Below are 72,089 nucleotides of genomic sequence, written 5' to 3'. Positions count from 1 at the left end.
TAAATATACGATCATCGTAGGTGGAAACCACATCCACATAAACGCAAGAGTAAGCTAGCAAAATTATAATATACCATAAGAAAACAAATAAAAGTTATTCACATAATATTAACACAAATTATACTCAAATAATCTCACATACATATTTTATAACGTAAACCATTCATAATTAACCTTATGTAATTATTTCACAAAATTCATGTATGCTAAACTACATCCACCCAATTGTATAGGTAACCTCAATATAACTGTTCATTTATGGTAATCGTACCATCCTTATTTATATATTCATAATTTATTACAATAGATACTTTATATAATATTTAAATATTCACACTTTGTTAACATATTTATATTATTCTATTTAAATATTTGTTATCATTATTATTAGTACTTATTATTTGTTCCAGTACTATCATTTTTATTATTTATAATTTATTCTTGTATGTCTTAGGGCCATTTTTACTTATAATAATAATAATAATAATTTTATATATTACACAATTAAAATATTTATAAATCACGTGACTATAATATATTGTATATTATAAGTATTGAATTGTAAAATTATGGATGTTACATGATGAGTCACCAGTCACACTAGAAGAATCAATATTGGTGTCAACAAGAGGGATAGAATTAATGGGAGGATTTTCTTCTTCTTCATTATCATACTATGGCATCTCATATATGTGAATGTATGAGTCACCAAGGCAAATGAACTTCATCTGTTTCAAGGAGGTTTATGAAATTTTGTTTGCATCCGTGGTGTGATGAAATTGTTCATCAGATGTGTTTACGCCTTTGTACTCACAAGTTTGATAGATAAGCAAGGAGTATGGTAATGGATACTGAGGGATACATTTTGATTTGAGCATTGTATCTAAGATGATGCTTGGCCAGTTAATAGGAATGTGGTTCAGCAAATCATATATGATCATTAGGTCAGCTTCACTACACTAAGCATGCTTTATCCCTCGAGGACATAAGATCCAAACAATTAGATAATGGAGAAGACGTTCATCCACTTCCAGAGGTCTATAAGCAACTGTTTGCCTATCTCTTGGTCAAGTTTTCGGAGTAAGGACCTATATAGAAAGATTATGTTAAACCCATCAATTCTAGCAGCTAGAATTGGAAAAATGTCGTCATGAATGGGAAACTTGTCAAAATTTTCCTAGATATCATCATCTAGGATGATATCCACTCCTTTTACTTTTGTGAAACCAACTCCATCTCTGAATCTATAGTTGTAATAGAAAACCTAAACCAAATTAGGATAGAATTCCCCCTACATTTCTGCAAAGAATTTTACTCCCTGTTTAGCGAGACAAGTAGGAATCATAAATCCACGATTGGTAAACCATTAGGATTTGATGAACTTTGGGGTGATAAGAGGCTTGTCTTTCCAAAGAGTTATAAACTCTGATCTGCGTTCTTCATCAAAAACCCACCCCTCAATTGATGCATTTCGTGTGGTAGGTTAAGTTAGACGTGAGGCAATTCTTTTGCGGGTAGGAATTTTGCTACAAGATTCTTTTGCCATTAATTTCAGCATAGTTTTGGAGCAAAGAAGCTTGGAAGTTTTTGAGGGAAAAAGAGTGGTTGGGGTTCTGAAAAGAAAAAGTATTTAGCAAATCTGTTGTTGTAAGGAAGTTATAGTGGAAATTTTTGCCAAGATTTATAGAGAAAGATTGCCCAACGGTCAAATTACAAGTTGCAATGCAAATCTAGTCGTTACAACGACTAGTTTCCAAAAAAAAAAATGCCCAACAACGCGAGATAAAAGATTATCTAAAGGAGATAATCGATTATTGTTTAAAGACTATTGAGAATCAGAATTAACGAGAACCTGATAATCGATTATTGTTTAAAGACTGTTGAGAATCAGAATTAATGAGAACCTAATAATCGATTATCTTAAGTGATAATCGATTATTCTAGAGAGATTTTGTAGTTTTTCGATAGAGGTCGAGATAATCGATTATCTTCCACGATAATCAATTATTCTAGTAGGATTTAGAAATTGTTTATGAAAGTTGATAATCGATTATCCTCATGATAATCAATTATTGACGTGTTGTTTTTCGAAAATTTGGAAAATTCAAGTGTTAGCTCTCTTAAGACACTTCTAGTATCCCCAAATCTCTCCTAAGTTCATAAAACCTATCTCTGGCAAGAGGTTTAGTGAATATATCAGCTAATTAGTTCTTAGTGTCTACATATTATATCACACAATTGCCTTTACGTATATGATCCCTCAAGAAATGATGTCTAATTTCTATGTGCTTATCTCTAGAGTGCATTATAGGACTTTTAGTTAGATTTATGGAACTTGTATTATCACATTTTAGAGGTATATGATTTAGATAGATATTATAATCCTCTAATTGTTGTTTCATCCATAGAATTTGAGCACATCAATTGCATGTAATAATGTATTCAGCTTCAGTGGTTGATAAAGCCACACAAACTTGTATCTTGGAATGCCAAGAAACTAGTGAACATCCTAAGAGATGACAAGTAGGGATGGCAACGGGGCGGGGCGGGGACGGGTTTCGCTATCCCATACCCATCCCCGCATAAAAAATTCATCCCCATCCCCATACCCAAACCCAACGGGTATCAAACTTTTTTCCCATCCCCATCCCCACCGGGTAACGGGTATAATCTCGTACCCATACCCGTACCTGTGTTCTAACTACTTCAATATTAATTTTTATAAAAGAAAAAAAATTACGGTAAAGAAAACATAATATTATGAAATATTCAATATTATGAGGATTTTCTTCGATGTCAAATACCTTAAAATAAATTATAATTGTTTACATTTTATATTAGAATACCAAATAAAATTTCATGTGAACCAAAACATTTATTAAATTTGCAAACTACAACATTGATGAACTTAGTTGATAAAATTAAAAAATATTTCAAAAAATATAAAAGGAAAACAAATATTCAAATTAAAATATATTTTAAATGTTTGTTTACTTCAATTTTTTAAATTCTAATGAATCTCTTTTTTATACACTAATAAAAGTTATAATATATCACTTGATCGAAATGACACAAAGAACAAATAATAAACATAATAATAAAATTTTGACATAGATTTTGTATCTTTTGAACTTTAATATATGTTGGATAGTGACAAAAAAATATTCATAGCAATTACATTAAATTTTTATATTGTAGTAAATAAAAGTTATTTATACAATTAAAGTGAAAAAAATTACAGTATGATTAATAGTGAGTTATAAAATAACAAATAATTCACTAGTGTAAAATAGGCTTTTTATACCGGTTAAAAAAGGCTTTTTATACAGGTTATAGCATCGGTATAGATGCAGGTGGTATAGAATGTTTGATCTTTCTACAGCGGTTCCATGATAGGTATAAAAAAATTATTTTTTATACCATTTCTAAAAACCGATATAGAAAGTCCTCTTGGAAATGGAAAGTTATGTTAAAAAAAATGACTTACTACACCGATTATAGTTCCAACCGGTATAAAAAATTACACATTTTACACCAAGTATGACCTTAACCGGTATAAAAAGTGATTTATTATTTTTTTATGAAACATTCGTTTATGCTTCTTACCACATACCAAACCTGTATATAATTACCCAAAACATCCAGAAAACAAATCTCATTCAATCTAATATTTACTTGAAATAGAATCTATTGTTTATATGAAATATAATACTACTCCAAAACGAATATAAGTCATAAAACACCTAACATCATCTTATATACTGTATGTAATAACCCAAAACATCCAGAAAACAAATCTCATTCAATCTAATATATACATGAAATAGAATCTAATGTTTATATAAAATATAATACTACTCCAAAACAAATTACTATATAAGTCATAAAACACCTAACATCATCTTATATAAACACTTAAAAGAAACGAAGCCCACTGCTCACGAACTTCCTTCAAGACTCCTTGATCCATTGGAGATGTGTCATTGAAAATCTACACAATGAATAGTTGAGTCAACAATCTTTTAGTGATAAATACTTAAGATGTGATTTATAAATTGTACATATTACCATATCCCATGAGTCAACAATGTTTGCGGATATGATTCTATGCATGTGCCTCATGGTATAATATCCACACTCATAGCTTCCCGGTTGACGTGAGCACTACAAGTTAAATTCATATAATGTCATAAATTTGATAATTGTATTTCAACAGTTTGAAGATTAACTACTTACAGTTGGCGCAATGAACTGCAACTTCTTTCTAGAAGTGATTTGTTGTCCCTGCAACCTAGAATGAGCCTCAACCGCTCTGTAAAATTTAATGTATATTGAAATTTTGCCTAATATGGAACTTAGTAAAATTAAATTATATAACACAAAAAATAAGTTAATAAAAAAAACTTACGCTTGTAAAGTACTTTTAATTTTCAGAGTGTTAGGCTTCTTCTGTAATGAACACAAAAGAACCACAACAAACTTCTGAGGAAGAATTACCAACAACTGCCAATGACCCCTACAAATTCAAATACCATTATATACAATTAAGTTCTACATAAATATAATTTAATGTATAAAAGACATTCTTACTGCTGCAAATAAGGCGCTAAGTACACTTCTTTTTTCCCAACATCAAATGCCTCTAATAGGTACTTTTGAACCTCTTCACTTTTATTCCCAACACCTTGAATGGCAATAGGATCAATAAATCCATATATGTGATCATTCTTCTTCTCAGTGCATCTACGATGTAAATACCTTAAACATTGAAAATAAATAATATAAGAATAACATATTGAATATATTCAAACTTCATAAAAGTAATAAAAGTTTACTTACAACAACCAAAGTTGTATTACTGATATACATAACATATCAGTGCTAGAGAGAACTTCAAAAATATCCTTTTGACATATAAAAAAAGGGGTGTTGAAGGTCCTATTTGTGGCTTGGGGAGGCATTTCTAATTGTATAGGTTGCAAGGCGATAGTCGCTACCATTGCACCAAGTCGTTCTAGAATTGTCTGTTGTGGTAATGATTCATTCACATCTTCCTTTTCTTGTACTCTAATCTGCTATACATATTTAAAGTATTAAATAACATTAGTATACACCGATGTAAATAAATGCATAATTAAAACAAGTAAGGACAATTACCTCCTTTGCAATTACTTTTGCTAATCTAACTGGCCAAAGGATAAAATTTCCAGGGGCCTGCCCCACTGTCTTAACCTCTTGAGTGGGCACTGGGACTGGAGCAGTAGCATCTCGAACATCTACAACCACTACTCTCATCATATCATCTGCAATGGTTGCATGGTGTATTGTTGACCCCAATGCATACATTTTACCTAAGGTAACCAAATAATATTTGTAAAATAAATAAGACAATATAGTTAGGCTAAAACAAATACATGCAAAACAATATAATTAGACAAATTACCTAAAGCCACCAAGGACTGCAGGAGATCATCAATGAACAACTCGTAATCTGCATCACCAATGAGAGAAGCCTCTTCAAGAGGAACATCACAACTCCCCTTTGTGCTTACACAAATAATAGAAGGTTGTTGATGAGGATTACAAGGCTGGGCTGAGGGAGAGGCTAACTCTGCTCTCATGTCTGATAACAATTGTGCCTTCATATCAAAGTACTCTTTCTTCATCTCCTTCTTAATCTCCTCCCTAATTTCCTCCCTCATTTGTTCTCTCATTTCTTCTTTGATGGACATGATAACTTCCTCATTGATATTTACTTTATTATGATTAGCTGATGGAGGACCAAAGAATTGACGGATGCCTACAAATTTTCCAACACCACGAACACGTCCAGGATGCTCTAGACGACCAATGGCAACTGCCAATATGTCCTCACGCCCCTGTGGAATGAATGATCCTTGTGTGCTTTGCTCGACCAGTTCATCCTACAACACAAAAACTTTAAGTTAAGATTAAAAAAAATATATTAATACACATCTAAAAATAAATTAGTTTGAGTTTCTTACAGTACGCCTAGCTACGCTTTCTGTTTCTACAGATATGTAATCCCCTGTTGGTTTTTGACGAGCTCTTTTCCATTTATCATGACGAGGAGGATGAGTAACAGTAGTCCCACTGGAATTAGAGGCAGATGCCTCTTTCATCATCTTCTGCTCCAATTTATCATAACCCCCACGAGACAATCTATGGGGGTGGACATTCTTTCTTGCTATCTCTTGTGCAGCTTTCCTCTTAGCCTATGAGCACCAAAGTATAAAGAATGATTTATTTTAGCAATATGTTCAATTAAATAGTTAAACCTACATATAATATGAATTTACCTAAAAGACAGGATTTAATCACCTTTCCTTAAAAGCCTGCCATGTGTCTTCATCAAGGAACGAATACTTCTCACAAGGGTTTTTATCACTTAAGGGACCATAGATATAACGACTTGTAAGGTCCGTCTTAAAACCCTTCCATCGTTCCCCAGCAAATGAAATCCATTTCGTCCTCAACAGATTACTATTTGGGACATCATATGTGACCTGTATAATAAGAATGGATTACATATGTTAAATATCAGTTATATGTACGTAATAAATTATATAAGTTAAGATTTCATACTTGGACACTTAGCCAAATCTGATTCTTTACTGTCTCTGGAACATGGTCCCAATCATCTATAAGAATGGATGACTTGCTCCTACCAAGCAAGGCCACATAGCTGGTGAATTTTGTGCTATTATCTCTCAAAGCTTTACCAGTTTGCATATCAAATTGGATAGGCAATCTTTGATCCGCACTACGACTGACTGTTAACTCCCTCAACCTAGTTCCACGCCTACCATTTTTTTTGGTACATGTATGAATCTTGTCCCCACCTTGTGAAGGTGGAAGGTCACCAAATGGTGTGTCACCGGGCATTTCCCTATTCAAATAAATAATTGTTAGTGAAAATTAATAAATAATTTCTATTTAACATTTACATGCATCAATTAGTCTCTAGCTAAGTCAGCCACAAACTCAATACAGTGAATCATCAACAAAAGTAATGAAACTCGGGTATTCCCTCAAACTGATAATAAATCAAGTCAATAACTTTTCTTTTCAATTTCACAAACTAAACTTAATCTCTGTGCCAGATTGTAGCTGCATTAGCAAAAAACTGTTCAGTAACCGGGGAGAGTTGTGACTATATAGGTCAAAAAGTAAGTGCCAAATAAGCATGACAGATGATTCTTCAAAATGAATTATAAAGAAGTACTGCTAACATTTTTACGTATCAATTTAGACATTTATAAAAATGTTACTAGAACATTTTGTTAGGGGAAGATGTAGAAAGGCAAGTAAAAAAGTTTAAAACTAGAACATATAAGCATAAGTAAATGAACAGGTTTTGAACTGTTAGCAAAGGATAAAAATTTTGCTATTGAAGTGATTTGTACACAAGTCCAAGGCTAAAAACACATTGGTAATTGACATCATGCACAGGTGTAGATCATGATGTCGTTGAAAATTTTATTTTGAGAAATAAATAGATGAAATTGAATGACAAAAGGATACATAATGAACAATAGACTTATAATATCAATTTCAAAATTTACATTGGATGTAACAGAGGAATCAAGACAAGAAAAATGATTAGAGTTGTGTACTTACTATCAACTGGGATCTAATGTGCTTAAGAGATGAAAAGTCTTTATTTGGATGGATTCTGGAAACTTCAATGAAAACAATTTAATAAACGAAGATAAAAGTACATTTCAATTATCAGCAAAAGAAAAACCATCTGCAAGAGAATCGAAAAGAGAATAAGAGAAACAAATAAGGATATGTTAGAGGGTGTGGGAGTGTTTATTTTTGTTTTAACTCGTACTCTCAATTTTGATAAGCATGCATACAATGATACAAATGCATGGCAAAACTTAATCATGAGAAGCTTAGTAAAAACAGTAATGGTGAGTTAGGGCATGATTATGCTCTTCGGTCTTCTTCCGTACTCAACCTGGTGAAAATTTTAGTCTAGACATTGAAACATCTTAAGCCCTGTTTTGGGTGATTGTGAGTTTTCAGTTCAACTGCAATTTTCAAAACAAAATGCATTTAGCCAAAATGGAGCTGGAATAATTTTTCACTTAATTTTGAAACACATACACTATCATCATTATTGCTACTACTACTATCGCTATTTCTGCCAAAACAATCATCGTCTCTACTACTAATATTGTCTTTGTTTCGAGACTTACAACTGAAAACAGTGCTGAAAAACTAAAATCCATTCTGAATGAGGCCATAGGACATTCGTTCAAATTTTAAAAGAACTTTGCCGGTGACTTTTCCAAACTTTGTGGGTCCACACCACAATACCACCTTCACTTTTGACATTGTGCCTCTAACTTTTGCTTTTTTCAACAACCACAGTTGTCGCTACACCCACATCATATACAAACACATATATTACATCTGTTCTTTAAGATAACTCGCACAATATGTGACACATATTATATAAAATATGACATACTTATTACATTACTAGCATCTACATCAAAATTTATAATCAATATAAATATCAATACATAGTGTTAAATGTGAATTTTATAATTTATATTTATATTTATATTTATATTTATATTTATATTGTATACATATTTTATAGAAATCAGTTGGATTTCTTTTGCATTTGGGAGATGGATTTCAAGTTTTCTTATGTTTAATAAATTTAGGTTAAGTATCCTAGAAGTTGGAAATGGGACAATGGTACTTCAATTTTTGTGAATGAAAAACTCTATTGATAGCTTTAAAAAAGGAAACTTTGTGCTTTAAAAAAAGAAAGATTTTGTAATGAATGCTATTATGAAATAAAGTTAGGTGTCTCGTCTTTCCTCGGTCATGACTTTTGGAGGAAAACTGGGCGATTCCAAGGCTGTTATGTGCGTTTAATTGAATGGTAAAGTAGGATAAAAGTTGAAATTGGGGCCATCATACGTTGATTTTTATGCAAATATTAGAACTTTACATACGCAAATGAAAATACTTTTTGCTTTCTTAACATTATCATCAGCTTTATGTAATAAAAAATAAGAGCTGCATGTAAGGTTGTGTGAAAAGAAGAACTATTATTTATATACAGGATATTGAATCCACATAAAATGGAATTAATGGTGGAAAAACAACCTTGTATAAATTTTTGTACACAATATAACTAATATTAAAACGAAACATGTTTGTAATATATGTACTTTAAAACATACTCTATTATGTTTTATGTATAAAAGACAAAACTGTCGGGAAACAAGAAAAGAGTTAACTGGTGAATAAAAAAAGATGATTGCATCATCATCAGCCATGAAAGAAAATATGAGAAACATGACATCCCATGTTTTGCCAAACTATCTGTGCTGGAAAATTTGTCTCCCAGAATATGTGTTCCTCAGAAATTATAAACCTCTGATTTCATCAACTAGCTAGAGCATATATATATATATATATATATATATATATATATATATATATATATATATATATATATCTATATCTTTATCTTAGGGCTAAACCACATAATCTTAGTTGAACTCATATTATCTACCTACCTACCTTCCTATTTATCTATCTGCTATCTATATATTCACATAAAAAATTGATATGCAACTTTAAGGTTTTAAAGAATATTCACGTAATCATATAGAAAAAGTAGAATATAAAAGTTACCTGAAAGCAATGGATATTAGGTTATCTTGTTTGTAATGGCTTCAGATCAAAACTTTGAACCTACCCACCTATGAAGAATATGAAAGAAATAAAGATGAAGTGAACCACATGAATTGTAGTTTTTAAAACAATGAACAAGAAGGGATAAAATGTACCAATTAACTTGAACTGAGAAAGATGAAGAGCGTGAAGAAAAGCCGCACACAAGTTTATGAGCACATAAATAAATGGGTCAAGTTAGAATGTTCTCCCATAACCCTTCATTGTGGTCATCACGTACGACATGAACATCATCTACTTCATTGTCGACATTCAAGGTCGGCATATTTGATGAGAAGGATGGAGTTTCGCTAATATCAAGTATCAATTCATCAATGTAATCAGTATAATGTATGGTTCTGCCTTGGAGAACCACTGACCATCTTTTGTTAGCGGGATCAGTGACATAAAACACTTGTTTTGCTTGAGATGCCATGATGAATGGCTCTTTAGTATAACCTTCCTTTTCTAGGTCAACCAAGGTAAAACCTAGATCATCAGTCTTCACGCCAGTATTACCATCAACCCACTTACATTTAAAAATAGGTACTCTGAAACTTATGTAATCTATTACCCAAATATCTTCAATTACACCAAAGTAGCACATTGAGGCCATAATCGGATATTTATCCTTTGAACTTGAGAAATGCATTGATTTAGCTACAACCATTACTCCACTATTATGTGTGGTGCTTTTTTCATCTTCGTCTTTTGTATGAAATGTATAATTGTTTATATCATACCCACTCCAGCATAAGACATCATAGTTTGGCTCACTTGCTAGCCAATTTAATGTATCAGAAGTTGTATTGTCATTTTGAACCTGTTGTTTGAACCACTTCAAAAAAGTTTTGTTGTGCTCATTAATGACCCACTTTTGAGACATTCGTAGATTATTTCTCTTCACAATATCTTTATGAGAACTTAAATAGGGGATGACTTCTTTAGTGTTATTCAATATATATAAATGTGCTTGGAGAACTTCATCCCTACTCAGAGTTATAACTTTTGCACTTCGAGTACCCTTACCAGCACCTCTTTCATGGTAACGAGACTTCGGTACCCCTATAGCTTCAACTTGTGATAAGTAGTCTGTACAGAACTCAATAGCTTCCTCTGCAATATATCTTTCAACAATTGATGCTTCTGGACGATATTGGTTCTTTACATACCCTTTTAATATCTTCATGTATCATTCAATAGGGTACATCCATCGTAAGAATACTGGACCACAAATTCTAACTTCTCGGACTAAATGAATAATTAGATGGACCATAATATCAAAGAATGATGGAGGAAAATACATCTCCAACTGACACAATATGAGTACAACCTCATCTTCTAACTGATCCAACTTCTCAATATCGATAACCTTACTACATATTGCATTAAAAAAGAAGCATAATCTTGTTAAGGTATATCTAACATTCTTAGGCAATATGCCTCGAATAGCCACTGGTAGAAGTTGTTGCATTAATACATGACAATCATGAGATTTTAACCCAAGTAATTTTAGATCTTTCATGGATACAAGTCTTTTAAAATTGGAAGAGTAACCTAGTGGAACTTTCACACCTTGTAAAATCTCACAAAAACTTCTCTTCTCTTGTTTAGACAATGTGTGACATGCTGGAGGCAAGTATGTTCGCTTACCATGTGATTGTGGAGCTAATTGTTCTCTTATACCCATTTCAACTAAGTCCAAACGAGCATTTAGACCATCTTTCGTCTTGCCTTGAATATTGAGGAGTGTTCCGATAATACTATCACACACATTTTTCTCTACATGCATAACATCTATACAATGTCTCACATCAAGCACCCTCCAATATGGGAGATCAAAGAAAATTGATCTTTTCTTCCACATGTTGCTTGAAGTGCCTTTATTTTTCATCTTTCCAAACACATCCCCAATGTCTTTCACACGCTCATATACTTGTGATCCACTTAAAACCATTGGAGCTAATTCATTTTCTTGACACCCATTAAATGCTTTCTTCAATTTACGATATGGATGGTTTGTACTAAGAAATCTTCTATGTCCAAGGTATACTATTTTCCTTCCATGTTGTAGTTGATGGTGACATGTGCCTTCTTCACATATAGGGCATGCTTTGTGACACTTAGTGCTATATCCACTTAAATTACCATATGCTAGAAAGTCATTGATTGTACAAAATAACATGGCATGCAACTTGAATGAATCACTAGTGTACCCATCAAACATATCAACACCCTCCTCCTATAACATCTTCAAACCTTCAACTAATGGGGTTAAATAAATATCAATGTCGTTTCCTGGTTGTCTTGGACCTGAGATCATCAAGGATAACATAACATATTTGCGTTTCATGCACAACCAAGGAGGTAAATTGTAAATCACTAATAGAACAGGCCATGAACTATGTTTACTGCTCAAGTTACCATATGGATTCATTCCATCTGTAGCAAGTCCAAATCTAATGTTCCTTGAATCATTGGAGAAATTTGGGAACATGGAATCAATTTTCTTCCATTGCAAACCATCTGCCGGATGTCTCAAATGGCCATCTGTTGTACGTCCATCTACATGCCATCTCATGAGTTTTGCATCATTTGCATTGCTGAATAAACGTTTCAACCGTGGAACTATAGGAAGATACTACAAAACTTTCGCCGGAGGACCCTTACTATCAGATTCAAACTCACTATGTTTCTGTTTGTATCGTGACACCGCACATCGTGGACATTGATGTAACATGGCTAACTCCTTCCTGTACAAGACACAATCGTTTGGGCATGCATGAATTTTTTGATACTCCATACCCATCGGACACAATATCTTCTTCGCATCATAATTGCGTGTTGGCAACGTGTTACCTTTAGGAAGCATGTCACTCAACAACTCAAGTAATTCCGTGAAGCTTTTATCAGTCCACCCATTTCTTGCCTTCACATTGAACAATTTTAATACCGCTGACAATCGAGTATACTTAGTGCATTCTGCGTACAGAGGTTTTTCTGCGTCATTGCACAAATTGTCATACACATTTGCACGTTGAAAGGAATCATGTCCAATATCACGAATCATTTCCTCCATTCGATCATCCATCTCTAGATCAACTTCTTCTACTTCAGACACATCTACACTTGGCATGTATATTAATTCACCATGCCATATCCACTTTGTGTAGCTCTTTAAGAAACCATCACAAAGAACATGCTCCCGAATAACGTTAGTTGGCAGTTTTCTCTCATTCAAACAATTAACACACGGGCAGTAGAATTTTCCATTATTATCCGGAACATTCATATTTGCAAATTCAAGAAATTCTTCTACTCCGTTCTCATATTCATTTGTTGTGCGTAAAAAATTTATCCAACTCCGGTCCATTGTTGTGTGTATAAATTAACACCACTACTTTTGGTTAGAGCTCAGAAACAGCCAAACACGTAGTCCAATCTGTGAACTCAACATTACCATCATTTAATATAACATAACAACTCATTTGACTACATCACTACATCATTATACAAAATAGGGCAGAAAATCATGTAGTAAACAATTCTATAGAAGAAACAAGCAGTCTCTGCCAGAAACAAAGAACTACGACATCAAACACAAGGTAGCACACTAACAATTATATCAACAGCCGAATATTGCTTCATGAAACATAAACTACGAATATGTGCAACCAGTTGCGAATTGCAAAATATAGCAAAAAGCATCATCATGGGCATATAGTTAGAATCTGGACTCTTTCTTTTTTGCATGCATGCTTATTTATTCAGACATGTGATTTTTTCCCTCTAATAACCAGCACTGATATAGCTGAATTGTGATTAAATTTTTCTGGTTGTGCAGTACAACTCCTGAGTAATTCCTTAATCAACTATGTCTCATGTTTTTAGAAAATGTTCTCTTTTTTTTCATCTAAGTCCAATATTTAAGATCTGCATTAATGCAATCACCGAAGTCATCTGTTGCCTAAATTAGATTACTACTAACATTAGATTATTGATTCAGCCTGACTTGGTGATTACAAATTCACTTGTAGATGACATGTAAAGCATTGAACAATCTTCTAGTTTGTAACAATTAATTGAATACAAATGTTATGTTAATTATATATACAATAACCATATTAAAAGATATAAACAATAACCATATTAAAAGATATAAACAAGTAGGAGATGCAGTAGCAAACATTTTGTATACATAGAAGATCGATATTACCTATCCAGAAGTCTTCCCAAGAAAGAAAACCTTTGCAAAACAAAAACAAAAGTGTTTCTACAAGAGCTCCCAAATCTTTGTCAGATATGCTTTTAAAGCTGACAACAACCCCTGCCATATTTAAAAGTTAATGAAATAAAGCTTCAGAATTTCTCATAACAAGCTTCCTAATAATGCAATCATAAAATATATGGAATCTGCCTGCATGTTAAATTTAACAAGATTGGAAATATCAATTAAGAAATGCACCAACCAACAGTTATGATACATAAAATATATGAAGCCATTTCAAATTTTGGTAAGATGAAGCCATTCATAAAAATACATGTCAGTTATGATACTTGAACGTTCTTCTGTAAGAAGACTTATGTCAACTAAAAGACTAATAATAGTTCAATATTAGTATATGACCTTTCTTTACACGTTATAAGATAAAGAGGGTTTGATTTTGAAATTGGTGTATGGTAAACACGTGTTGGAAGAAAGAAAATACCACATGGAAATGAAACTGTGTTAAAATTTTGTAGGATGAGATAGTAGTAGCAGAATTTTCTTCTCTAAGAAATTATTATCAAGGCATCCACACAAGCAATGGTGTTGATAATTAAGATAAAAGGAAATCTAAGAAGTATGAATAAAAAACTTAACAATTAACGAACACTTGAATAAGAGTGTCATACTATATAATTCTACATTCGTCACAAGACCTCTTCCCTTCCTAACAAAATGACATGGTACATAAACATGCATCAATCCAAATTAAATACAGAGACTAATTTTCTCAACTTGGCCATCTGAAAGATTGAACTAAGCTCAATGCTAGATAACTGACACTCTTAAAAAGACATTAATAAGAATTTCTATGATACATCCCCATGTTAAGAAAGGACATTGATGCAATTACAAGAAAGCAAGTGTTGAACCCTTTATCGCGTTCAGATTCAAACAAAATCTGAGGTTACCCCCTAATGTGGTATAGGGTCAACCAAGGTATCAATCCAAGAAAACATGAGTCAAGTAGTTGATTGTATAAGTCTTTCAGAGAATGAAATGCAAAGATTGTGGGGTTTTTAAAATAAGAAAGTGTAAATGACAATTAAAACTAAAATGGCTATCCTAAAGCATGACATATAGGCACAAAGAACTACGCTATAAACAATATCAGAAAAAACACATGAATGCAAAGTTAAAATGCATGACAACAAAGTGAGTAATGTGCAAAATTCAATGAGAATGAATTAGATTGGCAAGAATTGACTAATGAAATCAAACACCTTTTTCATGATGAAAGTAAACAAATATTATTTTTAATCACAAAGAACGGAACAAAAGCAATGTTGTGATTCTTATCTTAGTGGTACATTTGTCTGCAATGAAAAGGGTGGGTCCAAAATCCCCGACCCTTGGGGAACCCAAATTTGATCATTTCTTATTATCAACTTCTCCATTTCTCTTCTTCTTACTTTTGACTTACGTTCTTTATCTTTTATAATATTTTTAGTATTGATTAGAGATACAAACAATACGAAGATAAGGGGATTCTCCAAAAGACCCAAAATAATTCCAACATATCAACATCATTCACACCCTAAACTAATCATAACATAATTACTCATAAAAATCATTACAATTACGAGTTGGATTCTGCATAGATAAAGACATTCAAATTTCAATCAATCAAACTAATTTGCAGCTCCACTTATGATCTTTCACTATATACATAATCAAATTTAAAATATTTCGTAACAAACAATTAGTACACTTCAATTAATTATGTGATGGAACTGTTTTCTTTTTAAATATTTAATCAAGGGTTTAATCTCAAAATCTGTATCTATACAAAAGAATATTTAGCAGTAGAAGTCCGCTTCTTAGTTAGATTTTAATGTCTTGAAAAATTATGGTTGACTAAGAAATTGGAAGAAATTGGTTTAAAGAAAAAAAAGTAATTAAATATTTTTCTCATTATCATATTATAAAGCTTTTCTCTTTAAAAATTTATTTTAGTTCATTATAAGCATTAAAACATCCATTCTTCTATGATTTGTTATTATTTATAAGGCTAACGTAATATTTAAATCAATACAAAAGTAAAATACATTTAAATCAATACAAAAGTAAAATACGTATAACATAAATTAAGATATATGTACATCATTTAATAAAAAATAAATTTATTACCTATACAAACGCATATTTTTATATACTATACCTATAAAAAAATTAGTTTATATAACAGCAAAGAAGAATGACACGAGCCCAGGTATCAGATAGGAAAAGCTGCCACTACTTTAACATCAAAAAAGAAACCTAGTGCAATGGCCACACTTTTTGTTTAGGACAATGCATTTCAATTATCAGTTCTAAAGAATTGCTTTTAGGTCCTCCAAGTTTTGGAAAAAACACACTCCTTTTGGCTCTGGCAGGAAAGCTTGATCCAGATCTTAAGGTGAAAAAAGAATTCCACTTTTCTTCATTGGCTTTCTATTTCAATTGGTTATGTCCAACTCAAGTGTTGATTTATTCTACAGGTTTCTCGGAGAGTGACTTATAATGGGCATGAGATGAATGAATTTGTACCCCAGAGAACTTCTGCCTATATTAGTCAGCATGATGTTCATATAGGAGTAAAAACTGCTTAGGGGAAAATCATTTCAGTTATTGAATTTTGTTAAACTCTCACAGTCCAGGGATATTATAAAGGCTATGATTAAATAAAAATTCACTGAATTTATATTGTGATGAACAAGTTGCCTTTTCATGTTCCTGACTTCTGGTGATACCAGGCAAAAGCATCTAAAAGCCAGGAAGCAAATCAAATGATGACAGAATATGTACTTAAGTTGATATAACTCCTACTTCAAAAATACATTCTTAACAGCTCCCAAGAATTTGTTTATTTGTTATTTACAGATCTTGGGGCTGGAAATATGTGTTGATATTGTGGTGGGGATGAAATGTTGCGAGGTATATTTGGTGGACAAAGGAAGCGTGTTACTATAGGTGGTGATCCAAATTATCTATGCAAGTTATTCCAATTCAGTTTCTGCATTCTATATTCATATTTTTGCATGCATTATAGACTCTCCATGCTTTCAGACAAATTAAAATTGACCCTAAGAATGTCTAATTTATAAAACTAGTTGGTCATCACATCAAAGGAATGTGAGGCATGTACTGATTTAGTGTAAGTTTGTTGCCAACTGAAAGTGGATTAGGCTAAAATACAATGATAATTACAATCTGAAGCACAGACTCAATTTTAAGGTGTTCATTGCAGATAGATACGCTAAAAGAAAATTGATTAGTTTTAATGGAAGCATTGTGTGAAAAGATTACTACCAAGTAATGTAAATTGACTAAGTTTAATGACTTGAATCAATTGTAAGCACAAATAACAAATGAACACTCAAGTTTAAATAAGAGCAAGAAAGTACAGAGACAAAATTCATGAAGGGATTAACGAGAACTAAAAGCTAACCTTGACCGTTTTCACTCCAACATCGATCACACTTAACTCCTGTAAAGGAACAAACCTACCAATTTCACTCATTCAACAAAACAACAGTAATGCGTGGTTAGGGTTCAAATGTTGACCTTCAAAAGGAGAAAAGAGATGGACAGTGAGGGCGACACAGACTAGGAGTGACTTCGTAGGCGACTTCGCACCAGTGATGCTAGCAGACGAAGAGCACAGAAACAACACGCGACGGTGACGGAGACTTCGTAGGCGACTTCGCACGGTGGCGGCGACTTCGCGCACGGTGACGGCACTTCGCACGGTGGTAGCGGCTTCGCACGGTGGCGGCGAGTTCGCACAGTGACGGTGGGTGTCGGGAACGGTGACGACACTTCGCATGGTGGTAGCGGCTTCGCACGGTGGCGGCAAGTTCACACAGTGACGGTGGGTGTCGGGAAGTGGGAGCGACAAAACAATCAACTACGTTGGAAACGAAGAGCCATGTTAAGGAAAAGAAATTATCGAAAGAAATGGGAAATGGGAAACATATTGTGCCGGTTACAAGGTCAACGAGTATAGTATCTCTTTCAAAAATTAAAAAAAATAATATATATTTTTATATATACGAAATTTATACCAATTTTAGTTATACCGGTATAAAAGTCTTTTTCAATATTACAAAAATGCCATCGCATTAATTTTTATACCGGTTGAAAGTATAATTGGCATAAAAAATCTCATATTATTTACAAAATTCTTATCCGCCTCTTATTTTATACCTGATGGATTTGAACAGGTATAATAATGTAGGTATAAAAAGCTTATTTTGCACTAGTGATTAGATAGAATATATCGAAATATTATTCTACAAGATGAAAATAAACAATAAATAAAAATATTAAAAAACTAACAAATGTGTGTTTTAGAAATAATTTGAGAGACTATCGAAAGAAATCGTACAAAGGAAATCAAATGTATAATTAAGGTATGATAAAATGAAAAATACCTTAGAGAACTAATTATTAAATTATGTTTGAAGTGGTTAAAATTAAATAGAAATATCATTAGTGACCAAAAAATTTGTCATTAAATTACAAATAAATTAGTAATTAAATTGGTCACTAAATCAAGTACCGATTCCATCATTGAATCGGTCACTAATTTAGTCATTGATTTAGACAATAAATCAACTACTACCACCAATGACGAAAAATAGTGACTGATATGGGTTACTGACTAAATCAGTCACCATTTCATTTTTTTCTTGTAGTGAATTATCATATACTATTCCTAAATATCATTATATATATATATATATATATAATTTTAACCACTTCAAACAAAATTTAAAGTGAAAAAATTACATTATGATTAATAATGAGTTATAAAATAAAAAATAATTAGATAGAATATATCGAAATATTATTCTACATGATGAAAATAAAAACAATAAATCAAAATATTAAAAAACTAACAAATGTGTGTTTTAGAAATAATTTGAGAGACTATCGAAAAAAATCACACAAAGAAAATCAAATGTATAACTAAGGTATGATAAGACGAAAAATATCTTAGAGAACTAAGAAAACTTTTCAAATATCAACATATATACTTAATGGTTGAAAAATAACAAAAATTATTTTAATGAAACAAAAGAGTTCTTCAAATTAAACAAAAATTAATAATAATAATAAGTAAAGAATTTTTTCATATTAGCTTATATTGAGAGTATAAACATTCTCATGTGAAAGGAAAATTTATAATAAATAAAAATATTAAAAATAATATAAATATTCAAATGTGAGGCATAATTTTTTTTATTAACATACATCATTTTAACATAATTACATAAAGGTTATGATAAGATAAAAAATATATTGGAGATGAGAATGAGTTTCATGACAAATGAAATAATTAAAAAAAAAGAAAAAAAAAATATATATATATATATAGGGGTTACTTGATTAATTGTGAATGTTTTAATAATTTAAACGAGAATGGAGATATGGCGGGGACGGGTATTATGGCGGGTATATGTACATCCCCATACCCATCCCCATACCCAACTGAAAAAGTTGGGGATTCCCCATACCCATACCCATACCCAGTCAATGCGGGGATTCCCCATCAAAATGGGGACGGGTTTATTTGCCATCTCTAATGACAAGTACCACTAGTACTTTTTCTATCAATTTTACAACCACCATAATCAGCATCAGAATATCCTATTAAGCTAGGGGAAGCTCCTGATGAATACCAAAGACCAAAATAAACAATTCCTTTTAAATATTTTAAAATTCTTTTTATTACAATAAGATGTGATTCTTTGGGATTAGCCTAAAATCTAGCACATACACACACATCTTGCATAATATTATGCCTATTTATAGTAAGATATAACAGAGAACCTATCATACCTCTAAATATGGTTTGATTAACTTTCATACCTGATTCATCTTTATCCAAATAACAGGATGTTCCCATAGAAGTACTTGTTTCCTTAGTAGTATCCATTCCAAATTTATTAAGTACCTCTTTATAGTACTTAGACTGTGAAATGAAGATTCCATTTTCCATTTGCTTAATTTGCAATCCAAGGAAGAATGTCAATTCTCCCATCATTGACATTTTAAACTCTCCCTGCATTATACTTGTAAATCCTTCACACAGAGAATTATCAATAGAACCAAAAATTATGTCATCTACATAAATTTGATCCAGCAAAATATGTCATCCTACTCTTTTGATAAACAAAGTTAAATCAATTTTTCCTCTTTCAAAATTATTTTCTAACAAAAACGTGTTTAATCGTTCATACCGAGATCTAGGTACTTGTTTTAATCCATTAAGTGTTTTCTTTAATTTATGAATGTGATTAGGAAATTTATAATCCTCAAAGTGAATCCTGAGTTCTGTGTTGAAATTGATACTTGGAATTGACTATTTGTATATAACTCTATATGATTGGCAAGGTGATTATATGTTTTGGATTGTATTAATTGATGAATGGTATGAATCTTGGTATAATTGGGGGTTAGGGTTCATGATGGGATTGGGGATGAAGATGCATGATTTTGTGTATGAATGACGTTCTATTATAATATTCTCAAACTGAATAAGCATGAACTTTATAAGCTTGAGTGAACACCGAAGGAAGGCCAAATTGCATGTTAGAACTGACAAAATTTGCGCAAGTGCAGGAAAATCTGGGATTTTTCCAGAATTTGCACGCACCAACTAGCGGTATGTAATCTGCTACCAGGCGACACATCAGTGCGTTCTGCATTGTGATTTTGTTATGCGTTGGGTGTTTTGGGTGAATTATCTGGCATATATTATGCTTAAAATTGATTAATTAGGCAGAGGGTGTGGAAATGACACAATTGCATGTAAGATAATTAGTTATATGTATGAATACATAGTAGTTGGGATTAAATGAATGTAAAAGAAATGATTTTCCTTGATTGGGATGTTGTCCAGTACCTGTTTGGAGACTGTCTGTATGTGTAAACTGTGATGTTGGTATAAGTTAAACGTGGTAGGTATTATTTGGTAAAATGATGAGTGCATAGTAGATTGTATCATAATTGATTTAGGGCATGACCTTAGTTGTAAAACCATGAATGTGTGCATTGTGATTCAGTCATAAGATTATGACTAGATAATTGTAATTGTGTTATTAATTTTGTGTTGAGTGATTGGGGTTCATTAGAACCTGCCAAAAGTGCCAAAACCAGTAGCACTTACGCTACTGGTGTGTCACTTGGCAATGTGGGACAAGCTGCCAAGCGATAGGGACCCAAAACATTGGCAATGGTCATTGGACTCGCGTGGCGCCTGGTGGAAGGGGAGGTTCCGCCAAGCAAAAGTGGTCTGGCAGAGGCATTGGAAGGCGTGTGGCGCATGACGGCATGTGGGTTCCGCTAGACGGTTTGGAACCAATTTTTGCCAGGCAATGCAAGTGATGTGCTAGGCGGTTCTAGGTGCAAAATTGGACTGCGAAGAGGATTCTACACAACTTTGGATGGAGGCCTTGAGGTGATGATTTGTTGGGGGCCCAGTTACGAGTGTAGCTTGTATTGTGGTAACACATGGTCACTTAAGGTTGTAGCTTGGTGGTTTTGAAAGTCTAGTGGAGTGTGCAAGATTGTGGCTCGAAGGGATGGGTTTCGAAAGATTGCCCTCCTCGGTCTTACCCGACGAGTTTGGTAGTCTTGGAACAAATACGAGTTGTGGTTCGTATTGGGGAACTCCACTTGGTGTTGCAGATTGTGGTCGTGACAAGATCATTCCCACGTGTGGACTATAGGTGGTGGCCTATAGTCGGAGGGACGAGTAGACACTCGTGGCAGCAATTATCGACCAATGTAATCATCAAAGGATGGAGAATCAAGAGGCGTCCAGAGGAAGATGTGAAAGTTTGGGTCTGAGGTTTGAGTGTAGCAGAAATGTTAGGGGTTTTAAATTTTTATTATAATGTACCTTGTAATGTATTTTTATTTTGAACTCACCCTATTTGTGTGTGTTTAGCATGATCATGTAACTCGTTACATGGGAGCAAATTTTGATGCAGGTGAGCACGTGGATACTTAGAGCCGGAGTGGGACCAGCATGGGAATTTTTACATGGAATTATTTTTGTGGATTTTATGGATTATTTTTGTAATCAGTTACTATGAATCATTTTATATTTGTAAGCATTGAACGCATTTATGGATTTTATCTTTTGGCACTTATAAACTAAAGCTTGAATTTTCTCGCGTTTTTGGGAAAGTACTTCATTAATAAATGCAATTTATTAATATTTCTATTATTTTAATTCTAAATAAGTAATATCCGACTAGGACGTTACACTACTGTGAAACAAAAGCCACTGTCATACAGAAATTAGACAAATTCCTAGTAGTTACCCCTTTGATATATCTCCAATAATGTTGTCTAAAGACAATCCTCTTAGTGACTTCTAGCTTTTAGCAAGATCTTCAGGTTGAGGCAATGGGTTCTCATTTAAATACATTTCATTAAGAGCCTCTTTAATATATTCTTCGTCACATGCCTTTATCTTACTTGACTCAAGAGGGTTCTCCCAAAGTCCAAAATTTCATAAAAAACACAACATGCATAGATTCTTCTACATTTAAAGCTCTTCTATTAAAAACTCTATATGTTTTACTAGTTAGTGAATATCCTAAGAAAATAGCTTCATCTGCTTTAGAGTCAAATTTTCCTAAGTTTTCTTTTCCATTGTTTAACACAACATTTGCATCCAAAAAAATTTAAATGAGCAACATTAAGCTTTCCACCTTTAAACAACTCATAATGGGTAATTTTTAAGATGGGTCTAACGAGCATTCTATTCAATACATAACACACAATGCTCACAACATCAACCCAAAAATATTTAGGAACTTCATATTCGTTCAACATTGTTTGAGCTAGTTCCTCTACAGATCTATTTTTCCTTTCTACAATTCAATTTTGTTGAGGAGTTCTAAATGCAGAAAAATTATGCATAATTCCATTTTCTTCACAAAAATTATCAAATAATTTGTTTTGAAATTCCCTTCCATGATCACTTCTCAAAACTTTAATTTTTAAATCCTTCTCATTTTGAATCATCTTTACAAATTTTTTAAAGGCTTTAAAAGCTATACTTCTTAATGTGAGAAAGAAAGTCCAAGTAAATCTTGAGTAATCATCAACAATAACAAAAGCATAATAATTCCCCTTAAAGATTTTTATCCTAGAAGGACCAAACAAATCCATATACAAAAGTTCTAATGGCTTTGAAGTAGAAATAACATTTTTTGAATGAGAAGATGATTTTACGTTTTTCCTTTTTGACAGGCAACACATAATTTATCTTTTTCAAACTTTATTTTTGGCAAACCAATTACTATCTCCTTAGAAATTAACTTGTTTAGATTTTGCATGTGAATATGAGCAACTTGTTTATGCCACAACCATGGATTTTCTTCTTTAGCAACTAAACAAGTTATATTGTTGGATGATGCATTATCAAGATCTATCAAGTAAATATTATTATGTCTCATACCTTTTAAGGCGATTTCCTTAGAGTTCTTTTGATGAATGGTGCAGTAGTCACTTTCAAAGATGACTTTGAGTCCTTTATCACATAGTTGACTTATATTGAGGAGATTGTGTTTTAATCTTTCAACAAATAGCACATCTTTGACTCCAAGGTATCTCCTCCACCAGCATCGCCAGTTCCAAGTATCTTACCCTTGTTGTTATCCCCATATATAATAAATCCTTGTTCCTTTCTTTTAAAGTTCTTAAACTTCCTCTTATCTCAAGTCATGTGCCTTGAACAACCACTGTCAAGATACCACATTGATTTTCTGGAGTTAGAAGTCATCTTCAAAATAAGGAAGCAATTTCTTTAGGTCCCCAACAACTTCTTTGGGTCCTTGGAGTTAGAGAATTAAAACAATTATTTAGCAATAGGCACCCAAGCATACTTCCCATTTGGAACACCAAAATGTTTGATATTGCATTTATTTGATGTAGGACCCTTTTTCATGCAATAAAAACAAGTAGCAGTACATGCATTCATAGAGTAAGTGGTTCATTTTTCTACCCATACTCTGCGAGTTCTTTTATAATTATTTTTATTATTAGGAGCATACCTGTTTCTATTTGGATTCTTTTTCTTAAAAACATGTTTTTCACAAGTTTTATTTTCTAATGCATCTTCAAGTTGTTTTTCTAAAATATTTAAATTAAACATATAACTTTTGTAAGATGCATATTTAACAATTTCAGTTTCTTTATTTTCTAAAATTGAAATTTTATTTTTTAAAATTTCTTCTTCAAGAGAGATTTTTCAAATTTACTTTGTAACTCTTTAAAATCGGATTTTAATTTCCTGTGAGTAGTATCTAATTTACTAGATTTAACAAAAAATTGTTGAAATGGATCATATAAATCAATCATTTTCATTGCAAGTAGAGCTTACCTCACTGTCAGAAAGATCATGATCAGCCATCAAGCAGAATTTTGCTTCTTCCGCATCAGATTCACTAGAGCTTGATGTACTTGAGGCATTATCCTCCCATGCTATGTATGCCTTTTTCTTGAAAAATTTTCTACCCTTCTTTTCTTCACATTTCTTTGAATTTGGGTAATCTGCCTTGACATGTCCAGCTTCTCCACATGTCAGATAAAAAGATCTTAAGTTTACTTGTTAATCTCTTTAAGTAAAGAGATTAACTTAATCACTATAAAAATCAGAGTACAATCATATTAAAAAGAGTAAGGAAAAGAAAATAGCTCTCTTGAAGACACAAGAGATGAAGAAATACTTCCTCTTAATCACACAGAAAACAGACCAACTTTCCTAACAACAATAACAACACCCAATCTCCCGAAAACCCCTTTAGGAAAAGTTATCGCTCCACTCACACTATGTTTTTCAAAGCTATTTTAAGAACACTCAGAGAAACTCTTTCAATCACAACACTAGAACTCTAGTTCTTAAAAAGGTAAGTTTACAAGTGAAAACAAGTTCTATTTAAAGCCATTGGAAATCTGGGTCCAGTAGCTAAAAAGACAAATCCAAAACTGTCAAGGATAATTGATTATCACTTATGATAATTGATTATTCTAGTGCGCTTTCTAAAAACAAAAGTTTGAGCAGATAATCTAGTATCCAGGGAGATAATTAATTATTCTAGTGGGTTTTTGAAAATTGAACACAACTTAAGATAATCGATTCCTAAGTGATAATCGATTATCACAATGAATTTTACAAAAATAAAAGGATCCATAAATATTAAGAGCATGCTATTGATTCTATTTTACTCTAAACTACTTTAAAACATATTTAACTTATTTACAAGATGAATTTAAACATAAAAACACTTGTCTTCAGATTATTTTCCAATTGGCTTGAGATTCCTTGTCATCATCAAAGTCTTGTTTAACTTTAAGTCTTTCTTTTGCCAACGAGTTTAATAAAGTTTTGTTCGACAAACTTTGACAAACAACCATTTTTGGTAACAAAAAAACATTAAAAACTTTTGACAAGCAACCATTTTTTGTAATTTTTATAAAAAAATAAAAAAGTATTCTATCTAGTAACTTTATCAACTTTGTCAAACAAAATGTTTGTCAAAAATAAATTTTGTTTCTAGTTTACCCCTTAGTTAAAATTAAATACTTTTTTTTCTCTCTAACTGACTCCACCCCAAGTTTCTTTTCCTACATATGTCGACATCTAGTGCATTGTTTTCTTCTACGGATGTCGACATCAATACTTTTTTATGGCTTATATCTACTATGTGATGATGCATTCACTATTAGTTATTTCTCCCTTAATTGTAACGTGAGTAAACTAAATAAAAACCAAATTACCTTATTAATAAGAATTCAGATGTTATTTGCATTTGAGTTAAAGAGTGTTTAACAGTTTTTTGTATAACAAGCAAAATTAGACTATGCAGATGCAACATAGAGGAAAGGAGCAAGTTTAGGGGAAAATAAAATAAAATAATGTAAATATGATTTTGGTCCTTTAGTATTCCATGAAAATTGAAATTAATTCATATTTGAAACTTTGGATCACTTTAGTCCTCCATCTTTATAAATGTGTGAATTTAGTCTTTCTTACCAAATTTTGTTAAATTTATTTAATATTTCAAACACGTTTCTTCGCTAACATTAAAGTGGAAATATGTTCAAACGATGTAAACAACCCAAATGCAATTTTGAAATGATGTTTGAAATATTAAATAAACTTAATTAGATTTGATTAAAAGAACTAACTTCACATATTTCTAAAGTTGAGAGAGTAAATTAGGTCAAAGTTTTGACGAAGAACTAATTTCAATTTTCACTAAAAATTAATTAACCAAAAACTTATTAACCCATAAAATAAGTACAGATATGTTGAGAAGAGAAGAAAATCCTTAAGTTATGGCTGACTATTCATCTTTTATTTATAGAAACTCCTAATGAAGAAGGAAAAAATGGAGGCAGAGAATTTTCACCATTGAAATCACAGGTTTCTCTTGGTCCTGATAAGTTCTTGATTGTGGTCGACCACAAATACAAGAAACTGAAAAATAATAAAAACCATGGTGCCGGGAACTCTTATATACTGTGGTGAGCATCCAATTAACAACAATATAATAACTTTCTGTTTCTATGAAACTTCTCCACATTAAGCTCAATGACGTGTGGTCATAACAAGTTAATGCTCCATGTATTCTCATAAAGGGCAATCCTATAACATTGCCAATGACTATAATATACATTGTTTATCCTTATTAATTTTCTCCTTTATTTATTATATGCACAAACTATTCAAGTCTATTTATATTTTTAACATTTATCAGGAATGCTAAAATGATTAAAAAGTGTTAAGGACCAAAGAGCTCCTGTCCAAAAATTTAGTTCATGTAAATCTCAACGCTGAACTACTTAAACATTTAACCCAAAAAAGTTCATTACTAGACTCCCAATAGCCATTATTTTACGCAATGATTCCCATTACTTATATACAATACAAGTTGTGTAAGGCACAGCTTGATAGTTCTAATTAGCACAAAATTTGAATAATCCACTGTTTGTTCCAACCAATCACCATGTTGAACGAGGTGGATTCAGACTTTGTTTTTCCACAATTGCCACAATATCTCTTTAAACCAGACAAATACATCAGAATGACACCACGGACTGTGGATGAGTTGAAGATTGCAGCTGAGATAGTGCAGTATCACTTTCTTCGTTCTCGTCAAAAGGCATTGATTTTCCACATGCATCCTTCCTGAGAATCAAAACAAGAAATTGGTACGATGTTATAAATTATAATTAATTACTTAAAAGAAAATAACAAGCCGATTATTAATTGCTCATACAAGTGAATATATATAGTTCAAGCAAAAAGCAAACCTTAAATAGGAATGCATACCTTTGAGTGATGACACTCTCCTCAGATAATGCCTTTTCCAACCTCTCTTCAAATGGCGTTGCATGCCAATTCACTTTCTGATCCTGAAAAACAATCAGTAAACATTAGATGTAGATGCAACATAGAGAGAGAAAAAATTCGCCTAGGAAATAATGATTAGAAAAGTCATACTTCTTTATACTTATTGGTTGAATTTGGTATGCCGTTACCATCCCACCACTTAGGAGGAGGAGCTTGAGAATCCTCATTCTCGTTCCAGTGAGCTGCAACCATCCCAATGATAGGCCTGTCGACAGGTGTTTTCCGGACATGATTATAAGCAATCTGCATTCTCCTGTTTCTCTCTTCCAGAATGACAGCCGCAGGCTTCAACCAAGAAGATAAGCTTTCCACTTTACATTCATCTTCACAAGAAATTTTCTTCAACCCTTTATCAGGTGTTGAAGTTGTAATATCAGAACGTTCAACTGAATCTTGGGTATGACCATCTTCCTCAAGTATCTTCTGAGAGACTTCATCCTCAGGGTTGTTAATTGGATACACAAACTGGGACTTAAGCCTAGGCCTAACATTTGGCAAGTCTTCTTTTGTTGTAGGGTAGACAGTTCCAGGAGTTTGCATTTCGTCAGATAGCTTCATTGGGGTGGGATAAAGTGATGGTTTATAGGCACTCTCATTGTTGGTGGAATCTGACAAGTCACAGGACGATAAATCAGCACCACATTCAAAACGTACAGACTTGTTTCTCTTGGTGTATGTGGTTGATGGCCAAGGTGAAACAGAAGCTGTATTTTCATTCTTATCCAAACTGTGAAGACTCCCTGTTCTAATTCCTCCCGTAGAATCAAGGGAGGTACATTGACTGCTTTGAGCATTGGAGATACAGCTGTAAATTAAACGAAATTCACATACAGTGAGGTTCTATGTAATTTTCAGGTATGACCCACAACAGGTGTACATTCAATGAAAATCTCAAAAAAGTTCGTTGAATGAAATCTAAGATAAAATGAGATCAACATATTTTATAGCGAATCTTAATAAAGAACAAATTTTAATTTCGTGAGACCGTTTAATAATAATGGCCTGCAGCGTCTGTTGACAAGGCGGCCTTCCCATTGTTCCAAGAGTGAGGAACAGAATATCCACCTCCCATGAAATTGACTAAAATGTTACTTGCTCACACCCATAATACAACATTCCCATTAAAAAAGTCTAAAATGGAAAAAATGAGAATCAATTTCATCATTTTTTGAGACCCTTATTAACAGACAAATTTTCTTATATGTTTTAATGGTTAAGAACTGCAGTTGATTCCCATTGCCTTAAGAGTAAGGAGCAGAATATCCACTATGACACGACAAAAACATCAACATTAATTATTATTCAACATCGGCATGAAAATGATTCAATAAAAAGACACAATAACCTGCTTGGCGTTTGCTCAAAATAACTAGTTCTCTTCTCCCCTTCCTCACAACATTTTACAGGAGTTGAGGGATTGAAAGGTCGACTCTCATGGTGGACTTTCTCAAAAGGGATCCTAGCCCCAGCTTTGAGAAACTTGGCCTGCAGAACAAGTTGATCCAATCGTATAAACAAATTTTACAAAGCGTATATAATAATGCACCCATCTAATGTACAAAAAACAAAATACGAAGAAACTTAAAAACACAGTTCACTCAAGATACAACGAATTTAACCAGTAAGAATTCAGAAACAAATTTACAGTAAAATTCTACTAAGACTGTTATTTTTCCGCCAGTAAGGCAGTGGTCATCTTAGCTGATCTAGTGGCTAATATGACAATGATTCATGTGCCTGAAACTGCATATATTAGCAAGTATATATGAAGGGGATAACTAGTTATATCAGGATTACATCATGAAACTAATATAATGATATTGTAACATCATCATTGTCAGAAAATTGTTACGTTCATCACAAATATAATCAAGGGCATTGACCAAAAGAGAACAAACCCAATAATATCCACTATTTTTTCATTGAATAAATTCATTTTGGTTTATAGTGGAAAAGGCACAAAAATACAATAACAAAATAGAAGAACAGCAAAGCTCAGTGTGTGTGACAGCAATGTTTCTTTCGTTATATATAATTAGACATGAACAAGGGTTCAAAACTTCAAAATTACTAAATCCCTTAGTAAAATATCAAGACCATAAGAAGGTTTTCATAAGTCACCTTGCTATGAAAATCTTGAAGTAGAAGAAATAAATCTTGCTAAAATGCCATGGTGACTAGCAGTATGACACACTAACCACGGTTACCAAAGGAACTATGTCAAGCATTTCAGGCTATTCCACAAGTTAGAGCTGGCACTACCTACCACAAACATAACTATACTGAAATCAATGTTAAACCTCATTTCACTTCAAACTAAAACTACAGATTTTTAAGTTTACTTTGTGGCATCAGCAATTCAATTATCCATGTTAAAACCTCAATAAAAACATGGTAAAATCAATAGAACACACAAAGAAGTTAGGATGCAATTGAATAAAATAATTCCCTGTGTTTAAGTTCCTCCCAGTTCCTTCACAAAGTTGAAAAAGCCAGCCTTGGCTTCTAATTCTCATCATTTTCAAATAGTTTTTGAGAATCTCTGCTTAAGTTATAATTTAATTGTATATAGGCTTTTGTGACAAACACTTACGTGCTTCCTTCACCTTGTTCTCAATGCACTTCATTCATCTATAAAATAAATTGCATATAAAGCTCCAAAAAATCACCATCACAGACAGTATATAAATGGTTCTCAGTTAAAACAAAATCAAACACCTCCCCTTTCCCTCACAAACATTAACAAAATGTTCCAACACTGGAAAACTCCAAATTTCAAAAGACAACAAACAAAACTAGAAAACTAATAATCACATCGCGCAACAAACAATCGCAGGTATATCAACAGTAACGAAAGAAACACACCTCATTGTCACCTTTCTGAGATCGCACTTCAAAATCCCTCACATCATCACGCACAACAGAGTCTTCTCTCTCTTTTCAAAATAAAAATCACAGAATTGGTAAACACATTCAGAACAGAAAGAAAAATAAAATTAAGAATACAAAACTAAAATTCACCTTCACAGAGAAACAAAGTGGACAACTGATTTCGAGAGACCGCAACATCCTGGTAGACACAACAAAATAAAAACCTCAAACAGCGAAAAACAACAACAACAACAACAACAAATTAGAACTAAAACTACACAAAACTCTCACAAAATCAGAAGAATTACTCAACGACGGTTTGAGCTTTGCTTCTGCAAAGCGAACAAAGCAGCAGAAAATCGAAATCAAAAACAAAAATTACAAAATTACAAAAACAGTAGCGAACAGTGGTTAGTTACGTCGGGTTTGTGTTTGCCGGAAAGAGAAGAAGGCACTGTGGTGGTTGTGGCGGCGGCCGAGTCGCGAGCTCTGAAGCAAGCGAAGAAGCACCCCATAGCGGAGGTTCGGGAGAAGGATCAGAAAACGAACCTCGGTGTCGAACCTAAACAACAACAGCAGCAACACTACTCAGAGCGTGTCATTGAAGAGGACTCGGAGCAGGTAAGGGAACGTTACATTTTTATTTTTATTATTTATTATTATTTTTATTTTATTTCTTAAAAATAAAAAGTGAGAGAGTGTGTAAGAAGAGTAGAGTGAGGTGCGAGTGCGAACTCGATTTTGAAATTTGAACTAACGAAGGGGGAGGGAATGAATGAACGCGTGCACTGTGTGATCCACGCGTTGAGAGATTTCGCGTGGCGGGAACTCGCTTGGTTATGCGAACACGTGGCTCGAGTGGCGCGTGTGATGGGGTTGCGAGTGGGATAAGGTATGAGAGTGATGAATGTTTGTGTTTTTAGTGTCTGTGTATTAAATAAGAATGTTCTTTGGAAGGAAATTGTAATCATTTTAATCAACATGGAATCTCCCAGGTAGATTTGCTAATTGGGGTTACTGGTAACGTAATTTTAAGGGTAAAATGTAATTATAGTTATTGGTTAAAATAATAAATGTTAATAACTATCTGAAATTCATCGTAAATAATTTTTCCCAAAAAAAGTTGTGAATAATTTATTTAACTTCTTAACTGATTAAGAAAGCTACCTAACTAATACTCTTTTTATTCTTATTTTTAAATAATAATTATCTAAATTATTAGTATTTAAAAAGTAATTATTTTTATTAGATAATATTATTTCAAAAATCTTTCCTGATTATCCACTTTTTTATGTTTTCTATTGTAATTACTGAGTTCAAAGACATTTATTAATTTATTAATTTACTAACAATATATGAAAAGTATTGGGAAAATTACTCATCCACTTCCATCTATAATTATGACACATGTCCATTTGTGTGGTGTGACATTATCTATTAATTTAGATTTTTGATTAAAATGCTTCGTTGGTCCACATTTTTGTTTAAAAATTTTAATTAGATCTTAAGTTTTTTTTAGTCTCAATTAGGTTCATATTTTTGAAAATATGTAACAATTAGGTTCATTCCGTAGTATGGTGGTAACGGTGTTAAGGATGTGCCACATGTCAACTCCTAATTTTTTTGAATTTTTTTGAATTTTTTATTTTTTTAAATTATTCATGTCATGTGTCACGTAAATATTGTGACACGTGTCAAGTCAGTAAGGTGACATGTGTCACATCATTATCTGAATCTCAATTTGGTCCATATATTTGTTATTTTGATTATATTTCAGTCCATTTTATTTTAATTTTCAATTTCATCCTCTCCAAATTGAGACCAAATTTAACTTTTATATAAATTTTATAATGATATTTTTATTAACATTTTAATAATATTAAATTTATTTAAATTTTTATTTTACATTAAACTTTACTTATATTTTGTTTTAAAATTTTAAAATATTTATTTTAACTTGTTACAAAATTGTTTTAAATAATTTATAGACAAATGTTATAGTTGGTTTAAAAATAACAAATTTATAAATTTAAACATAAAATTTTAAAACAATTTTGTAAAAAGTTAAAATGAATATATTTAAAATTTTAAAATAAATGGAGTGAAATGTAATCAAAATAACAAATATGTGGACCAAATTAAGATTCAGACAATGACTTGACATGTGTCACCTTGACTGACTTGACACGTGGCACAATATTGACGTGACACGTGGCATGAATAATTTTCAAAAAAAATTAAAAATTTAAAAAAAATTTAAAAAAAATGAAGACCTGACACGTGTCACATCCTTAAAACCGTTACCACCATACTAACGGAATGGGCCTAATTGTTACGCATTTTAAAAAATATGGTCCTAATTGAGACTAAAAAAAATCTTAGGACCTAATTGAGATTTTTGAATAAAAACGTGGACCAATGAAGTATTTTAACCTAGATTTTTTGTCTTATTACTTTTATATTGTCAAATTTTCGATACACCCTTATTTTCTATGTTGCATGATTGGAGGGTTATTCTACTAACAATATATGAAAAATATGTATTGTGGAAATTATCCATTCACCTCCACTTATAATTATGATACATGTCTAATTATTAGGCTTTTAGATAAAACTAGCCTTACTTGTGTGTATGCATTGGTCATATTATTTATTGTACAAGCAAGACCAAGATATACCTGGCCCAAGGGAAGTTGAGGTATACTCGGCCCAATGGTGCAAGGAGAAGAGGCGTTGCTGGCAAAAAGGGGTGTATGAGAGACCTAAGTGGATAGTGTAAGGAATGGTTGGTGTAGAGAAGGGCTGGGAACATGTCATTCCGGCGAGGCCGACTACTACTTAGCCCACTAAGTCGTGTACATCTTGGCTCGGTTGAAGCCAATCTTGACCCCGTGTGAGAGTAGGCAACGTAATCCCAGGCGGAATATGAGAGTATAACGGTACATTCAAGTCTGGGACAATTACAATTGGATATTCATGGGGTTTATTAGCATTTATGAAAGAATGAAAACAACATTGCGAATAATGAAGTCAGAATCAAAGTCAGGTAATATAAAATAAGGTGTAATTTCCGAAGGTAAAGGCAACTATCTTAACTTAGCTTGAATATACATACTATATTAGAAGACCAATAACTTGAGCGTTAGAGTGCTTGCAGGTACCCCATCCCCTTGGCGTACTACCCGGAGGCAAATTCTAAGGAGTAGAAGTGGAGGATAGAAGGCTCTTGAGACAATTTAGTTTCGTAAAAGAATATTTTGGCGCCCACTGTGGGGTCAAGTTGTTCTCAAGATACATGGTGTCAACAAGGACAACGATGGATCAAAACACGGCATTGGCGAAGATGCAACGGGAGGTGCAAGAGGAGATGTAGAGGGAGATGCAATGGCAGTTGGAATAATTGAGGCGCAAAAGCGAAGAAGAAATTAACGCCTTGAGGGCAAAAAATCAAAGGATACGAAGGCAGGTGGAGCAACCATCCCAAAGGGGGGAGGCATCTCGTGGTGAAGAGGAACGTGAAGAGATGTCAGGTCGGGAAGGATCTAAAACACAAACCTACACCAACCAAATTGGCATGAGAATGGGAGCACCTAGACGCCACCCTTTTGTGGATGGTATTATGGATGTTGAGCTCCTAGTGCATTGGAAGGGATTAACCATTAGTTAGTATGATGGTACCATTAATCCAAGGAGCATGTCAACGTCTTTACCACATAGGTGGGACTGTACACATCGGAGGATGTGATCTTTTGCATCTTTTCGACATCTTTGAAAGGTCACGCCCTTAGCTGGTTTATGCGACTGCCACCTAACTTTGTTGATTACTTTGAAACGTTGACTACACATTTCGGTATCCAGTTTGCTACTAGCAAACCTCATCATCTCACCTCCCTAACACTAGTAAATATACACCAGGAAAGGGGGGAATCTTTGTGTGAGTTCATGGAACGATTTGGAAAGATATCGTTAAACATCAGTAATCTAAACCTTGAGGTGGCCTTGCATCATCTTGTCACAGTTCTAAGGTCGGGTCCTTTTGTCGATAGTTTGTGTAAGAAGCCTGTAGCAGATTTGGAGGAACTCCGAATGAGGGCCACCTAGTTTATGCAGATGGAGAAACTCTTAGAGTTCCACAATGCTAATAGGGTGGATAACCCTGAACGAAGGCAGCCGAAAAAGGATAGGAGGACAATTGTTAGGCCTGACAACAAGTTTAGGGAACCCAACCAGCCAAGATACCATAGGTATACTCCTTTGGTATCTAACAAAACAAAGATCTTGGAGGTAGCACTTAATGCAAATCTTATATGCACCCCTAGAAGGATGCCGACACCCCCTAATGCTAACACCACTAAGCACTATCGGTACCATCGCAACTTTGGGCATACTGCGAAAGATTGCTTCACCCTGAAGGACAAAATCGATGAGCTAATTCAGGCAGGACATTTGCGAAGGTTTGTAAAAAGGGAATAAGGTGGTTTTTCTTTCAAGACATATGGTAGCATGGTCCATGGAATTGTATGAATACTACATTCGTTGTTGTAAGATCTGAGAAAAATAAATAAATAAATAAATAAATAAATATTTATTTAATAAATGCAGGGGCGGGAATCCCTAAGTTAATTAATATGAAGAGTGAACAAGGAGCAATGGTAGCTCAAGTAGTTAAAGTACTTGGCTATTATGAGAAGACTTGGATTTGAGCTTTGTGTATGCCATTAGTGTATTAATTTAATTGTTTTATTATTTTAATAGTATGTTTGACTATGGTGCGTGATAATATAATCCTAGAGGTATAGGAATTATCACGAAACATGAATTAGTTGAATGGTTGTGCAATTGTTTGGTAATTGAGTTATGGTGGGTTGGCTAGCATGATTTAGCCTTGACTTATTTGTCTTTTATTATTTTTTTGGTTCAACAATGTTAGGGAAAACCTAGAAACCCTAGCAGCCATCAAAGAAACCAAAGAGGCATGGAATCATCTGTTACAATCCAATAAACTCACATGTTAATGGTGTTAATTGTTATTTTCGTTTTGGGTAATTAAGGGAGAATTAATGATGCTAATAATGGATGAGAGGGAGGAGAGTGGTACTCTTGGGAAGTCATTTTTGTGTGGCTACCAAAAGGGAGTTTTGGCTTAGAAGAGTGTTAAAAGGCTGGAAGGAGTGCTCAAAGGTTGAGATCAAAGGGGAGACCAATTGTGGTGCAAGGAAGGATTCTAAGAGCACTTTTGGAGTGGAAATTCTAGGTTAGGGGAGTTACTATCTATGTTTATGATTAAATTATATGTTTTCGTGATATATGGTATGTTGAGGTGCTTGTTCTGTTGAATATTGTTCACTGGTTTAACATTTCTAGGAATTTTTCAGAAATTGCCTAGCGGTCATGAAGACCCGCCACGTGACAAATGTGCTAGAACCCAATTTTCTAGGTCTTGGGGATGAACCGCTTGGCAGCCATATTCTCCCCACTAGGCCGCTAGGCGACGCTAACTAGCTTGCCAGTTCTTCTAGATTCTGAATTTTTTAGCAATGTTGAAATGCCTGGATTGGATATGTATATTTGTTTGTATGATTAACGCAATGATTAAATGACTAAGTATGCATTACCTTAGTGAAAATTGCATGCATGTAGCTATGATTGGGGATTAGGGTTCATGTGGGAATTGGGAATGATGAAATATGATTTTGTTATGATTGATGTATTATTTTCATGAAAATGATATTAATTCGAACTAGCATGAAAATTATAAGTGGACCGATTGTTAAAGATAAACCAAAATGCATGTCTAATTGATAACTTGGAATTGGGGATGCGCGCTAGTACAGGAAAACTCTAGACATAACCTAGAATTTGCATGCACCACTTGGCAGTACCTGGACTGCCGCCAGGCGACACATCAGGTACAGAACAACACCTAGGGATGGCAACGAGACAGGGCGGGAACGAGTTTCATTATCCCATACCCATCCCTGTAAAAAATATTCATCCCCATCCCCATACCCAAACCCAACGGGTATCAAAGTTTTATCCCATCCTCATCCCCACCGGGTAACGGGTATAATCTTATATGATACTCGTACATGTTTCCTTACTACTTCAATATAAATTTTAATTAATTTTTATAAAATAATAAAAAATTACTGTAAAGGAAACATAATATTATCAAATATTCAATATTAAGAGGATTGTTGTTTCTTCGATATCAAATACTTTGAAATCAATTATAATTATTTACATTTTAGATTGGAATACCAAATAAAATTTCATGAAAACTAAAACATTTATTAAATTTGCAAACTGCAAACATTAATGAAACCTAGTTGATAAAATTTAAAAATATTTTTAAAAAAATTTAAAGGAAAACAAATATTCAAATTAAAATATATTTTAAATGTTTGTTTACTTCAATTTTTTAAATTCTAATGAATCTCTTTTTTTATACACTAATAAAAATGATAATACATCACTTAATCAAAATGACGCAAATAACAAATAATAAACATAATAAAAAAATTTAGCATGGATATTGTATCTTTTGAATTCCAATATATGTTTGATAGTGATAAAATAATATTCATGACAATTACATTAAATTTTGATATTGTAGGAAATAAAAGTTATTTATAAAATTATAGTGAAAAATTACAGTATGATTGATATAATGAGTTAGAAAATAAAAAATGATTAGATTAAATATACTGAAATAGTATTCTACATGATGAAAATAAACAACAAATAAAAATATTAAAAAATTAACAAATGTATGTCTTAGAAACTATTGAAAGAAATCTCACAAAGGAAAATAAATGTATAATTAAGGGTATGATAAGATGAAAAATACCTTAGACATCTAAGAACACTTTTCAAATATCAACATATATACTCAATGGTTGAGAAACAAAAGAGTTCTTCAAATGAAACAAAAATTAATAAAAATAAGTAATTTTTTTTTATATTACCTAGTAAATGAAAGTTTTATGCTATTAAACACTTAAATTGAGAGTATTAAACATACTTATGTGAAAGGAAAATATACAATAAATAAAAATATTAAAAAATAATAGAAATATTCAAATATGAGACATAAAATTTTTTTAATTGACATACATCATTTTAACATAATTACATAAATGTTATGATAAGATGAAAAATATATTGGACATGCGAATGAGTTTCATGACAAACCAAATAATTAAAAATAAATTGAAATATATATATATATATATATATATATATATATATATATATATAGGGTTACTTAATTAATTGTGAATATTTTAATAATTTAAATGATGACAGAGATATGGCGGGGACAAGTATTATGGCAGGGATATGTACATCCCCACAACCATCCCCATACCCAATTGAAAAAGTCGGGGATTCCCCATACCCATACACATACCAAGTCAATGCGGGGATTCCCCATCAAAACGGGACGAGTTCGGACAATACCCACAGGGGCGGGTTTATTTGTCATCTCTAACAACACCCTGATTCTATTTCGAGTTGGGATTTTGGGTGGATGGTCAAAGGAGTTATGTGTATATTATTGGATAATTGGTAGAGGTGTTGGAGAGAACACACAATTTTGTAGTTAAATTGAATATGTGTATGATCAAGTGACGATTGGGACCTAAAAAGAGTATGAGAGTAATGTTTTTGTGACTGTGACGTTTAAAGTGCCTGTTTTGGTTACTGTTATTATGTGCAATCTATGATGTTTGAAGAAATGTAGTGTGGTAGGTTGCATTTGGGTAAAAGAATAAGGGTATGGTAAATTTCATAGATAATTGTATAAATGCATGTTTTAATTATGAAATGTCAGTAAATGGATGTGTGCATTGTGATTCAATCATAGGGATTATGACTGGATAATTGTAGTGTGATATGAATTGTGTGTTGTATGATTGGGGTGCATTGGAACCTATTCAAGAGTACTAAAAAATCCAGTAACATTGTGCTATTGGTATAGCATCTAGCGATGCGGGACGAGCTGCTATGCGATAGAGACCCAAAATAGTGATAGTGGCCACTAGATTCATGTGGCACTTGGCGGCAGGGGAGGCTGTAAGACCCACTAAATTTAAATAATTAAATAAATAATTATTTAATACATGCAGATAGTGGAAGTCTTTATGATAATTAATTCTGACTTGCATGATGTGGAATAGTATTAACTCAAATGGTTAAGAGTACTTAATTAGGTGAAAGGACTTGGGTTCAAGTCTTATGTATGCCATTTATGTGTTATTTTATTTATTATTATTTTTGATAATATGCTTGATCATGTTGAGTGATAATATAATCATAGAATTATATTAGTCATCATGAAACATGAATTTGTTAAATTGGTTGTGTGCATATACTTAGTAATTAAGAGGTTGTAAGTTCAAACCTTGGTGAACTCAAATTAACTTTCTTTTTGTTAAACATTATTTTGGCATGAATGTGAAAGGGTGGAAGAAACCTGAAGGGACAACCAAGGTAGGGCTGGAAAAACATCTAATAATGGCTCTTGAATGGCCATTAACCTTTACTCTAATTAATTTTCGTTTTATTGAGTAAATAGGGTAGTTATTGGGTTGTAATGGTGTGAGAGAAAGGAATTAGAGAAGAAAATAGCACTGTATTGTTGTGAGGATAGTGGGCTGCGGATTTTCAGAGCAATAGGGTGGAATTGCAGAGAGATTTAGAGTTTTTGGGTGGAGAGTCAAGGGGAGGCCATTGGAGATCATAAGGAATTTCAACAAAATTGTCTTTGGAACAAGGATATCCAAGTTAGGGAAGTTCCTTGTTTGTTTTAATTTTAGTGATATGTACTCGTGATGTGCCAAGGATTTGAGAATGCTATTTTTTCCATTTTATTTGATTTTCGTTCGAGTTTCTGGAATTTTCCAGTAACCGCTTGGTGGTCACACGCGATCCGCCAGTCGACACAAGCTTCAGACCCATTTTTCTGGGTTTTCTTCATGAAACGCCTCGAGGCGGAGGATGATCCGCCAAGCAACGCGAACTAGGGGTGACCAGTTTTGGCTTGCTCTAGGTTTTTGTGTTATCCGTGATGTTGTCGTGATGATCTATATGCGTGAATATGAATTGTTATGGGTGAATTTGACTGCATTAATATTTATATGTTGAATGTAAGAGTATTGTATGAAATTGGGCAATTAGGGTTCCTGTTGGGGTTGAGAATGAATAAGCATGCTCTAGGTCTATGATTGGCGCATTGTTTTTCTGTGAAAAGATATAAATGAATGAAGTATGAACATTTTATGATGTGTGCATTTGAAACTGTATCGGTATGATGGTGGATGCTGAAATAGGGATTGTTTGGGGTCACGAAAGGTGCGGGAGAAACCTGGCAGAACCCAGATTGCCACGCATCGTTTGACAACACCTAGATTGCTGCCAGGCGACACACTAGAATAGAGAATGTCTAGAGTTGACTTTGCGAATTGTGTTTGTTAGGGTTTTGTTCATGATATTCTGCATGATTTGGGTTGGTTGGTAGGGGTTTATTCATTTGAAATAGGTGAGGGAGTACATTACCATGCATATAAGGAAGAAGGGAATGGAATTAAATGCATGAAATAATAAAAAGTGTTCTTAGACAAAATGTGATGAATTGTATGCGTTTAAATGTAATTATGTGTTTGTTGGAGTGTTGATCTATATTGGAGATCATAGGTATAAATTGGTAAAATATTGTAGTCATGATTGTTTACTTTATATCTAAGTATGAAGCACAACTTGAATTAGGAAAACTGTTATGGAATGCAATTAATGGATTGAAGTGTGTGAACGTGCAAATTAGTTTTATAAACATGCCTGAATGAATGAGATTGATGTCCAGGAGGGGGCTAGCTTGTATGTTCATCGTTTGGTATGGTTTAAGGTTTATGTACAACATTGACAATTTTGAGGCATATTTCAATTAGTAAATAAAGAAGAATAAATTGGACATGAAAATACTTGATTTGGGCATGAGTTATTTGTATATATTGAGTTTTGGTTATAGTATTATGTTTGGAATAATATGATTGTTATAAGAATGAGGCATTGTAAGTTTGAGGTCTCTTAATACCTAATGAAAATGTCAAAAGCCAGTAGCATTGCGCTACTGGTATGGCGCCTAGCAACGTAGGGCTAGCCGCCAGGTGATAGAGTTCCAAAATAGTGGCAGTGGCCACTGTCTATGCGAGGCGCTTGGCGGCGGGTTTGGGTCCGCCAGGCGGTGACAATGAGAATGGACTAGATGGCGCCTGGCGGTGTAAGATGCCCGCCAGGCGGTTTTAGGTGCAGAGTTGGCTCGTGAGGAGGTTTTCTACACAGCTTTGAATGAGTGTCATGATGCGATGTTTTGGCTGGGGGGCCAATTATGAGTGTAACTTGTATTGGGGTAACACGTGGCCACTCTAGGTTGTAGCCTGGTGGTTTAGGAAGTCCAGTGGAATGTTTAAGATCGTGGCTCGTACGACGATGTTTCAGACGATTGCCCTCTTTAGTGAATCTAATAGAGTTTGGTAGTCAGGGGACAACTACGAACTCCTATTCATTTTTGGGAACTCCACTTGGTGTCACAGTGTGAGGTCGTGGTAAGTTTATTCCCGCGTGTGGACTATCAGGTGGTGGCCTATAGTCGGAAGGGCGAGTAGACACTCGTGCAGCAAAGATCGATTAGTGGACTCACCAAAGGGTGTAGAATCAATAGACGTCTAAATTAAGGGTTGAAAGTTGAGGAACTAAGGAAAAAGGAAAAAAATGCTAACGCGTGTTATAATCTTTAGATGCTTTAATTATTATCATATTTTAGTTGTTTTATTTAAATGAACTCACCCTATCTGTGTGTGTGGCAATGATCATGTAACTTGTTACATGGTAGCAGATGTTGATGTAGGTGGGCATGTGGATGTTGGTGCGTCGAAATAATTGTTTTAAATTTTCCCGCATTTTGGGAAAAGAAGTAATTAATAAATGAGGTTATATATATATATATATATATATATATATATATATATAATCTTGATTTTTCTTATTTTAAATAAGTAATTTCCGGCTAGGAAGTTACAAAGGCTTCGCCAGGCGGAGTTCGCTGACAGAGGCTCTAGGAAGGCTTGTCACCTGGCGATGGGAGGAGATCGCTAGGCGGTCTGGAACCAATTTCCGCCTCGCGAAGTGAGAGATGCGCCAGGAGGTTTTGGGTGCAAAGTTGGATCGCGAGGAGGATTCTACACAACTTTGGATAGAGGTCTTGATGCGATGCTTTGTTGGGGGCCCAATTACGAGTGCAACTTGTATTGGGATAACACGTGGCCTAACAACTGGTATTGGGGTAACCTTTGCTGGTGGTTTTGGAAGTCTAGTAGAGTGTGCGAGATCGTGGCTCGTACGGATGGGTTCTGGAAGATTACCCTCCTTAGTGTTAGCTGACGAGTTTGGTAATCTCGGGACAAATACGGACTGCGGTTCCTATTAGGGAACTTCACTTGGTGTCGTGGATCGTGGCCATGTCAAATTTATTCCAACTGTGGACTATTAGGTGGTGACCTATAGTTGGAGGGGCGAGTAGACACTTGTGGCAGCAAAAATTGATCAATGTAATCATCAAAGGGTATAGAACTAGGATGCAACCAGGGGAAGTTTTAGAAGTTGAGGATTAAGGATTGTGGCTTGTGAGTCTTAGGAAAAGCAACACTCTTATCGGGTTTTGATGAACAAGTAAGGGTTGTGCTCTTGTCGGGTTTTGGTGAGCAGGCAAGGGTGGTTGCTTGTAAGTCCTAAGGAAAGAAATGCTCTTACCGGATTTTGGTGAACAGAGTAAGGGTTGTTGCTTGTTTTTGCACGAGGTGTTTGTGCACAAAGGGAGAAATTCTCTTCCAAGAGGCATTGGGGCGCAAGAAAGGAAACTGGTTTGTTATGAGGGAATGATATATTATATGGTGAGACTTAGGAGTATTAGATGTGTTTGGAATAATGAATGATTAATTATTACATTGTGTAGTGTACTTTTATTCTGTTAAGCTCACCTTATCTACTTGTGCTTGGCGATGATTGTGTAATGTGTTACACGGGAGCAAATGATGTTGCAGGTGTTGCGGGTGAAGCATATATTTTCTTGTTTGGGGAAAAGCCTTTATGATGTTTTCTTGTTTTATGGATTTTAAACATTTTGTAAACATTTATCTTACTAGACTCAGAATTTGTAATCGAAAATTATAGTTTGTGAATTTTGGTTTAATGCGATATAATAAATGTTTTCAATTTTCCCGCGTTTGGGAAAAGGAATTATCATAAATGCAATTTTATACTTACTTCCTATTTTAATTATTTAAATTAGTAATATCCGACCAAGATGTTATAGTTGTGAGGAACGAGGACCAATCAAGGCGCAATGCCTCACTGATTTCATTAATGAGCTAGTTGGAGTCCCATAGTCAAGTGGAAGCAAGTTGGTCCTTTCGGTGGATGGATCCTCTAATGCAAAGGGAGGAGGAGGTGTCATCATGCTACTAGGCTTGAATAACTTTCTTTTTGGAGCAATCCTTATGATTCAGTTTTAAGCCCTCTAACAATCAAGCTAAATATGAAGCATTAATTCTGGGGCTGCTGTTAGCAACAGACATGGGTGCCGAGAATATCACGTGTAGATCCGATTCTTAGTTGGTGGTAGGGCATATGGAGGGTACTTTTCAAGTCAAAGATTTGTTTTTGTTACACTACTATCATGTGGTAAGAAGAATGTTGGACAAGTTTAAACTAACCAAGTTGGAGCATGTGAATATGTCACAAAATTTTAGGGCTAATCTCCTTTCAAAATTAGCCACTACTAAGGTGAAGGCCTAACATCATATAGTTGTCCACACCACTCTCGACTAACCCATACTGGCTTTGATGGATAGTAATGTTATAGAGGTAGCCCCACTCGAGGAAGAAGGGTGAATGATCCCTTTATCAAGTTTATACAGGAGGACGAGGAAGGTGGAGTGAACGATCCTGTCGTTCAGAAGCAAGCATCTAGGTTTCTCTTATCGCCATTGGTTAGTTTGTTGGTTCACGCTCTCACCTTTGCTTTCACACTCTTATTGTCATCGTTGGACTTTTCTTGTGCTCCTCAACATTGTCGTTGTTGCCATTTGGTTCTCTTTGACTCTACTATTGGTTAGCTCACTGGTTTGCACTCTTACTTCTGACATCGTTCCCTCATTGGTGACATCATGCTCTTCACTGTTGTTGATGCCATCACTTGCCACCGCCACCACTACCACTTCAAAATTTTTGTATTGGCAACATAATTGAGAAACTTTTAAATTTGTATCACGTATACAACAACGATTCTCACTATGAACATAGGTTGTGTATATTATGATAACTTTATAAAGAATTGTGGTTTTAGGTAATATATATGACAATGATTTGAGTCATTGTCAAAACGCTCAAATTTCAACTATAGCTCAATCAACGACAGTTGTAGAACCATTGTAAAGAATGCACTTTATATCGTTATTAAAGGCCTTTTACTACTATAAACAATGCTTTCGATCACAATTAAAAATAATTTTAAAATTGGTTTTGTAACACTTGGAAAGAGAAAAGATTTCACCTCTTTTAAAGTGAAAATCACTTTTAACAATAGTTCTCAACCCAACTATTTTCTTTTTTTTTTACTTTTAACAGCAGTTCCCCATCCAATTACTGTTAACTATAAGAACTTTTAACAGTGGTTCCTCGCTCAACCGTCGTTATTTCCCTTAAATTTCAAATTTTAACGCTAGTTCCTATAAAACTATTGTCAAAAGCTTTATTTTATTTAAAAATTTGTTACCGTTTTTTTACATTAATGACTTTTAACCCGTCATTAATTTGTGTCAGTACTTGATCATTTTGCACTAGTGTTTCTTTTAGTGGTGATTTTGTGTGTAATTGGGAATAATTCAAGAGTAAGAATTCATAGTAAAATTTGTTAAACCTACAATATGTTCAACATAAAAGTTTCTTGTACAAATTATGTTTTTTTATCTATTGATGAACTATGTTTTTTTATCTATTGATAAAAGTTTTATTTCATTCAAGTATTTGTAAGTATTGAAATTGTTGAAATGTCAAGAAATAGAAGGTTGAATTGGCTAGTTAAAAAATAAGATGACTTTTAAAAGTTTAAAACATTTTTTAACTGGATGAAATTAACCACAAAGTAAGGATGCAAACACTCCTGGACTAACACTTTCAACCGATCAAAAATAGAGACAATCGATTGATTTCATTAAACAAATATAGTAGTGATAGAATCAACAGATTAAATCAGAAAAACAGTAGATTGAAAAATTGGAAAAATTGCAGAAATGCGAATTTGTGATTTAAATTAGAAACAACATAAAAGATCAAACAAGATTGATTCAAATGAGTTATACAAACATGAGCAAATCCTTAGATCATGCTAGAACACACAAGAATATCAAAAAGATGGTTCAATTATAATTTCTTTAAACTTTAAAGTGCTAAACAAGTGAGAAGAGTTACAGACAAGCACAATGTACAAGATTTTTATACTGGTTCACTCAAACCTGAGTTACATCCAGTTAGTCAAGACAACCTGAGCTTGACTTTGCACTATTTCAAAAGATTTACAAAGTTTACAAGGTTACACTTTCAAAATATGAAAAAACATCACACAATTACTCTTGAATAACACAATAACTACACCAACACAACAAGATTACCCTTGCCGACTTGGAAAACCACTAGGCATAACCCAGAAGCTTGAGAAAGACCAAACCTGAGTGGTAACACAACCTAGCCTACTAGACCTCTTCCTCTAAGCTTCAAAAACCAAGTCAAAACCTTCAAGAATGATCCAAGATCAATCTTCAACAGCTGCACATCTGTATGATCTAGTCTTACACACTTGTTGAATGAATTGTATTAGTTGGAAGCTTTATATTATTTGCATGCTAAAAGTTGCAATGCATTTGCCACATAAATAGTTAGAGTTTTGTGTTTAATACTTTGGTCCTTGTTTAAGTGATGTTTTCTCCATTTCTCATATTCTTTATCTTTTCATTTTCATTTGGTTACAAATCTTATTATATCTTTACATTGTTCATTTAACCTATGAATCAAAGTTTAATTTGAATCATAAATGCTACATATGTTTAATGACAAAAATGAGATTAAATTTTGTAGTTACGATTCTGTAAGAATATTGGAACTTTTGAAAACTTGCAATGCATTTCATTTTGTATCACTTCGCTATTAGTGTCAATGGTGAATAACATACACCTAGTTAACACCATTTAAGAATTTAGATTGGAACTTTATTTCCAAGCACATTCTAATGTGCTAATTATTTGTTTAAACTTGGTTCTGTTTTTAATGTTGATTTACAAATTTTAGAAATGTGCACCACTTATATGCGTCATATTTTGTGAAAGAATTATGCTTTGGAGTATTACGAAGAGACCTTTGGAGTATCATGAGGTAGGTGTTTGAAATTTATTATGTATATGTAATTTAAAGTTTTTCATATTTTTTATAAAGAAATAATTGAGATTTATATTATTTGAATGTTAAAAGTTGCAGTGCCTTTGCCACATAAATAGTTATAGTTTGTTGTTTAATATTTTGGTCCTTGTTTTATGAGTTTGATTACTTTATTTGATCATGTGATGTTGTGTGTTTTATCCGTTTTGGTGATGTGCTTTTTTGGCTTTTATGATTTATTTTTTGTGTGGTCATTTTTAGTTTTTAGGTCGTTGGTGAGTGTTTGTTGATACCTCTACTAAGTATGGATATGGAACAAGGTAATAGCTCCAATGAAAATAAGGTATGAATAACTTATCATACATTTGATTTGTATACGACATTTTAGTAAGTCCCATTAGTGTAGCTGTTTAATTTTCTTTGTAGATACATTTGAGGCATTCTTGTGGAACAAAATATGTTGCATCTATTAACAACCAGTAGGAAAATTCAATTTAAACGAAATTGAAGTGGAGAGTAATTGTAGGAAAATGTTTCAAACTAAGAACACTGACTTAAGCACGTTGTAAAAGCAGTAGAGTTTGATAATGAAGACACAAATGAATGTGAAGAAAGCAATATGTATGACCGAATGAAGCATCAGCCACGATTACGTTTGAAGAGTGCAAGAATTTGAACTCCATTTGCCACATATCAGAGACGAAAGTTTCGTAAATTGATGTGTGTACTTATTTTTTTGAAATTTCTAGAGAGAAAATAGTTGATGTATTTATGTTATTATGACATCGCAAAACCTTGTGATGAGACATCAGTTAGACTTTTTGCTAGAATATTATGTTTTAGTACTTACTATGTATAAGACAATTACTTTGTCTTTACCAAAGTAGTGTCATTTATCAAGTTTGATGTGTCACAAATATGTATTTGTCCAAAAACACCTATTGCATTTGCCATTTAAGTTGTCAATGTCTACCACTAAAATCTCCAACAAATATTTCAAATTATTTTCGCAAAATGTGTAGACAAAATACCCAGGGACACAAATTATGCAGTAATTTTTGGATAAAAAAGTTCAGCATGTAGCCTTGGATAAATTTAGTTTGAATTTAAATGGGCACCTGTACATGGAAAGAAGTTTGGCAAAAGCCCTGACTGCGTTTGCCATTTAAGTAGTTCGTGATTGCCATCTAAAGCTGCAGCCTTAGTGTAAGCAAACTATTTTGGAATCTTATTTGCTTGCCATATCTTGGTGACACAAAAAAAGGTGTAGTGATTTTTGAATAAGAAAGATTAGTCAAAAGAAAATGCAAAGGAAGTTGCCACTTGTCCGTGAAAACCTGTTGTGCAAAATCCTTTACTATGTTTGCCATTTAATTAGTTAGTGATTGCCATTTAAAGCTGCAGACTTAGTCTAAGCAAATGATTTTGGAACTTTATGTGCTTCCCACACTTTGGTAAGACCAAAAAATTTGTAGTGATTTTTTTAATAAAAAAGATTTGTGAAAAGGAAATGCAATGAGGTAGCCATCTGTATGTGAAAACCTGTTGTGCAAAACCCTTTACTATGTTTGCCATTTAGATAGTTCGTGATTGCCATTTAAAGCTGCAACTTTAGTGTAAGCAAACTATTTTGGAACCTTATTTGCTTGCCATATCTTGGTGAAACAAAAAAAGGTGTAGTGATTTTTGAATTAGAAAGATTGGTCAAAAGAGAATGCAAAGGAAGTTGTCACTTGTCCGTGAAAACCTGTTGTGTGCAAAACCCTTTATTGCGATTGCCATTTAATTAGTTAGTGATTGCCATTTAAAGCTGCAGACTTAGTCTAAGCAAATGATTTTGGAACTTTATGTGCTTCCTATACTTTGGTGAGACCAAAAAATTTGTAGTCATTTTTTAATAACAAAGATTGTTGAAAAGGAAATGCAATGAGGTAGCCACCTGTCCGTGAAAACTTGTTGTGCAAAACCTTTACGATGTTTGTCATTCAAGTAGTTCGTGATTGCCATTTAAAGCTGCAACCTTAGTGTAAGCAAACTATTTTGAAACCTTATTTACTTGCCATATATTAGTGAAGCTAAAAAAGGTGTAGTGGTTTTTTAATAAGAAAGATTGGTCAAAAGAAAATTAAAAGGAAGTTGCCACCTATCCGTGAAAACCTGTTGTGCAAAACCCTTTATTGCGTTTGCCATTTAATTAGTTAGTGATTGCCATTTAAAGTTGCAGACTTAGTCTAAGCAAAAAATTTTGGAATTTTATGTGCTTCCCATATCTTGGTGAGACCAACAAATTTATAGTGATATTTTTAATAACAAAGATTGGTGAAAAGGAAATGCAATGAGGTAGCCACCTGTCCGTGAAAACCTGTTGTGCTAAACCCTTTACTGTGTTTTTCATTTAAGTAGTTCGTGATTGCCATTTAAAGTTGCAGCCTTAGTGTAAGCAAACTATTTTGGAACCTTATTTGCTTGCCATATCTTGGTGACACCAAAAAAGGTGTAGTGATTTTTGAATAAGAAAGATTGGTCAAAATAAAATGCAAAGGAAGTTGTCACCTGTCCTTGAAAACCTGTTATGCAAAACCCTTTTACTGTGTTTGCCATTTAATTAGTTAGTGATTGCCATTTAAAGCTGCAGACTTTATCTAAGCAAATGATTTTGGAACTTTATGTGCTTCCCATATCTTGGTGAGACCAAAATATTTGTAGTGATTTTTTTAATAACAAAGATTGGTGAAAAGGAAATGCAAATGAGGTAGCCCACATCATGCATAGACCCAATTATTCAGTAAAATAATGAAAACAAATGTGCAGTTGTTTTTTATGGTGAAATTCATTTCAAAATGAATTGATGAGCGAAGTGGGAAAGTTTTTGTCAAAAAGTTACTATTGCGTCTGCCACTTAATTTGTCATTGTCTGCCACAAAAACTTCCTCGACCACCTGTGGGACGACACCGTCGTCGGCCCAAGGCCCAAAAACGGTCTCAACAAGACCACACCTTCAATTTTCGACCTAGCTCCGACAATGGTACGACGCTGTGACACAAATCATAACAACCAAGTCAGTTTCCGATGAAAACTGAAAAACCCTAAAAATGCATTCGAATCCAAAAAACTATGGTTTCCAATTGAAACCTAACCTGCAAATTCAATGCTTTCCACGATGAACGGTTTTCCGTCAACCACCGTCGGGAATGTTCTACTGCAATCTCGTTTTCGTCAAGCACCGTGGGGAAGAAAGGGTTTCCTGCAGGTGGGATGGAAGAAATTCAATGTGCACCGAGAATGGAGTTTTGATAAACGAGCAATGTTTTGAATCCAGCACAAGATTGTGAAAGAGAACCCCAATTTCGTGAACCACACTTCCTTTCCTTCACATTTCTCTCTCACATTTCTCTCTCACACGTGCAGTGAAATATTTTTTAATTAAGAAATTTATTTAATTAAATCCACGTCAGTTTGTCACATTTTCTTTCTCAAACAATCGTTTTCCTTCTTTCTAATATTGCTATGTTCATGTTTATACTATTATCCCCGTATAGTGCATATTACGAGTCTTCTTTTACGGTTTCTATTCTAATATTATGGTCTTTCTGATAGACTAAGGTTGGAATTGTAGCCAAGCTATCTGATTGCATTGCCAACATTCTCTTTGCTGATATTTTTGTACCTCAAAAATAAACAAGTACTCTACTCTAGAAAGTACTCTCAGTATAATGTTTTATACGTGCATGTAGTGTTTTGTGCACACAATCGAATTTATTTACAATGTTCAACATTTGCAGTGTTTTATGTTTTTGATCTTGCTATGTGGCCATGAATGCAAATGGAGGAGGATTTCCTAAGGATCTCTAAAACATTGAATGCCATGAGATCTATTATAAGGGTGCCAACTTTGGATCCTAAATATAAGATTGCTATTCTCACATCAAATATTTACAACAAAGAGACATTTTTTTAATGTAGATATATTCATGTAATGCAATGCGTAGCTAAATTGCTTTTGTGTCTATTTAATTAATTGGTTTATTTTGAATTACTTTCAATCTTTTGTTAAGTGCTTAACAGTAACCATTACAGAGCTCCAGAAATTGAGGTGATTCATTTTCTTGAAATGTACGGTTCCGTATCATTATTTAGGAGCAACAACAGAGAATAAAAGGGGAGAGGAGATCTTGGAGCTGGTTCAGAACACTGATTTTTTAGTACTTGCAACTTTGCAAGGTATATTCAGGTAAATAACTTGATTACAAATTGAAGGTGAACATAAGTTTATTAAATTATTATTGTGGATACTATCCAACACCTTTTTAAGGAGTTATGGGAAGGATAATTAACATCTACCATGGCATTTTACCATTATTTAAGGGTATCAATCCATCTAAACATGTATATGTTCATCATGCCTCCATCCTAATCAATTGTGAAAGCATTTGATGTGGTTGATTGTCTTGGCAAGGTCGCTGATGCAATAGATCCAATAGATGTGTTGTTGTTGACATTAGTGAATATTTCTTTCTTCCAATTTTTTTTTTTTTTTGCTTTATCTGTTTAAGTGTTGTGTGTACCTTTTTAGGATGATAATTGTCATTTTGACTCTTGATTAATTTACATATTATAGTTGTTTTATAATGTATATTTTCAGATCTAGTATATTGATTTGATATTATATTGTTAAATCATATGATATGTGTAGTTGTGCGGTTTCTTCGAATAAAAATGGAAGGCAAATGTTTTTTTTTCTAGAACAACTTACCTTGTAGAGATTTTTGCGTGATTAAAGATATGATATATTAGATTATTAATTTTTTAAATAATTATATAATAGAATTAGATTATTAATTTTTTAAATATAGTAAAATATTAATACTATTATTTTATTTTTTTAAATGATTTTAAATAAAACCAATAATTAAAACAATGGTTATAAAATTTAGAAAAAAATAATTCATAAATACTTTTTGAAATTTTAATTCTTTTAAAATAATTTAAACAATTTGTAGCAGTTTTAAACATTCAATAATTGTTAAATAATAATTAAATATGATATATTATTTGGTGATTTTTAATATAGTTAAGATATGACAAAATATCATAAACTAAAAGTTAATTTATAGCAGTTTTTAACCGTTTGTACTCTTTTTTCTAACAACAATATTGATGTTTAAATTTTGTTGTCACAGCTATTTTTGACATGTGTAACTTTTATGAATTTTTAAACGGTTAAAAATTTTATTTGTGATGGTTTTTAACCACTAATACTTGTAATTTTAATCTTCACAAATAACATTTTTTTTAGTAACTATTTTTCATGTTATTTGTTGTAAATTAACTTTAAATATGTAATATTATAATTAAATATAATCATCAGTTTTATTCTATTCTTAACCTCAGATGTATGTCAAACTATTAGAAAAATAAATTAAAAAAAATCTTAAAAAAGTTTGTTGATCTAAGGTTCAATTTTCATAATATCCAAGCTCAGCATGGTAAAAGATTTTGAAAAGTATTTTGTAGATGGTATTAAGATGTGTTGGGTCTAGATTTTCTTAAAAATCATTTTAATCTCACCATAATCGATAAGGTTAGTTATGGAGCATAGTGGACCATTCTGAAAGTTCATAACTATAAAAACTATCATTTTAATCTATTATATTATTAACAAAACCAATTAAGTTAATTATGGGTAAAAAATATTGTTTTTGCATATGTATTAATCAATTAATCCACAACATAATCAATTAAACTAATAACATTCTAAAAAATTGTTTTCCCGTCTTAATCGATTAAGCCAACAAGCTTCTTTTTTTGGGTTTGAAATTTGAATGCTCTTAATCGATCAAACTAATATAATCAATTAATTTTCTCATAAAACATTTTGTGTTTAAAATCTATCATCCTTTATCATTTGAATTGCAATATTTTCAAATCAAAAACACATTAGAAAGTGAGAGTGAAAAGTTTCTAATAGATTTTTACTGAGAATTTTGTGATTCAGCCAATATTTGATTAAGATTAAGAGGTTCTAAGAGTTTCTTGCTTGGCACTAGGTGATCTTGTGATATCAACACAATCAAGTGTCCACTTTCCTTATTTCTTCTTTTATTAATCAATCTTTTGTATTATTTTCACTGTGTAAGTGATACGAGCAATTGTGTATAGCATTGCTTTTGAGTGTATTTCTTAAGAGTTATTTCAAGATTCTTTTTGTAGAGTAGAGATTATATAGGTGTGATGACTGTTTCACAACAATCATTTCTCAACAAGTGTACTGGTACGTAGTAGTATCAACAAGTGTCGTATCCACAAGAATTTAGCAAGTATATTGGTAGTTTGATTTTTAGGTTTTTTTGATTGAGTAAGAGTGCAAGTAAATAAAAATAGTAGTTATTAGATAAATTGAGTGAAGTAGCATTACAAAAGAAATTGCATTTAACGAGGGTTATTTAGCGAAGGTTAATATAACCTTAACAATGGATTAACTTAACTGAGGTTTTTAAAATTTTCGTTAAATTCCAAAGGTTTAATGTTAAACCTCTATAAAATAGTGTAGGTTTTCAAAACCTCTATTAAATTACAAAGATTTAACTTTAAACCTCTAAAAAATAGTATAGATTTTTAAAACCTCCCTTAAATTACAAAGGTTTAGTGTTAAATCTCTAAAAAGTAGTATAGGTTTTTAAAATCTTTGCTAAATTACAAAGATTTAGTTTTAAACCTCTAAAAAGTAGTATAGGTTTCTTTCAAACTCCAAGTTCAAACTCCATAAAATATATACAATTATTACTTATAATATTTTATGCCAATTTATTTCTATGAAAATATATGTAATGTTCCTTAAAAATTATTTATTAAAAAATTACATGTAGATTATTTTCTTTTAAAAAAAGCCTTACACAATTAATTCACGTGAATTTTGTTATATAAAATTATCCTAAAGTCACTACAATTAAAACATTTTTTACTTACGGTTATTTTGTAACAGTAAAAAAAAACAGCTAAAAACATTTTTGTTTTCTATTAATTTTTTTAACCGTCACAATTTTTTATATTATTTTAAATTTAATTGTTTTGGTTGTAACTTTTGTAAAGGTTTTTTCTCCTCTCCTCTGTATCGTTCTGCATCATTTTCGCTTTAGAGATTTATCAAACACTCTTTCTTGAAGCAGGTGTGGAAGGGACCATTTCTTTACAGATTTACCTCCATGAAGTCATTACTCTCCCTCCTCCTCCACCAACTTTCGTTTTCTTCGCGCCACACTCTTCCTTTTTCTTGGGTTTTTCATCATCTCACTCAATTAATCGCTTCATTTCCATTTTGTTTTCGTTTTCAGGTGTTGGCTCCTCGGGTAGGGTACTTGCCTTTGGTGATCTCACTTGTAAAGCCTCAATTCAGCAGCATGCTTCCCCATGGACTTGACACCGTTTGGTTTGACTACAATGGCTTCCCACTCAAATGGTGCGATTCCAATACAATGCATTCTCTCGCTGTTTTTCAACTTTTGCATTACATTGATTGTTTTCTTTTTTATATTTATTATGTCTTTTGCAGGTGTATACCGACAGGTATTCTTTCTGACCTTCTGTGCATGGAGTTGGAGAGACTGTGGAATTTGACGGTAATTACATTCTGATTTTGCTTTAGCTTTTTGTTTAGTCAATTTGATCTACCATTTTTTGTTTGAATTACATATTTTTTCCTTTGTCTAAATTGTACGGTAGGAATTGCCTATTTAGATTTTAAGTGCAAGAAGCAAGTTAAATACGAAAGTTTAATTTTTAGTCGCGATATACTCTGTAACATCCCTAAAAAATATTACTGATATTAAATAAATAAAAATTCGAATGCGGCATTTAATATAAACTATTTCTGAAACACGGGAAATTTAGAATTTTAAAAATTTAAATCCATAAATCCAGGAGTCCATAATTCATAAAACAGAATTAAAAGTCAAAGACTCCCAAGGGATTACATAATTTTCTCAAAGCTAAAAAATGTAAACATCTATATACATATACAAAATTATCCCTCTGCTAGCCCTCTCTCCGCGTCTAAGTGTCTCTTGGCCCACCTGTCACATCATCTGCTCCCGGATAACAAGTTATTTGATCATCGCCACACACACACAGAAAGGGTGAGCTATGCACAACATATATAAACAAAACATGATATAGATATGTTTCCCAACCCAAAATAACATAACTAAATTTATAATTTCCAGATCACCCAAACCATGACCTCATAGTCCTTCATGAGTCATATGCACACCAGTGCAGTAAGGGCTTTCTGCCCCGGTTATTTTTCGCATTTTGCCTCGGGTCTGGAACCGAGGCATATTGGGGCGAGGCCAAAATGTACCCCTTTTGGCCTCGGTTATTACCCGAAGCCTTATATTCACTTTTATGCCTCGGTTATTTCAAAACCGGTGCCATATACCCAGTTTCACTTCCGGCGGCGATCCACTCTCCACCACCTCATCTCCGCAATCATCACTGATAGGAGCCTCAGTCCAGGGCAGATTCCATTTGAATGCCTTTTGCAGCTTCCACAACCTCTTCCTCACTTGCATCTTCTCTTCCAAACAGAATACTCACCAATCCCATTTGAGACCTCAACCACTTCAGCTGCAACCTCTGAATCGCCACACCATCAACACGTATCTCTCCTTCAACCGGGTCATAGAACCTCTGCAGAAGAGATATCACAGTGGATTTTCCTGACCCACTTCCTCCCACCAGCGCCACTGTTTTCCCTCCAGGAACCCTCAGGGGAAACTCCTTCAGAACCACACTATCGGGCCTCGATGGGTACACGAAGCTCTAACCTGAAGCTCCGCCGGACACGCGCCGTTCAGGTCCGCCACGCACCCCGCGTACTTGCAGTCACTGGTTCCCCCGGTAGCCCTCACTCCCATTCCCACGTTGTAACCGTCCACCATACTCACGTCGTAGAAGTCCTTGTTGCCATTGCCGGAGCTTCCGGTCGTGAACTCCACCAGCATCACCGGCGGTGGGATGCTACAAAGACACCATTTTTGCGGAGAGAGAGAGAGAGCGAGGGGAATGAGTTGTAGAGGCGCAGGCGCGGGGAAGAAAAATGGTTCGCGAAATTCGAACCCTAAATAAACCCTATGGCTTCGGTTGTCAGGGGAACCGAAGCCATAGACCCCCTTTTGGCACCGGGTCTCCTTGGACCGAGGCCAACCAGCTAACGTCCAACCACTTTTTTGCTTCGGGTCTTACTGGACCGAGGCCTATACCACTATTTGGCATCGGTTTTGGGCGAACCGGGGCCTATACCCCTTTTTAGCTTCGGGTATTTGGAGAACCGATGCCTAAAACTTGGCTCTAATTGCAAAAATGCCACCACGCCATTATATGCTTCGGTTCCTGGCCAACCGAGGCATATAAGGCGAGGTAAAATGAGAATTCTGCACTAGTGGCATGAACTAAGTCTTGGGACTTCCCTGTGCTCCCACGAAACTAACTCATTCGTGGTCCAACCCTATGAGCCTATCCCGCTCATAGTCCTGCCCTACAGACTCCTCGTCTGTAGTAAAACATCCAAGTCTCACACTTGGACCCTGGCACGCACGCAATCACCATACTATGGACTCCTCGCCCAATAGTAGCCGACGGGAACATAACAGTTCATTGCCCATCGTGCGCCCGACACATGCAATCACCATACTAAGGACTCCTCGCCCATTAGTAGCCGACGGGAACTCAACCAGTTCCATGCCCATCATGTGTCCAACCACCGAGCACATCCCAGACCCCTATTGGACTTAGTCCTTCAAGCCCAAACATCACACCACATGCATATGCAATCCATCCTTATGATAAACAACCCAAACACACACTCACAAACACATGAAACATAGTAACTCGCATAAACTTGCTTAGGCTAGGGACCCCTCGCCCAAACTAAGCTCTCAGCCTTGCCTAGGCTAACCCAACTCGCCTGAGTGAGCTTAAAACAGAGACCACACCACGTTATCTCGCTTAGGCGAGATACTCTCACCTAGGCGAGATCATCTCTCGCCCAAACACCCATCTCCAACTCACCTGAGCTAAAATGCAAACAAAGAATCACACATGGTCACGACGTCTCGCTTAGGCGAGGCCACCACACTTGGGCGAGATCCTGGTTCGCTCAAAACCCACAAACCCTCGCCTAGACGAGAAGTCGCGCTCAACATGCGCAACTTCAACACCATCTCGCTTAGGCGAAGCTAACTCGCCTGGGCGAGTGTAAGTGTCGCTCAAACCCAATCCTCGTCGCCTGAGCGAGACGCTCATATGGCAATAGGGTTTGCGTCCCTGCATTTTTTAGCTTTGAGAAAATTATGTAATCCCTTGGGAGTCTTTGACTTTTAATTCTGTTTTATGAATTATGGACTCCTGGATTTATGGATTTTAATTTTTAAAATTCTAAATTTCCCGTGTTTTGGGAAATAGTTTATATTAAATGCCGCACTTGTTGGATTTCAAATTTTTATTTATTTAATATCAGTAATATTCCTTAGGGATGTTACAATTGGTATCGGAGCAAAAGTTTTGAAAATATTTTAAAATATTTTGGGGCTAGTGGGAAGTGAGCTTATCGATATGTTTGTTTGTGCATGATGTGTGTTGAATGTTGAAAGATGTGTGTGATTTTTGTTGACTAAGTGATTGATTCATTCCAGTTGTGATGTGGCGTATTCAAGCTATGGCTGCTAACAGGAGGAGAAGGAGTGGTGGTGCTGATGACATTGCGGAGGCGATTCACCGGATGGTGGACGCGATGCAGCCACCTGTAGCGACACAGCCTAGGACGGCGATTGTACCAGTTAGGGTGCCAACTGTAAAGGATTTCCTATGACACAAGCCAACAGAGTTCACTGGCAAGGCCTCCCCTGATGAAGCGGATGCATGGCTCAGCAAGTGTGAGAAGATTTTTAGGGTGATGAACTGTGAGGATGAGCAGAAGCTGCTTTTTGCTACCTATCTGCTAAATGAGGATGCAGAGTATTGGTGGACAGGTATGCAACAACAAATGGAGACTCGGGAGGAGTCAGCTACTAATGGGCGAGGATTCCTTAGTATGGTGATTGCATGTGTCGGGCGCACGATGGGCAAGGAACTGTTATGTTCCCGTCGGCTACTATTGGGCGAGGAGTCCATAGTATGGTGATTGCGTGCGTGCCAGGGTCCAAGTGTGAGACTTGGATGTTTTACTACATACGAGGAGTCTGTAAGGCAGGACTATGAGCGGGAAAGGCTCATAGGGTTGGACTACGAATGAGTTAGTTTCGTGGGAGCACAGGGAAGTCCCAAGACTTAGTTCATGCATATGACTCATGAAGGACTATGAGGTCATGGTTTGGGTGATCTGGAAATTATAAATTTAGTTATGTTATTTTGGGTTGGGAAACATATTTATATCATGTTTTGTTTATATATGTTGTGCATAGCTCACCCTTTTTGTGTGTGTGTGGCGATGATCGGATAACTTGTTATCCGGGAGCAGATGATGTGACAGGTGGGCCAGGAGACACTTAGACGCGGAGCGAGGGCTAGCAGGGGGATAGTTTTGTATATGTATATAGATGTTTACATTTTTTAGCTTTGAGAAAATTATGTAATCCCTTGGGAGTCTTTGACTTTTAATTCTGTTTTATGAATTATGGATTTTAATTTTTAAAATTCTAAATTTCTCGTGTTTTGGGAAATAGTTTATATTAAATGCTGCACTTGTTGGATTTCGAATTTTTATTTATTTAATATTAGTAATATTCTTTAGGGATGTTACATACTCCAAGGTTAAAATTGTTGTTGGTATGACTTTAAGGTAGTTGTTGTAAAATTTATTAAACTTATCTTATATGACAATGGTTTGTGATTGGATGACATTTATTTTCTCTTAATTAAAGCGTTTGTAGTTCATTTCATATTTTGAATAGTGTTTAATCTGTAGGTGTAGGTTGTTGTTAGTGACGGGATTCATATTTCTTGTAAAAGCTCCTGAATATGAAAGAGGATGATGATGGTTTTAGAATGAATGAAGTGTTAGTACTATGGTATATAATGGGCTTATGGCCATTGGTATATAACGTTGTTAATACTTGGTCTATGTGCAAGCTGGCACCTGATGAGTGCTCTTTGATCGCTGTGGAAGCAGGACTGTCCTGTTTTGACAATTTTAATTACTCATAATTTCCTTGGTTTTGGATAATCGACCTGTTCTGTTATGAGTTTAATACATTTCTAGCTGTACTGGTTCTTAGTGACTTTGTTGGTAAGTTCTTGATTTTCTTCACTATCTTGTAACTTCCTAAGCAAAAGTAACTTTGATTGATCTTATTTCTCAAAGCAATGGGTCTGTTGTGGCAGGTAAAAGGTAACATGAATAGTGTTTAACATATTCAAGGATCTTAAAATGCTATAATTCTTATAACCACACATTTTTCGATTAGGAGAAGAAGAAGATTCATGTGGTAACGAAAAAGAAGATGGCATTCATAAAAGTCAAGTTAATGTTGTGTTTAAAGATGTCATTTTTTAATTTTATATTATTTCTTGTAGATAGAACAATATAAAGCAGAAATCAAGAGACTTCAAGCTTCTGAGGCAGAAATTAAAGCACTATCAGTTAATTATGCAGCTATATTAAAAGAAAAAGAGGTATATCCCGGGTTATTAGTTTTCTACATATATGTTCCTGTAGTACGTTGAATTTTCTTTTGTTGTTTCTTATGTTGAACTGTTGGAGCTACTTAATGTTCAACTATCGAATAATTTTCTGTATAAACACTTCTAGTAGAACAAAATGGTAAAAAAACATGAATTAAACTTCTCCTATAAGCTAAAATTAGTTTATGTATAAACTAATTTGTAGAAGTCTTCTCGAGCAAATTTTAGCTTATGGGAAGCCATAGGCACATGATCAAACAGAACATGTGGGAATCTCTATTATCTTCTCCTAAACAGGAAGTGCTCCAACCTATTCTCAAATAATATCCTTTCTAAATCTTCTATATTCTCGTGTCCACCTCATATTCATCTCCACTACACATAATTTTCGCTCTTATCAGCACTTCTGCTAAACTCTCACTGCTACGGAGTACTATTATGGTGTTGTAGCTATCTAATATAATTTTCGTGAAATTTATTGGAAATTTTTTGTCGACAAATTATAATTAAATTTTTTTCATTCTCATCCACTCAACTTGAATCCTGGATTATGATTAATCTTTCTTTTCATTACATTGTAAGATGGATCCAAGGCACACTGTAATTTCTAATTTGGACCTTACATTGTTTTTGTATTAAGGTGAACTCAACTGTCATGCATGGTTTGAAGAACTCAATTTTGCATCTCTAAAACTTTGACCCCTTCTCTCCCCTTTGTCAACACAAAAGGTTCTTTACTTTTTCAAATATATTGTTGGATCATATGTATTATGTAATATCTATCTCAGGCTGAGCAGAGGTTCCAGAAAGAGTCAATTAACAATTTCTCTAACTTGTTGAGTTACTGGCCTTTTGTTAAGTTTAACTATCTGATCCTTTCAACTTTCCAGGATCATATTGTTAGATTGAATAAAGAAAATGGCTCATTAAAACAGAATTTGTATACAAGTCCCGTATCTGCAATTAGCGGTTACACAGTCAAGGTAATCCTATATTTTAATTTAAACTTTATTATGTTGTATAAAAATATTTTAACCTGTGTTTTAAGCACTCCATTACATTTGATCTCTTGTATTTCATGATTTTAACATGAAGTTTAGATAGTGACAAGGACAAAGGTATTGGATGGATTACATTTTCTGGTTAGAAAAACTCAACCACCTTTTAGATTGTCAGTTATCAATTTTAGTTCTTAACACATGGTTAGGTCATACCTTACATCTCTACTTGTTCTAGGGACAATTATTTGAGTGATTCATAACAATTACGTTTATCTCTCATCACATAGATAAGGTGTTACTTTAACTATAGGATATGTCTGTGTGTCTGTGTGTGGTGTGTACTGCCACTAACTACATTAAAATGATATTTTGTCAATAAAACATACCTGATTGAGAAGCTATGGTTGTGTTGAGATAATTATTGAAACCATACTTAGGATTTTGTAATATGTACTAGTTTATATGTATGGAGTTTGGCCAAATTTAATTAATTGATGTTTTCTATTTTTCTTTGTTTTATTTTTCCATTAAGACCCTGTTCCGCCAGAGGAGCTTTCCATAAACTTGGTTTTGATTGGAGAATTTTTACTTGATTGATTTCGATTTTTCTTTTTTGTTTTTCCTATTTTGTCGTGACCCCCTCCTAATGTTGGAAACTTGAACTCTTTTGGTCAATTATAGTTTAGGAGGGGATGGGGAAAAGATTGTCGTGTATATAATATTGATCATGATGGGAATGGCCTATTTTCATGTAATAAAAGTTGATGTAAAAAAATAGTTTCTATAGTTTATTTTCCTCTTTGACATTGGGTTACTCCTTCCTCACTAGACTTGTGAAATGATATGAATGTTATATTCTTTAGTAGCTTTTTGAAACCAGAGTCTTAGATGCGGACAATTCGATGAAAGTCCAAAATACAACAATGTTCAGATTCATGCGTAGTGCTTATCTTATGTACATAGGGACTTGCATTTATATTTACTGTTCTTAAATGTAATTAAATCTGGAAAACATAAATATATGCTATTCAGAGTGCTTTTTCACTCAATCAAATCATCAAAATATTTAGTCTTCAACTTGGTATCAGATCAGGTTCTTTAGGATTATCTATGCGTGATAAAAATATAGGACAGTTCCTCTGCAGGAGCTTATCTTGGGAGGTTGTTGTGTGTACATGTTTGCGGAACTATCATTAGAGACCTTGTACGTGCCATTCCAGTTCAATAAACTTATGCTAGAGTAAATAGCCACTTTAGCCCTCAATTTGGAATGTCTTGTCACATTAGTGTCTGAATTGAAGAAAATTACAAATGAAAGTCCTTGAAAGTTTAAACTGACAGATGTGTGAGTCTAAATTAAAAAAAAAAAAAAAGTGACTAGAGCCACAATATTGACATATTTAGAGACTAAGAAGAGAAAAGGCCCTTGTAGTGCTGCTGATACAAGATTCTCAACATAACTAACAGTTCTTGTTGATTGCTTTTGAATATTTGTGAAGGGAAATAGTGACCAGTCATCCAATCAACATCATAGGTTCACAACTCAAATGAAAAATCTTTATGCTACAAACAATGGAACCACATCTGCTTTGGAATCCGATGGTATTCAAACCAAGATGGTATCTAAACACTCGAACTCTCGAGTAAAGGAGAAGGTAACTACATCTTAGATTTTTTTGTTACTCTCAAATCATGAATCTATGTAGATAGATTGATCATTTGGTGGATTGCATTTATAATACTTGTCTATTTGATGTTTTTTTCGTCAAATTGTGTATTCGTTTTTCATGGAGTCATTATGAAGATTTTAAAAATAAAGTAAAGACAATTAGTTTTTGTTTGCTTTTCTAATTTTTTAACTTGCCATTTCAATTTAAACTTTTTGTTAGAATTTATGTTTATTTTTAGTGATGAGTGAACTTGACAATAGAAGTATTTCATGCGCCCATCTCTATTGAATGTAACATACTAATCTTTCTGTGGTACACTCAGATGTTCACCATATTAATATTTATGTGGTACACTCATAGCTGTTCACCATATTAATCTTTCTGTGGTACACTCATAGATGTTCACCATCTAGCATTTTGTTTAGGAATCTGAAGAGTTCGAAAAAATGGACGAGGATAGCAAAATAATTGAAGAACTTCGTGATAGCAATAATTATTTAAGGGCTTAAATATCACATCTTGAGAGAACTCTAAAACAAGGAACTGCGAGTCAGGAGAAACTGAAGATGGAAAATAGCAATGAAATTCTCAAATCCAGGGAAACCATTGATGACCTGAACAAGAAGTTGGCTGACTGTATGAGCACAATAGATGCTAAGAATACAGAACTTTTAAATCTACAGACAACTCTTGGACAATATTATGCTGAAATTGAAGCTAAGATTAATTTTAATTTTAAGTTTTATAGGAGCAAGAGCTTGGTTGCAAAGTTAGTAGGGGAGAAGTTTGGATAGCAACACATAAACATGCTGATGGGGAATTTGTGAATGATGGAGCAAGAGAGATTGGAGTAAGTATAAGTTTTCTAAAGACAAATACTGAATCAAATTGAATGTTATCTTCATTGATAATATTTTGTATTATTTGTAGGAAAAAATTAAAGCATACGAGACAAATACATCTTCCCTTTCACAAGATATATCAATTGAAGATTCACTAGCTCATGTTCTAGGAAGTAAAGAACATTGTGGTCGTGTCCGAGGAAGTAAAGAACATTGATAATATTATGTTTCCTTTACCGTAGTTTTTTATTATTTTATAAAAATTAATTAAAATTAATATTGAAGTAGTAAAAAAATGGGTACGGATATGGGTACGAAATTATACCATTTACCTGGTAGGAATGGGGATGGGATAAAACTTTGATTTCTGTGTAGCATGCTGTATGGGAAAGTTCCACCAGCTTCCTTCTCACTCCTCTTTAAATTCTTATACTCAGTTATTACAACTTGTTTTTTGTGATTTGTGGGATCCCTCGCATATTAAATCTTCCATGGGGTATAACTATTATGTTTCATTTGTTGATGCATACAGCAGATACACTTGGATCTATTTTCTAAAGCACAAACCTAAAACCATCCATGTTTTCAAACAATTTAAAGTTTTGCTGAACTTCAATTGAATCACAAAATTAAAGAAATTCAAACAGATTGGGATGGTGAATTTAGACCTTTCACTCATTATCTCACATCCCTTGGTATTCATCACCGTCTTATATGTCCTCATACTCACCATCAAAATGGTGTACTCGAACGCAAACATCGTCACATTGTGGAAATGGGTCTTACATTTCTATCCCAAGCTTCTCTTCCTTTGTCTTTTTGGGACCATGCTTTCCACACTGTCGTTTATATCATCAATTGCCTTCCCTCATCTGTTGCTCCTCATCATGTCCCATATTTCACTTTGTTTTACAAAGAAATTGATTATCATTTCTTCAAAATTTTTGGTTGTGCTTATTTTCCACACACACGTCCTTATCATACAAAAAAATTACAGTTTAGGTCCATAACCTGTACCTTTTTAGGATATTCCCCTTATCACAAAGGGTACAAATGTCTCAATACTAATGGCAAAATTTTTATATCTAATGATGTTGTTTTTGATGAACATACTTTTCCCTTTGCCACTCAAGTTCAGCCGCCTTTGTTAAACCCTTCATCCTCTCGGGTTCTTCCTCTTGGCATCATTCCTTCTGTGATTGTCACTCCCACTTAGCATGCTACTCTTGAAACACCTCTTATTTTGTCTCCTACTGTGTCTTCCTCTTCCCAAGCCCACTCATTAGACCCACATGTTGTTCCTCCTTTTCCTATGTGTACTTCTTCTCCTGAGTCTCACTCATTGCCTCCTATTTTGCCTTTACCATCTCAACCCACTCATCCTATGCAAACCCGTTCAAAATCTGGCATTGTTAAACCTCGTAGGTTTCCCACCTTACTTATCACTGTTACAGAACCTTCCACTATTAAGCAAGCTTTGTCTTCTCCTCCTTGGCATGAGGCTATGCAATGTGAATATGATGCGTTAATGGCCAATCAGACTTGGTCCCTTACTGCTCTTCCTTCTGGCCGCACTGTTATTGGTTGCAAATGGGTGTTTCACATCAAAGAAAACCCAAATGGTTCTATCCAAAAGTATAAAGCCTGTCTTGTTGCTAAAGGGTTTCATCAAAGGTTAGGGTGTGACTATTCTGAAACTTTCTCTCTAGTTGTTAAGCCAGTTACAGTTCGGTTGATTCTTACACTTGCTCTCACAAATTGTTGGTCTGTGCAACAAATTGATATCAATAATACCTTTCTAAATGGCATTTTACAGTAATATGTTTACATGACTCAACCTCCTGGTTTTGAGTCTTCTGATTCCTCTCTTGTTTGCAAACTTCATCGTTCCATCTATGGCTTAAAACAAGCCCCACACACTTGGTATGACAAACTTACCTCTACCTTGGTCAGTTTTGGATTTGTTCACAACAAGTGTGATCCCTCTCTGTTAATTCTCACTACTGCTTATGACTGTGTTTATGTGCTTATCTATGTTGGCGACATAATTTTCACTGGGTCTTCTGTTGTGCTACTGCAATCTATAATATCCAAACTGCATGTTGTTTTTTCTCTTAAACAACTTGGTGATCTTGAGTATTTTTTGGGTATTGAGGTAAAACATCTTCCTGATGGATCTCTTCTTCTCTGTCAAACCAAATACATCCGTGATCTCCTTGTTAAAGCTGGCATGACAAAAGCTAAAGGCATTTCCACTCCTCTTCAAGGTGGCCTCAAACTTTCCAAGTATGGCTCTGACTACTTTGATGATCCTGCTCTCTAAAGATCCATTGTGGGTGCTTTGCAATATATCACTATAACCAGACTAGGGATGTCAAAAAAGTCCGTACCCGCGGGTATCCGCGGATAAAACCCGCAACAGGTAGGAAATGGATATTAAAAATGGATACCCACTACCCGCGGGTATGGGTATTTTTGATACCCGCATGTTAACGGGGCGGGTACGGGTATCATAGTATCCGTACCCGTGGATACCCGTACCCGCTAAACTTTACCTTATATATATATATATATATATATATATATATATATATATATATATATATATATATATATATATATTAGTAAACAACATTATGAGTCTTCATCCAATAATGGTGGTCAAATTCTTACCCCACAAATGAGTAAATTACTTCCATATACTGTGGAGGTATTGATGTGTCTCTAAGACTGGTTATGGACCAACATGGAAGGTAATGAAATTAACACTTTTACTTAGATATTTTAATTAAGTGATTGTTAGAAATTTTTACTGAACTTCTTATATTTTAAGGCTTTTCTAGATTAAAATTGGACAACATGAAACTTTATACAATGTTGGAAGAGGTGGACATTGATGAAGTTAGTAATTTCTTTAATATTTTATTCAAAAATAAACTACAATATAAATTGGTAGTGATTTTTTATTTGTTTGTTTTTCAAGAATCAATCGGAGAAAGGAGACTTGTTGATCTAAGCACTAATTATGGTTAAATATTTATTTTTTTAAATACTCGCGGATACTCGTGGATACCCGCGGATATGAAAAAAATAGACGGGTACCCGCATAACGGATACCCGACGGATATGGGTACGGGTACGGGGCAAATATTTTTCCAGCAGGTAGGGTACGGGGGAACTACTACCCATACCCTACCCGCTTCGTTGACATCCCTAAACCAGACCTGAGATTGGTTTTAGTGTTAATAAAGTTTCCCAATTCATGTCTCAACCTTTATCTGATCACTGGAAAGCTGTCAAATGCATCCTGCGCTATTTAAAGGGTACTCTTTCTTATTGGTTACATCTTCAGCCTGCTCCTAGTTCTACCCAGTATACTCTCACTACTTTCTATGACGCTGATTGGGCCTCAGATATTGATGACAGAAGATCCACTTCAAGTGCTTGTATTTATTTTGGTAAAAATATGATTTCTTGGTGGTCTAAGAAACAAACTTTGGTTGCTCGGTCTAGTGCAAAGACCGAATATCGCAGCCTTGCTATCATTGCTTCTTAGCTCTCATGGTTGCAATCTCTTCTTAAAGAGTTAAAACTTGTGTGTGCAACACCGGTCATCTATTGTGATAATCAAAGTATTGTCACTTTGAGTCATAATCCAGTTCTACATTCTCGCACAAAGCACATGGAATTAGACATATTCTTTGTTCGAGAAAAGGCTTTGGATCACTCTTTAATTGTCTCCCACATTCCTGCTACTAATCAAGTTGCTGACATTCTCACCAAATCCCTCTCTCAAGCTCGGTTTTGTATCTTATGTCACAAACTCAATGTTATTGATTCTTTTCAATAACTTTGTGTTTGAGGGGGAATGTTAGAGTATATAGAATTATATTTTGCAATTCTGTTTTGACTCAAATTCTGTATTTGTTATACGGTTATAACCACTGTGACAGCTCAACCCTAGAGAATATAATCCTTTCTGTTATATGTTCCCTATATATAAAGGCCAACATTCTGGTATATCAATAACAAGAAGATCTTTCCTATATTCTCTGTTGGTTTTCTTTTCTCTATTTTCTTTTTTATGTTAGAGTAGATTTAATTCTAATAGCAAGTGAGCAATAAGTAAAAAAAATCATGATTATATTATCATCTATCTTCATATTTTCAAATTTAATAATTTTTTGAGTTTTTATCTCTAAAAAAAATAATTTTTCCAATACTCATATTTAAAAGAATAAAAATATATTATAATATATTAAGGAGCTATGCATGAAAAAATAATATTATAAGATCGGCCACTGATGTTTGCGAAGGCTGCATTTTAATGTTTGCCTGTAGAAGTAACATTTTATAATTGGATATTATTGAGTTTTAAGGTGTCGTACATTTCTTGTTGTTATTGTTTTTTCAAATAATGTTTTTTTAACAGTGCTTGTGCTTGACTATGATAATTTTTTATCTTTATTTTTTGAAAAATCATATATATATATATATATATATATATATATAAGAGATGAAACAAGTAAATGAAAAATTTTTAAAAAATATTTAACTTTAGTTTTTTTATTCTATAGTTTTGAGCTAATTAAATATTGTCACTAAATATTAATTTTACCCGACGAAATTTTAATATTTCTAAAAATTGAAAGACTAATTTATTAATAGAAAATATAGGGTAAAAATAAAGTTTGAGAAAACAATAAAAGACAAACACATTTAAAAAAAAAAAGAGATAATAAATTAAAATGGTCGTAATTGATTAAATTTGAAGAAAATTAATTAAAACGTTTGCAATATTAAATGCAAAAAAAAAAAAAAACTAAAATGTCTGTTTACTATTAGAAATAGTAAAAACAATGTTGATAAATCCTTTAGAAAAATGTTATTCGGGTCGTATCTCGAACATAATTTTGATGTATTTTTCAGAAAAAACTCGTTTTCTTTGAACTTTTATTTACTTACCAAAATTTCACAATTTCTTATTTTTCATATCTTCCATCTCGATTCCTACTCTTTTCTTCACCGTTTTCATTGAAAACAAACTCACTTGTAATAGTATAAGATTTTATTTTATTTTATTTGTATTTTTTAACTCATTTCAAGATTCCGTATCAAATTAACATGATTAAATTGAAAAATTAAATAAAGTTTGATTAATAATTATTTGAATTTATATTCAAATTCAAATCATTAACACCGTTAAAAGGCAAAAGAAGTTAAAAGGAAAGAAAGATAAACAGTGACCTTTATATATTAATAATGATAAGTCCACAATAACATTGGTAACATGTATTATACGTGACCTTTATATAATAATTTATTGCACCTATTAACTGCTTCACATTAATGTTCTGTTTGATAAGGACAGAAGACAAAATGAGCACATGAAAAATAAATAAAGTAAAAATAAAATTTATTTAATTTAAGAAAAATAAATTACATCAAAATAATTAAATTATTTTATTAAAAGTATATTTCTTTTGGGCAATTTTCCTACTATTTTAAGTGGCCACAATTTTAACTATTGCAAATTTGTATCACCTTCGTTGTCATTTCTACTCTAATCAGATAAAATCAATTTATTGTATATAAATAGTATAAATTTTAATTTATAAATTGGTTTTGTAAAATACAGTTAAACTTAAATTATATTATTTAACTTGTTATTAAAATATTTTAGGATCTATTGTTCTTGTTAAATTTATTATTTTATTCCATATCAATTAAAAATTTCAAAATATATCATGTAAGTGAAAACAATTCCAACTTTACAAAATTTTATAAAATTAAATTATACCTAAATTGTTTTGCATCCATATCAAACAGTACACTAATTTCACAATATTTTTGTGAGAATTGGTTAATGAAAGAGAGTGAGTGATATTTGTGGTTTAGCTAGTGATATGCATTGTATTGACTTATGTGACTTATGTGTAAAGTGTAGGGAAGAAAAATAATGATGAGAAGCACAAATGTCATTCACTTTAAATATGCTAATAAGATTCATTTAAATAAATCTTATATTTATATCTTGATGTTGTATTATAATATTCAGGATATAATTAGTGTAAGATTATCTATGTTTTTTTTGTACATGTATAATAAATCAGAATATTACAATTTAGGAAAATTTGTTAGCAATATTCTTAAGTCATCTCTAATGGTAAATACTATCTTAAGTCTATTTGGACCGAAAGAATAGTTGCACCAATTTAAAAATAAGAAAACTAATTGAACCATTCATTAATTGAATAGTTGAGGAAAGTCTAACTAAATAATAAAACTGAAAAAAATTAATTAAACTTATAAATTATATAAATAATTTACTCATATCAACTTCAAATTCAAATTAATCAAGTGGTAAATACTTAGAAGTGCCAAAACTGATTACTATTATTATCACAAAGTGCAATAGAATATCTTTTTAAATTTAACTCAACTATTTCAATAAGAACTAAGTACAGATGCACAGCAATTCTTTTTGAAACTCAATATTAGCAAATGAAGTCAATTACCTACCTTTTAAACAATTTATAATTCTGTAAATTATCATTATACACTCTTGTTATATTCTGAACCTTTTTTTTAGATAAATTATTTTTATTATTTCTATCACGATTTATTAAATTTTTCAAAAAAATAATATTTACTTTATTTTATTACCATTTTCAAATATTTATTTGGAGGATCTAAAATTCTTGAAGATGCTATTTTTGTGATCATTTTGAAAATAATACTTTTTATGGTTATTTTAGGAATATTTGAAAAATTATACATGTTAGTAATTTTATAATGATTAATGTTAAATGTTGTCATTATTCCATTGTGAATTGACCCCCGGTGAGAAGATAATTAATATCACTTATACAAATTTATTGTTTAATAATTATTTCATTGGAAATCAAATTCATGATCTTCACTTCGATATTAATTATTGAATCAAATGTCATATTTACAACTTTAAGACTTTGTCGTTGAAATATGTTCTCACATAACATAAAGTTTAAGACTTTAGATATAAAATAATACTCTGGGTTATTAGAATATGCCGACATAACAAAAAATTTAAGACCTTATATATAAAACAACATTTTAAAAACATCAACAACAAAATAAAAATTTAGTTTAAGTGTCAGTTGATATGTAGGCTGGATTTTTCGTACTGTTCTTCCATTAGAGTAAAAGTTACAAGAATGTCTTAAAACTAAATAAATTCAAACATCATATAACTATTTTTGCAAGGAAGATATAAGCTTAAGGGTGTATTGGCCTAAACAATTTAGGGTTTAGTATCAATTTCTTTTGACAAAATGCTCCTCTTTTCAATTTCTATTTTCATATAAAATATATAAATAGAATGTATAATTATATTTTTTTATATACGTTAAAAATAAAAAGGTAACTATTATTTAAATAATAAAAATAAAAAATATAATTATATTGTTTATTGAAAAATAAATTTACTAAAGTTTATTAGTATGCTATTTTTAAAAAATAATAATAGCAATAAATATAAATTAAAAAATAATAAATATTGTTCATGCGGAAACAATAACAGAATATCAGGGAGCACAAATCAAATCTTACTCAATCTTTAACTCCTTAGGATGAATACGTCTCTTCTTCTCGACTTGGGTATGTCTTCTTGTAGTATAGGCGGATTGGACGTTTTGGGGATTACCTGCAGAAAAGACTCTGACGATCAAGTCAGCAAGAGCTATCAAGAGTCAAATCACATAATTAATGAATTGTGTCTCTTTAATTGCTGGGTCCACTTGTATTTATAAAATATTAATAGTAGATTACCTAGCTTATGGGCTAGGCCCCTACTAGGCTCATTGGGTCTCTTTTGGGCTTGTATGAGAATATTACTTAATATTTTTTTTATTTAAATTAATTTTTAGAAAATATTTCAGTTTTAGAGATATGTGTCAGTTTTAGAAATTTGTTATTATTTTAGATTAGGAGTGAGATATTCTAAATATTTTATACTTGATATTTGTTATATTTTGCTCTATATATAGAGTATATCAATAAAATACAAAAACATGTTCCTCCGTATAACATATCACATATATCTCTCATATCTCCCATATTTCCAAAAGCCCTAAAAATCCCAACAACTGGTATTAGAGTCATTGTTCTTACTGCCTATAGAATGGAAGGAAATATGTCACACGTCGCTATTCCACTCTTTGATGGTGAAAGCTATGATCTATGGGCGGTAAGGATGCAAACATATCTAGAGGGACTAGATCTATGGGAAGTTGTGGAGGAAGATGATGTTCCCTTGTCTGAAAATCCCACCGCGGCTCAAATGAAAGCGCATAAAGAAAAGAAAACGAGAAAGGCAATGGCAAAATCATGCTTGTTCGCAGGTGTTTCACAAATGATTATGACTAGGATCATGACTCTAAAGTCTCCCAAAGAAATCTGGGAATACTTGAAAGCAGAATATGGAGGGAACGAAAAGATTCAAGGCATGAAAGTTTTGAACTTGATAAGGGAGTTCGAGATGCAAAGAATGAAAGAGTCAGAGACGATTAAAGAATACTCAAACAAATTGTTGGGTATTGCCAACAAGATAAAATTGTTGGGAAAAGAGTTTCCAGATTCCAGACTCGTTGAGAAAATTCTGGTGACGGTGCCGGAAAGATATGAGGCATCTATTGCTTCCTTAGAAAATACAAAAGATTTGTCTACAATCACCTTTACAGAGGTGATACATGTCTTGCAAGCACAAGAACAACAAAGATTGATGAGAGAAGATCGTGAGGCGGTTGAAGGTAATTTAAATTACACGGAAGATAATGCTCTCATAGTCAAAAAAATAGAAGGAGCAAATACAACAACACATAGGTTTTTCCATCTTGTCCTCATTGTAAGAGAAAAGGTCATCAACCCAACTAGTGTTGGTGGAGGCCAGATGTCAAATGTCACAAATGCGGTCAATTGGGACATGTGGAAAAGGTATGCAAATCTAAAGATTCTGAAGAAGATGTTCAAATTGTGTAGAATAAATCAGATGAGGATAAATCAGAGTAAGATCTACTTTTTACAACATCATGTGTAACAACCAACGAATCTTGAAAAGATTGGATTATAGATAGTGGTTGCACAAACCATATGACTTATGATAGAGAAATTTTCAAGGAGCTGAATAAATCAAATATTTCCAAGGTAAGAATTGGGAATGGAGAACAACTTGCTGTGAAAGGTACAGGAACAGTTTCAATTAAAACTCATTCAGGTATCAAATTAATTTTTGACGTCTTATATGTTCCTGAGATTACCCAGAATTTGTTAAGTGTTGCTCAATTGTTAGAGAAAGGTTATAAGGTCTCCTTTGAAAATAAAGTATGTGTGATAAAAAATACTAACAACATAGAGGTATTCAAAGTCCACATAAAAGACAAAAGATTTGCGCTGGATTTTATGAAGGAGGAATTTGATACAAAGAAAGTGAGCATGAAAGAAGGATCAAAATTAGAAGATAAATATCTTTGGAAGAAAGTAGATGTCCAAGTGAAGAAAGTAGATGGAGGTTCACATTTTAATATTCACAAAAGGTCCAATGCCACTCCAATGAAATCCACACCGAACAAAGAAAAAGAAGATGATGCTAATATAAGAAGAAATATGAAGGATGATGCCAAATTGAAGAAAGATGTGATGCCATGGAAGAAAGAGAAAAATAAATATTGCAAGCATAAAAAGAGGAGAAAATCAAGCATCAAAAGATGGAGAATCAAATATGAAGATATAAAATAAACAGATATTAAGTAAGGAGGAATGTTGAGAATATTACTTAATATTTTTTATTTAAATTAGTTTTTAGAAATATTTCAATTTTAGAGATATGTGTCAGTTTTAGAAATTTGTTATTATTTTAGATTAGGAGTGAGATATTCTAAATATTTTATACTTGATATTTGTTATATTTTGCTCTATAATCAATAAAATACAAAAACATGTTCCTACGTATAACATATCACATATATCTCTCATATCTCTCATATTTCCAAAAGCCTTAAAAATCCCAACACTTTTGGGCTTGTATGGGCCTGATCAAGGCCCAAGCATTAGGCTCATGACTTGATTTCGTGAATGCGACTATTATT

The 72,089-nt window shown here is 33.3% G+C and overlaps 3 protein-coding genes and 1 pseudogene across 3 annotated transcripts; 1 reads left to right on the top strand and 3 right to left on the bottom strand.

Moving 5' to 3' along the window:
* Positions 1–3,830: 3,830 nt before the first annotated feature.
* Positions 3,831–10,663, bottom strand: LOC114189029. The gene is made up of 13 exons (XM_028077726.1): positions 9,846–10,663; positions 9,691–9,758; positions 6,607–6,910; positions 6,343–6,527; positions 6,006–6,236; positions 5,444–5,924; positions 5,158–5,351; positions 4,840–5,075; positions 4,591–4,758; positions 4,409–4,516; positions 4,237–4,312; positions 4,069–4,164; positions 3,831–3,991 (listed from the first exon to the last, which is right to left on the bottom strand). Exons 5-13 carry the CDS (start codon positions 6,144–6,146, stop codon positions 3,899–3,901), a joined length of 1,593 nt encoding a protein of 530 aa, XP_027933527.1. The 5' UTR covers positions 6,147–6,236; positions 6,343–6,527; positions 6,607–6,910; positions 9,691–9,758; positions 9,846–10,663; the 3' UTR covers positions 3,831–3,898.
* Positions 9,923–13,102, bottom strand: LOC114188448. Its single transcript, XM_028077026.1, has 5 exons — positions 12,375–13,102; positions 12,154–12,332; positions 11,989–12,042; positions 11,063–11,883; positions 9,923–10,912 (listed from the first exon to the last, which is right to left on the bottom strand). Exons 1-5 carry the CDS (start codon positions 13,100–13,102, stop codon positions 9,923–9,925), a joined length of 2,772 nt encoding a protein of 923 aa, XP_027932827.1.
* A 13,706-nt stretch (positions 13,103–26,808) lies between these two features.
* LOC114187112 (protein JASON-like) lies at positions 26,809–30,991 on the bottom strand. Its single transcript, XM_028075246.1, has 7 exons — positions 30,710–30,991; positions 30,441–30,489; positions 30,285–30,355; positions 28,765–28,904; positions 27,510–28,224; positions 27,339–27,421; positions 26,809–27,194 (listed from the first exon to the last, which is right to left on the bottom strand). Exons 1-7 carry the CDS (start codon positions 30,803–30,805, stop codon positions 27,086–27,088), a joined length of 1,263 nt encoding a protein of 420 aa, XP_027931047.1. The 5' UTR covers positions 30,806–30,991; the 3' UTR covers positions 26,809–27,085.
* Positions 30,992–34,400: 3,409 nt separating this feature from the next.
* LOC114188447 lies at positions 34,401–50,211 on the top strand (annotated as a pseudogene).
* Positions 50,212–72,089: the final 21,878 nt, after the last annotated feature.

This window comes from Vigna unguiculata, chromosome 6, assembly GCF_004118075.2.
Source record: "Vigna unguiculata cultivar IT97K-499-35 chromosome 6, ASM411807v1, whole genome shotgun sequence".
NCBI classification, from domain to species: Eukaryota; Viridiplantae; Streptophyta; class Magnoliopsida; order Fabales; family Fabaceae; genus Vigna; species Vigna unguiculata.
The sequence above is the reverse complement of the archived record's forward strand: the minus strand, read 5'-3'. Positions and strand labels throughout refer to the sequence as shown.

What these genes read in the sequence shown, in the direction of transcription:
- LOC114189029 (XM_028077726.1), bottom strand. Translation starts at nt 6,146, where the DNA reads ATGATGAAAGAGGCATCTGCCTCTAATTCCAGTGGGACTACTGTTACT. An exon ending in CAAAAGTAATTGCAAAGGAG is followed by an intron (nt 5,076 to 5,157) that starts GTAATTGTCCTT and finishes AAATATGTATAG; the next exon opens with CAGATTAGAGTACAAGAAAA. An exon ending in TTAGCGCCTTATTTGCAGCA is followed by an intron (nt 4,517 to 4,590) that starts GTAAGAATGTCT and finishes TTGAATTTGTAG; the next exon opens with GGGTCATTGGCAGTTGTTGG.
- LOC114187112 (XM_028075246.1), bottom strand. Translation starts at nt 30,805, where the DNA reads ATGGGGTGCTTCTTCGCTTGCTTCAGAGCTCGCGACTCGGCCGCCGCC. An exon ending in CCGGCAAACACAAACCCGAC is followed by an intron (nt 30,490 to 30,709) that starts GTAACTAACCAC and finishes TGTGTCTACCAG; the next exon opens with GATGTTGCGGTCTCTCGAAA. An exon ending in CTCAGAAAGGTGACAATGAG is followed by an intron (nt 28,905 to 30,284) that starts GTGTGTTTCTTT and finishes CTTGTTCTGCAG; the next exon opens with GCCAAGTTTCTCAAAGCTGG.
- LOC114188448 (XM_028077026.1), bottom strand. Translation starts at nt 13,102, where the DNA reads ATGGACCGGAGTTGGATAAATTTTTTACGCACAACAAATGAATATGAG. An exon ending in TTTAACCCCATTAGTTGAAG is followed by an intron (nt 11,884 to 11,988) that starts GTTTGAAGATGT and finishes ATGACTTTCTAG; the next exon opens with CATATGGTAATTTAAGTGGA. An exon ending in TGGATCAGTTAGAAGATGAG is followed by an intron (nt 10,913 to 11,062) that starts GTTGTACTCATA and finishes TGATACATGAAG; the next exon opens with ATATTAAAAGGGTATGTAAA.